The sequence below is a fragment of the Erinaceus europaeus genome, chromosome 3, assembly GCF_950295315.1.
Source record: "Erinaceus europaeus chromosome 3, mEriEur2.1, whole genome shotgun sequence".
Taxonomy (NCBI): Eukaryota; Metazoa; Chordata; class Mammalia; order Eulipotyphla; family Erinaceidae; genus Erinaceus; species Erinaceus europaeus.
Genome location: NC_080164.1, coordinates 59,779,100 through 59,851,188, shown reverse-complemented (window position 1 = coordinate 59,851,188; position 72,089 = coordinate 59,779,100).

The following is a 72,089-nucleotide window of genomic DNA, read 5'->3' as shown; positions in this document are numbered from 1 at the left end:
CTTTGGCACTGAACACATTTTTAGATGATAAACTTTTATGTTACTCACATATTTACCATTCTCAGTACTTTTTATTTCAGCCACTGGGATCTTATTTTCTATTTGTTATCATTTTTTTCCTTCTAAGTTTTTTTCATTGTTGTTAAAATTTTCGGAGGTTCTTGCTGACTGGGATAGCTTCACGGGCGGGTAACAGAGACGACCAGAGACATACGGCTGGGCAGGGAAGCTGTATTTCTTTATTCAGGAACAACGATTCATAAACTAAACCAAACTAATCACCAAACAGAACTCTGCTGTCTCTTTGTGGCGGCGCAAGCACTCTCTCTTACTCTGGAACTCAGGAACTCTGGAACTCTGCAACTCTTCCACTCTGGAACTCTGAAACTCTTCCACTTTGGAACCCTCTCTCGGGGTTCTTCAGGGTGGGGCCAAGCGGGCCCGCGAAAACTAACTGGACTGATCCAATTCTCTTGGCGGGGGAGAACTAGAACCCAATGTAAAGCATACAACAATTCTCCTTTTTCTTTTAACTAAATGGCTACAGTATCAAGGGTGTGGGGTGAACAGAAACCTATATCGTACAGGCATTTTTATAAAAAGAAACTGGCACAAACATGGAGAAACATGCAAGCAAGTAACAAGAACCAGTGTGCTGCTAAGGGAAGGACTGAGGGGGCCATATCTGCCTCTGTGGGCTAAACTTTATCAGCTTAAAAAAAAAAAAACATTTCTTGTCTCTGGGGGGGCTACTTGCCTCGACGGGCATTTGCATGGGGGCGGGGAACGGCCTAGAGTCCCAAAGGCAGCTTGCTGCAATTTACTTACTATGAAACAAAACTTGTTATTAGCATATTTCTAATAGAGAAGGAATTTGAGACTTTTACATAGCAACAAAGTGTTTTTAACTTTTTGTTACACCCATTCAAGATGGAGTCAGGAAAGGAAACCTCAGGCATGAGAATAATTAGCATAGCCATTGTGCGATCTACCATTTCTAATAGAGAAGGTAATGGAGAGTTTTACACATCAACAAGTCTATTTAACCTTTTGTTTAGACCAACTTAGTTAAAATATATTGATTGTTAACTAATTTTTACCTCAGACTTTAAATGTAAGTTAATTTTATCTTTATGAGAATTACGTTGAAAACCTTTTTCATTTAACTTTGTCTAGTAAGAATTTAGCCTTAAAGTTACTGTTTACCAAACTTTAAACATAGACATAAACATGGTCATTAATACACAAGGAGAGAAACCTTTGTTACGAAGACATGTCATTTTAAACACGAATTTAAATCTGTACTGTCTTAGTTGTTGGGGGGGGGGGGGTTTCACCATCCGGAGGTGGCTTCCCGCGCAGCTTTACTTCTAGGAATTGCAGGTTGTGATCTCTGCACAAATCTCTGCGTACTCTAGCTTGTCTGCCTTCAGACTGGACCGGCGGCTGGAGATCTCGTGTGCCCAGTTTCGGCAGGGAGCCCGGGGGTCCGGGAGGTCCGGGATCATTCCAGAATTCATAGCAAGAGGGCAGGCAGGCCAGTTTTGTAGAAGGCGTGGGCCTAGGTGCCCAGGGGTGGCGGCCATGATAGGCTGCCGCAGCCCTGCCCCATGGCCCTGCCATGTCTGCTGCCCTGCTCGCAGTGGCCGAGCAGCGTGGAGGGATCACGAGTCCAGTGCCCTGCGCCACGCGGTGGAGAGCTGGCTCCTGTGGGCTGGCCTGCGTGCTGGCATTGGGCTCCTGCATGCTGGCATCGGGCTCCTGCGTGCTGGCATCGGGCTCTAGCGTGCTGGCATCGGCCTCTTGCGGGCTGCAGGGCTGCGGGGCTGCGGGCGCGGTGCGCGGGGTTGTCTGGGTGCAGCCGGCTGGCTGGCTGTTTAACCAGGTAGAAACAGTAGCTCCGCGCCTCACCTCCCTCCTGCTGGCTATTCCCGCTGGCTGTTCTGAGTTCGCCCGAGCGAGTAGAAACCACAGAGTGGTCCAGAGATAAATGTTCCAGAAACAGCAAAACAGTCTCGTGAAGAAAGAGCAGAGGCCTTTGGAGATCTCTTCACAAGCAGAAGAGAAGGCCATAGTGCATAGGTAGCCAAAATGTCTTTACTTATCTGAGAGATGCGCAGGTCAGGTCCACGTGGGCGCCATTTGTTGTTAAAATTTCAGAGGCTCCAGCTGGCCGGGCTAGCTTCACGGGCGGGTAACAGAGACGACCAGAGACATACGGCTGGGCTGGGAAGCTGCATTTCTTTATTCAGGAACAACGATTCATAAACTAAACCAAACTAATCACCAAACAGAACTCTGCTGTCTCTTTGTGGCGGCGCAAGCACTCTCTCTTACTCTGGAACTCAGGAACTCTGGAACTCTGCAACTCTTCCACTCTAGAACTCTGAAACTCTTCCACTTTGGAACCCTCTCTCGGAGTTCCTCAGGGCGGGGCCAAGCGGCCCGTGAAAACTAACTGGACTGATCCAATTCTCTTGGCAGGGGAGAACTAGAACCCAATGTAAAGCATACAACATTTCATATATCATTTCTTGTTGTGCAGTGCTGCTAGTAGCAGTATTTTTTCCCTTTCATCTATCTAAAACTCTCTTTGAGATTTAATTTTAACATATGTCACTAGATATAAATTCTTCTTTGACAGTTTCTGATACTTTTAATAATTTCTAAAGAAGTCATTTCATTGTTTTCTGTCTTCCACTGTGATTTATAAGGAGACGGTCATCTTTTTTACTATGTTCATTTCTATTTCATCATTTTGTTTCATGTGATTCCCAAAGTCATGTCATCTATCCATACTGTTAGTATAGTGTGAAGCAAATAAATCATCAAGACAGAACTCACTTTTGAATCATTCTTTTTTTATTTGTATGTTCAAATCAAATTTCTGTCAGGAAGAAGTACTTCATAATTATAAATGACTCTAAAAATTAAAGCATGACTGATTTATTAATTGATGTAGTCTTAAAACATTGTTTGATTTATCCAGATGTAGTGACTGAGTGCATAGGCAACTACAACTTCAATTCACATGTATGTCTAAATTCTTCTATCATACTTCTCTTCCATGGACATACAGAATCTGGTCTCTGTGAACAGAATGAACTTTATATAGTTGAATAAGACCATAATTTTACTTATGACTTTTCACATTAAAATACTCTAATAGCAAAGAGATTTTTCTACCTAGAATCCTGTCATTTGTAGAGACAGAAATAATGTGGCAGTGAAAAATATCATTTCAAATTCATTAAAATATCTAAAAACAAGACACTTGTTTCCTTTCACCATATTGCATACATTTTTTTATTTATTTAAGAAAGGAGACATTAACAAAACCATAGAATGAGAGGGGTACAATTCCACATAATTCCCATTACCTGATCTCCACATCCTACCCCCTTCCCTGATAGCCTTCCCATTCTCTATTTTATAAAGTTAATTTCAATTAGCCCCACTGCGTTTTTTTTGCCATAAATTATATGTTAGGAAAAACACAAAGTAAAACTTGGACTAGGTGTAAAACATTGCACCAAAGCAAAAAACTCTATGGGAGGAGGGGAATAGAAAGATGGAAGAGTACTACTTGATAGTAGAGAGAGTGTTTTGCAGATACCTATCATGGGAGGTAAGAAATTATAATCATATATCAGCAACTGTACTATAAACCATTAATGCCCCAATAAAGTGACTTTTTATTTACACATTACTTTTTTTCTTCCGTGATATAATTAAACTTTCAGACTTGCTCACATTAAGAGTCTAAAAGTTTGATTGTCTTTTGTTCTGCAATTAGATGTCTCAAGTCTCAAAATATAGATGGATGTGGGCTCATACTACAGAGGTCAGAAAAACCCAACTTGTGGATCAAATCTGACATATCATGTGCTTTTATAAACAAAGTTTTGTTGGCTTGTAGCCATCTATTTTCATAAATGGCTGCTTTTGCATTTTATTTATTTATTTATTTTTTTTTTTTTAAATTTTTATTTTATTTATTTATTCCCTTTTGTTGCCCTTGTTGTTTTATTGTTGTAGTTATTATTGTTGTTGTCGTTGTTGGATAGGACAGAGAGAAATGGAGAGAGGAGGGGAAGACAGAGAGGTGGAGAGAAAGATAGACACCCGCAGACCTGCTTCACCGCCTGTAAAGCGACTCCCCTGCAGGTGGGGAGCCGGGGTTCAAACCAGGATCCTTATGCCGGTCCTTGTGCTTTGCACCACCTGCGCTTAACCCGCTGCGCTACAGCCCGACTCCCCGCTTTTGCATTTTAATTGGTAGTTAAGACAGAACAATATGACTAACAGGGATTTGCATGCAGATGGTATCCAGTTTACTCCTTGGTGCCAGATATACCAGGGTATGTTCTCTATCTATCTATCTACATATCTATCTATCTATCTGTCTGTCTGTCTATCCATCCATCTATCTATCATTTATCTATCTCCTTTCTCTCTTTCACATGTGAGTGTGAATCTCACTCTCTATCTCATAACATTAATAAATCATTCCAAATAGTAGTAAATGGTCACTGGCAACTGTCTGAGCCCCTAGATTCAATTCATGCATATACCAGAGAAATGAGCTTCTGCTCTCTCTTTACATACAAAATTTTTGGGAAGAGGAATGCAGGTAAGTGGTAGAGTGAATCTTTGCACGTATGAGGAACTGGTTAGATTCCTAGTGCATGACCAAACATATTTGTCAAATGGGTGGGTGTGGTGTGGAACTATACACTATAATCTTACAATCTTGTAACCTACTATTAATCACAAACAAAAAGTTAAATAAAAAATGATAAAAAATAAAAAAACAAATATGATGAAATTTAAATGTTTTATGCAAGCAAAGTTATGTTTTATTTGAAATTATTTAGAGATATAATCAGTGAGGAAGTCATAATAGAAGGTCATAAAAGAATATATAAGGATTGTGGGAGTTAGATAAGGCTAGTAACTTTCCCTGCTTCAGGGTTAGTTTCCATTAATCCTAAATTGGCAGATGATTAGAGACTCAGGAGAAATATTTTCTACAGAAAGTTTGGTAATATTGAAGGTTTGAGAAAAATAAGAATTTGTTTGTCACACTCTGTTAAGCACACAGTACTAAGTGCAAGGACCTGATCAAAGACACGGGTTCCTGACCCTGGTTCCCCACTTCACAAGTAATGAAGCAGGTCTGCAGATGTCTATCTTTCTCCCTCTTACCTCTCCCTTCTCTCTCAATTTCTTTCTGTTCTATCCAATAACATAGAAAGAAAAAAAGTAAAAAAATAAAAAGATAGGCACTGGGAGCTGTGGATTCTTCGCGCTGGCACTAAGCCTCAGAAATAACCCTGGTGGCAATATACAAAAAGAGAGAAAAAAAGAGATAATGTAGACCAGACTAGTAGAAACAAAAGAAGTAAAATAAAATCAGAAAAACAGAAAAGTTTCACTAAAATCCTCAAAGACTGAAGAGGTTGTTTTATTCCTGAATTGAGTAATTCAAAGAGGGATATGAGCATGTTTGAGTGGAGCACAATAATTAAAGAAATATCAACTTTTCATAAACTCTGTTAATATTTTAGAGATAATATACTCCTGCTTTCTCCCATCAAGGTTACTCAAAATGAATTATTAAAGAGCTTTAACAAGAGCTGTCTTAACAAGAGCTTTCGCCTATACTGACCGATTTCTATATTTGAAGCACGTAGTGATTCTTTAAATGTTCATTCTTCCCTCAAGTTTTCCTATGAGGTATTAAAATTTTAAATTTGTAAATAATGAAACTAATATTCTGAAGCCAATTGCATCATTTTCTTGAAACACTCAAATGCGAAACTAGGTTTGTATGATTCCTGAGAATGAATAAACATAGAAAATATAAGTAACTATTCAACAGATTATATTATTACAATCGAAGTGAAGCCACAAAGGAAGTCAGGTGGTAGAGCAGCAGGTAAGCGCATGTGACACAAAGCATAAGCACTGGCATAAGTATCCAGGTTCCAGTCCCCACCTGCAGCAGAGTCGCTTCACAGGTGGTGAAGCAGGTCTGCAGGTGCCTTTCTCTCCCCCTCTCTGTCTTCCCTTCCTCTCTCCATTTCTCTCTATCCTATCTAACAATGAAAACATCTATAACATCAACAAGAATAACCACAACAACAATAAAAAAAACAAGGGCAACAAAAGGGAAAATAAATAAAATCTTAAAAAAAAAAAAAAAGTGAAGCCCACACCTCTAGAGCAAACAACCCAGAGAAATCAACATCTCCAACAAACATTCCATAATGATCAGGACATGGCTAATGACTCCAACTTTTCATATTTTCCTCACTCTTCTGTCTATATCCAATTTAGGACAAAATAGTGAAAGCCAAATACACTTCCCAAACCAAACCAATCACATAGGTTGTTTCACTTCCATTTATCACATAATGAGCCTCCCCATTCGAATAACCTTCATTCAGGGGACACTTCTCCTTTACTCTAAAGCTTTCTTTCCATGACTAACTTAAGTCTCTGCAAAACACAAGTGATGACAACTGACTCTGATGTAAGCTCTAAATAAATATTTTCTGCTATTATTTCATGAGGTTTGATTTATTTCAACATATCAAATGCTACAATCTCAGTCACTATATTGTAAGGCATAAATTTCTAATGCAATAGCTAATTGTTAATTTTCTTCTAATTTACTTTTAGAAGGCATATTATTCTAGGCAAAATAGGAAAGAGAAACATTTAAAGGAATTTCTCTATCTTCAATAGCCTAGTAAATTGCAATAAAATAACACTTAAAATGGTTATTTTAACCTTTGTTCTGCATATATAACTGGTTGAAAAGACCCAGTGTTGGGGGCTATGGAGCAGCAGTAGCTGTGTTTCTCTCGTCTCCTCTCTTGGTTCAGTTAGGGATACCAATGGAGTTCATCTGGGACTTCAACAAGACAGGACTAGAACAACTTCAGGAACCCACCAAATCACTGGTGAATGCAAATACATGTGGTTCACAGACAGAGAGGAGCCTAGGGAGAGATTAAGTGGCTGCTAACAGTCTGGCAGTTTACCAGTTGAGATACCACCTCCAGTATGTTTCACCAACAAAAAGATGGCTAAAGGGAGGAGATGACTCCCCTAAGACTCACCAAATGCAGCTGTGAGTCTCCATTGATACAGCCCACAGAAGCTGCAGCAGCAAGGAGGAAGCCCTGTGCTGACACCAGAGGACAGAGAACTAACCAGGAAACTCAGGAGATCTATACATCAGTGGCCTAGTGGTGGGACTGTGAGAGTCTCTTTGCACAACTACTGTATTATCTCTGCCCCACCCTACTTTATCTCTTGGTCAGGAGTCAATGATTAAGCTAAGAAGCCTACTTATAGTTTAAAAGCCCTCAGGCTCCCATGGACTACAGAGGAAAAAAAGAAGAAAAGAGGCTTTTAAGTTTGATTTGAGTTCCAAATCAGGGATTAAAATACTATTGAAACAACTGTTAATTTACACAACTGTGAACTCTTTAATTACCATACTTAGTCACAAGTCAATCCAGACAATAGTGACCAGTAATTTGAAAAGTACTGAGAGAGGGACCTCATAAAATACTATATAAAATGGTTAAACCAACAAGAAGAAACATTGGAGAAATTAACCAGGACAAGAGTCCAGCTAAAAAGCCCCCCAAAGGGTGAAGCACAAAATAATGATGTCAACATCCAAACACTAGTTAAGGAAACAATCACAGGAGTGAGTAAAGAGTTTGAAAGAATTGTCATCATAAATGCAGAAACAACAAATGAGACTCTGGAAGAAAACACTAATTATCTCAAGGTTATTAGAGAGCTGAAAGCTGAAATAGCTGAGCTAAGAACACAACTAGATGAACCAGCTAAAACAGTATCAGAACAGGGTAACAAAATAGATGAACTCCAGAAAACAGTGGAGGGGAGAGAGACTAGAATAAATGAGGCTGAAGACATAATTAGCAAGATTGAGGACAAAGTAGAGGCAACTAAAAAGAAGTAAGAGATCTCAACAAAAGATTAAGAGACACTTAAAACAACAGAGACCAATGGGATGACGTCTAAAGAAAAAATATATGCAATACTGGCTTACCAGAGGAATAAAGGGAGGAGAAGAAAGCATTCTTCAGGACATAATAGCTGAGAACTTCTCTAGTCTAGACAACATCGGACATAAAGGTTCAAGAAGCCCAGAGGGTCCCAAACAGAATTAACCCAGACTTAAAGACACCAAGACACACCATATTTAGAATAGAAAGGAATACGGATAAAGAAAGGATACTGAAGGTTGCAGGAGAAAAACAAGAGTCACCTACAGAGGAAAACCCAGAAGATTGGCAGCAGATTTCTCCACACAAACACTACAGGCCAGAAGAGAATGGCAAGATATCTATCGGGTGCTTAATGAGAAAGGGTTACAACCAAGACTACTGTATCCTGCTAGACTGTCATTCAGACTAGATGGAGGCATAAAAAACTTCTCAGACAAGCAACAGTTGAAAGAATCAACTATCACCAAGCCCGCCCTGAAAGAAGTTCTGAAAGGTCTCCTATAAACAGTCAAACCACCATAAATAGGCCATACATCAGAAAACTCTAAAAATCTACAAGAATGGCATTAAAATCCTTGATATCAATAAATGTCAATGGTCTGAATTCAACTATTAAAAGACACAGAGTAGGAAGATGGATCAGAAAACACACTCAACAATATGCTGTCTACAGGAAACCTACCTAACTCAAGAACACAAACAAAGACTCAAAGTGAAAGGATGCAAAACTATTATAGAAGCCAACTGCCCACAAAAAAGGGCAGAAACAACTGTTTTCATATCTGACACAATAGACTTTAAAATAAATAAAATTTTAAAAGATATGCATGGATATTACTTAATGCTAAAAGGATCAGTTAATCAAGAGGACTTAACAATTATTAACATCTATGCACCCAATGAGAAGCCATCTAAATACATCCAATATCTACTGAAAGAGCTACATCAATATATTAACAGCAACACAGTCATAGTAGGGGACTTCAACACTGCACTCTCTAAACTTGACAGATCATCCAGGCAGAAAAATCAATAAAAACATGAGGGAGCTAAATGAGGAGATAGTTTAAACTAGATTTATTGGACATTTTCAGAGTCATTCATCCCAAGAAACTGGAATACACATTTTACTCAAGTTCACATGGGTCATTCTCAAGGATAGACCATAAGGTAGGCCACAAAGACAGCATCAGCAAATTCAAGAGAATTGAAATCATCCCAAGCATCTTCTCAGACCACAGTGGAGTTAAGCTAACACTTAATAATCAAAAAAGATTAGCAAGAGTACCAAAACATGGAAGCTCAACAGTACACTACTTAACTACTGGGTCAAAGCGGAAATCAAGGAAGAAATGAAAATGCTTCGAGAGTTCAATGAAAATGAAGACACAAGCTATCAAAATATTTGGGACACAGCTAAGGCAGTACTGAGAGGGAAGTTCATAGCCATAAAAGCACAGATTGGGAAACAAGAAAAAGCACAAATAAATAAGCCTGATTGCACATCTTAAAGAGACACAACCAAAAAAGAAAACTACAGACCAATATCTCTGATGAACATACATGCTAAAATATTGGACACAATTCTAGCCAGCTGGATACAGCAGTATATTTAAGAGACTGTTCATCATGACCAAGTGGAGTTTATCCCAGGGATGCAAGGTTGGTTTAATATATATAAATCAATCAACGTGATCCACCACATCAATAAAAGCAAGACCAAAAACCACATGGTCATATCAATAGTTGCAGAGAAGGCCTTTGACAAAATACAACATCCCTTTATGACCAAAACACTACAAAAAATGGGATAGATGGAAAATTCCTCAAGATATTGGAGTCTATATATAGCAAACCTATAGCCAACATCATACTAACTGGTGAAAAACTGGAAGCATTTCCCCTCAGATCAGGTACTAGACAGGGCTGCTCATTATCACCATTACTATTCAACATAGTGTTGGAAGTTCTTGCCATAGCAATCAGGCAGGAGCAAGGAATTAAAGGGATACAGATTGGAAGAGAAGAAGTCAACTCTCCCTATTTGCAGATGACATGATAGTATATATAGAAAAACCTAAGGAATCCAGCAAGAAGCTTTTGGAAATCGTCAGGCAATACAGTAAGGTGTCAGGCTATAAAATTAACATTCAAAAGTCAGTGGCATTCCTCTATGCAAACACTAAGTTAGAAGAAGTTGAAATCCAGAAATCAATTCCTTTTAAGATAACAACAAAACCAATAAAATATCTAGGAATAAACCTAACCAAAAAAGTGAAAGACTTGTTTACTGAAAATTATGAGTCACTACTCAAGGACATAGAAAAAGACACAAAGAAGTTAAAAGATATTCCATGTTCTTGAGTTGGAAGAATTAACATCATCAAAATGAATATACTACCCGGATCCATATACAAATTTAATGCTATCCCCATCAAGGTCCCAACCACATTTTTTAGGAGAATAGAACAAATGTTACAAATGTTTACTTGGAACCAGAAAAGACTTAGAATTGCTAAAACAATCTTGAGAAGAAAGAACAGAACTGGAGGCATCACATTCCCAGATCTTAAATTGTATTATAGGGCCATTGTCATCAAAACTGCTTGGTACTGGAACATTAATAGTCACACTGACCAGTGAAATAGAATTGAGAGCCCTGAAGTAAGCCCCCACACCTATGGACATATAATATTTGGCAAAGGGGCTCAGACTATTAAATGGGGAAAGCAGAGTCTCTTCAACAAGTGATGTTGGAAACATTGGGTTGAAACCGTGCAGAAAAATGAAACTGAACCACTATATTTCACCAAATACAAAAGTAAATTCCAAGTGGATCAAGAACTTAGATGTTAGACCAGAAACTATCAGATACTTAGAGGAAAATATTAGCAGAACTCTTTTCCACATAAATTTTAAAGACATCTTCAATGAAACAAATCCAATTACAAAGAAGACTAAGGCAAGTATAAACCTATGGTACTACATCAAATTAAAAATCTTCTGCACAGCAAAAGAAACCCTTACCCAAAACAAAAGACCCCTCACAGACTGGAAGAAGATTTTTTTTTTTTTATAATTCGTATTTTTTACAAGTAGTTTTTTTTAAGTAGCATTGAATCATTTTACAGCAATTTAGGATAAAATATAAAATACACTCGAGCTATGAAACAATATATATTTGGCATATGATTATGCTCGCATTGTTTTAAAACAATTTAATATATTTAGCAGTCACCAATTATAATAAAGATGAATTTTAGTGTCCAGGAAACCATACATAACACTTCTATGGCATTCTTTTCCCCACTGTCATGATTCTTAAATTGCTACTTTGTAGTTTCTTTTTTTTTTTTTTATTTAAGAAAGGATTAGTGAACAAAAGCATAAGGTAGGAGGGGTACAACTCCACACAATTCCCACCACCCAATCCCCATAACCCACCACCTCCCATGGTAGCTTTCCCATTCTCTATCCCTCTGGGAGCATGGACCCAGGGTCGTTGAGGGTTGTAGAAGGTAGAAGGTCTGGCTTCTGTAATTGCTTTACATGCCATGTCAGACAAGAGGCTAATAACCAAAATATATAAAGAGCTTGCCAAACTCAACAACAAGAAAACAAATGACCCCATCCAAAATGGGGAGATGACATGGACAGAATATTCACCATAAAAGAGATCCAAAGGGCTGAGAAACACATGAAAAAAATGCTCCAACTCTTTGGTTGTCAGAGAAATGCAAATAAAGACAACAATGAAATACCAATTCATTCTAGTGAGAATGTCATACATCAGAAAAGGTAGCAGCAGCAAATGTTGGAAAGGTTGTGGGATCAAAGGAAACCTCCTGCACTGCTTGTGAGAATGTAAATTGGTCCAACCTCTGTGGAGAACAGTCTGGAGAACTCTCAGAAGGCTAGAAATGGACCTACCCTATGATCCTGCAATTCCTCTCCTGGAGATATATGCTATGTGAAGGAACCCAACACACCCATCCAAAAAGATCTTTGTATGCATATGTTCTTAGAAGCACAATTTGGGGCGGGGGGGGGGGGGCTCAGATGATAGCGAAGCGGGTTTAGCACATATGGTGCAAAGTGTAAGGACCTTTGTAAAGATCCGGGTTTGAGCCCCTGGCTCCCCACCTGCAGGGGAGTGGCTGGTGTGCAGGTGTCTATCTTTCTCTCCCCCCTCTGTCTTTGCCTCCTCTTTCCATTTCTCTCTGTCCTATCCAACAACAAGTGACATCAACAATAACAATAATAACTACAACAAGGCTACAACGACAAGGGCAACAAAAAGGGGGAGAATGGCCTCCATGAGCAGTGTTTTCATAGTGCAGGCACTGAGCCCCAGCAGTAACCCTGGAGGCAAAAAGAAAAAAAGAAGAGGAAGAAGAAGAAGGAGAAGGAGGAAGAGGAGGAGGAGGAGGAGGAGGAGGAGGAGGAGGAGGAGAAGGAGAAGGAGAAGCAGCACAATTTGTAATAGCCAAAACCTGGAAACAACCCAGTTGTCCAACAATAGATGAGTGGCTGAGCAAGTTGTTGTATATCTACACAATGGAACAGTTATTAAAGGAACAGAACAGTTATTAAAAATAGTGACTTCACTGTTTTCAGCTTATCTTAGATGGACCTTGAAAAAGTCAGAAATAGAAGGTTGAATATGGGATGATCTCACTGTCTGGCAGAAGGTGAAATAACAAGATCAGAAGAGAAAATACATGATGAACCTGAACCTGAATTGGCATATTGCACCAAAGTAAAAGAATCTGGGGTTGGGGGCGGGGGAGAATACAGGTCCAAAAAGGATGACAGAGGACCTAGTGGAGGTTGTATTGTTATATGGAAAACTGGTAAATACTATGCATGTACAAACTATTGTATTTACTGTCAAATGTAAAACATTAATTCACCAGTAAAGAAATTTTAAATAAATAAATAAATAAAAGATAAAAAAAAAAAGAAAAAAAAGACCCAGTGTTAAGTAACCTTTTTATCATATTCCTTTGGATCTGTTTTACAGTTAGTACTGCTACAAACCAAAAAACCCAGACGTGCCCAGATGTAGTTGCAGATGCTATAAGTAAAGTGTTTTCTAGCTCTTAATTGCTTTTCCTCTGCAAACAGAACAAAACACAGCAGGAGCTAACAGGAAACACCTAGCTATTTCCAGTAAATGAAAGGTATATGGAAAAAATTTAAAGTTAAGGGAAATTGTGTATAATGGATCAATTAATGGTTCAATGCTAATGCATGACTCAGATGAATCCATTCCTGCTAATTTGATTTAAAGAAAGCTGATTTAGACCACTCAGTGGTATTTCCAGAAACTAGTTTTATTTATTTATTTATTTATGCTCCTGGGAAAATTAGTTTCTTCAGGGACCATGGGGTATTCTACCAAAGTCAGAAGGTAAACTCTAATCTCTAACCCATAGTTAGATTATACAATTGCCATGAGTTTTTAACATAGAGATAAATATGACCTGAAAATTTTTTTATATATTTACATTTCATGTGTAAAGAAAACATAACTGAACTTATTTGCCCTCTATTGGAAACCATCATGAAGTCTTTTTTTCCCAAAAAAACTCTTAAATTTGTATATGTATTTAAATTTTAATAAACAGTAAAGTTAGCATTCATAGAAATGTAAACTACAAACGAAGTGCAAAAGTCTACCTAGGTGTGTGTGCTTTATTTCCTCTTTTAATGTTCCACAATTTTTTGTAATTATCTTTATTTATTGTATAGAGACAGCCAGAACTCAAGAGGAAAGGGATGATAGAGAGGAAGAGAGACAGAGAGACACCTGCAGCCCTGCTTCACTACTCATGAAGCTTTCCCCCTGCAGGTGGGGACCAGGGGCTCAAACCCGGGTCCTGGCGCATTGTAATATGGGCGTTCAGCCAGGTGTGCCACCACCTGGCCCCCACAAATATTATAAAACACAAACATCTGAACAGAGTTCATGTTTTCTAATATTATAACCACATGATATTAGCTTTGTTATAATTATGTTAATAGTTACGATTCTGATTTTGTGGTGATTTTTTTTGCTCAGGGCCTGAAATCCAAAATATTACTAAGACAAACATAAGCACACTACACATTGCCGCAGTATAAGAATTTAGAAAATCTTGTGCATTTCACATAATGCAGCTATTTCTCTACAAGTCAATTTATATTGTCGAGCTAAATTGAGATCTTTTTAACCATTTTGCTATGTTTCAGAAATTACTCTCTGGGTAGATAAATGAAAATAAATAACATACCCTGTTTCCTTCTCTGTGACAGTTCATCCCCACTAACCCTTGTAGCTGACCACCATGTTTAGGGTCAGTGTCCTTCTGTTCTTGGTTAGGACAGCTTGAAGAGTTTTAAGAGAAGCAGCATCTATTGGGGGGGGGGGAATTAACTATAACTTCTCATTTCTCTTTTAAGAATTCTGGTAAGGCTCTACAGGATTTTGGTTTGGATTTGACTTTTTTTTTTTTTTATTTTTCAGAAGCTATTTCTGCATGTACCATGGTACTGTGTAACACAGGTGCTTAGCATTAAATGTTAAATGAATTAATAATACTAGTTAAGTTTCTAAAAAAAGATTGTTTATTTTTTTTCCTGTTCCATATTGATGCTGCTAATCCATGGGACAAGCACCATGAGAATTTGGGATGGTAGACAGTAGACAGGAAATGTGCATGCTTATATTTACTATTCATGGGAGTATATGGATGAGTACCAGGACAAGTCACACTATAGACAAAGTTATGGATTATAGCTGGTGGTTTGGGGCAGAAGGGGCCACAGGGACAGCCAAGATATCTGTGGATGCCAAAATGGTGAATGCTTCTCAAGAGCTAATGAAGTACTTCAGAAAAAGCTAATTTAAAAAAAAAAAAAAAACCTCTAAAGGACTGTGAAACTGAGTAAGATTCCATTGTGTATATATACCACAATTTTCTTAGCTACTCATCTTTCACTGGACAAGTGAGTTCCTTCCAAGATTGGGCTATGTCAAAACTGTGCCACTGTTAGGTGTACACAGATCTCTCTTCAGACAGGTAGTTTGTTTCTTTTGAATATATGTCCAGGGAAGGAATTGTCAGATCATTGGGTACATCCATATCTAGCATTCTGAGAGTTCTCCAGACCACCTTCCATTAGGGTTGAACCAACTTACATCCCCACCAGCAGTGCAGAAGGGTTGCTGTAACCCCCACAATCTCTGCATAAATTGTTTGTTAAGGTTGTTTAAAGTATGTGACACTCTCACAGAGATAAAGTTTAACACATAAACACATTGTTGTGTTTCACACATATTTCCTGATAATCAGTAAGAGAAAGTGAAAGGAAGACATATGCAATATTTTTCACAGTTTATGAAGTTTGCACCCAGAGATTTGAACCTAAGCCTTCACACATGATAACATGTACTCTCAACCAAGTGTGCCACTGCCTGGCCTGAGTACTTTTTCATATGCCTTTTGGCCCTTTGGACCTCTTCTTTAGTGAAACTGTACTCCTGTCTCAACACCTATACTGTAAACCATTAACCCTCCCCCTATAAAATTAAATGAAAAAAGATTAAAGGTAAAAGCAATGAAACACTTAAAACATTTATGTATTAGCTTGCATTTGCCATTTTAAGTGTGCTAAGTGCTGACATGCTGGGTGCAGTGGTAAGATTTAACTTTTGCCTTACAGAAATTTCCATCCTGACAGGACAGTGACCCAGAGCAGTTGGCTAAGCCTGGCCTCTGGGACTCATTGTCTTCTCTCCCTTCCACGCTGATGACACTGAAATAATGACTCCAAAGGGAAAGGGTTCCCTGACACAGGTCTAGAGGGACAAGGTGACCTAAACTGGATAAATTAGGTTAAACAAAAGATAATTAACCACCAGTTAGCTGTCCACAAAAAAATGTTTTTTGCTAGGAACAGCTGAAGTACTAAAATTAAAACTGCAAAGAAAGGACAAAGATCAGAAACTTGCCTTCTCCAACACTGTTCCTGCTTTGTATTCAGAGCAAGCAGCACAGCTTCAGACTCATTACAATATTGTTTTAGGGGAAAACGTATCTCCATCCAAGAAAACATTATCCAGAAGGTTGGATGGCCTGATGACCTCAGGCCAATTTCTTGTTTGCCGTAGACCTCACCACCTGGTTTTTCATCCCTTCCTTACACCTGTATAAGTATTCAGTAAAACAAAGGGGCATCTGCCTATTGCATCAAAATGATAATTAAAAGCCTTTCCTACTGCCCTTCAGAGGCTTGTGTGTCAGTGTTTGGCATTCTGTAGTAAAAGATAATGAGCCCAAATTCAATTTCAGTACTTGGGTTCCTCTGGAGGTAGAATGACCTTTGTGAGTAATGGTCAAAGCTTGGGACCTGCCCTGTCCCAGTAGTCCAGATAGGTGAATAGTAACTTTGAGTTCAGAGGAGAGCTAAAGATTCTTAAGAACCTGTTCCCTGACTTTTCTAACCATAAGATACTCTGTACCCATCTATGTTACCCTCAGGTACCAGTTCTTCCAGGCAGGACATTTTTAGGACTCTTGAAACTCCCACTATAAACAGGATAGTTTAAGGTGAAGTCTCAGTGAGCTGTGCTGAGACTTCTCACTAGGTTCTTCTGTCAATTAACAAGCTCTGTATCAGTGCTTGTAGGGTGAATTCTGCTGCCTGGTCAACAGCTGATTAGAGCTGGCCCTTCAGCAGTAATTCAGGACCTTCCCACCCAGCCATGGTTTTCCAAAAAGCCTGCTTTGGGATTCTTTTGTCAAGGAAGATATAAATAGAAAATGCATCTTATGGTAATGGCTGAGTCCTGACCTACTTTATTTTGCCTAGGAACTGCACCTTCAGCGTTTGCTCTCTGGTGCAAAACCTGGATTTATAAGTTCAGAATTTGGAAGACAAGTTGTTTGCTTATCTTCTGTTTCACTCCTGGAAGGTATTATTGTAAGTCCAGTGAAAAAGATATCTGATGAATGCTGAAGGGTCGGGAAATTCAATATTTTCTATAGTGCAGGATACTTGGGTAGTTTCTTTGCATATTTGATTTAAAAATTCCTAGAATGCACCACCTTTAGATATAGCTCCCAAGAGAAGCAAAAGAAACATCATAATGGTTATGAAAATTATTTTATGTCTGAGGCTTTGAGGTCCAGGGTTCAACCCCCAGTATCAACATAAGCCAGAGTTTAGCACTGATGTGGTAAATAAAATAAAATGCTGAGGCACAAATTTATATTAGATATTATTTTATAAGATCTATTTACTTATTTTTTTATTTTTTAAAATTTATTTATTTATCAATATAGGAAGAGAGAGAGAAAAAAAACAGACATGACTGTTAAGTGTGCTGCCAGGGGTTGAACTCAGGACCTCATGCTTGAGAGGTCAATGACTTATCCATTATTCCATCTCCCAGACCAAAAGATCTATTTATTTCTCAGATTTTATTAGTTCTGGTTTCCATAGGTCTGAATTGCTGAGTGTGATACTAAAACTAAAGTTATCTATAAAGGTTGTATAAAGGAGATGATAGATAATCACAATACATGAATGCACAAATGGATTCTGTAAGCACCTATGAGGGCCAAACCCACTTGTGTTCCTCAGTTCAGAGAAATCGTCTGAGAAGTCCAACCCCTAGCCCAACTGAGCCAACCAAGCTTAAGAGAATTTAGTCCTTCCAGCAGCCTGTGGTCTGGACCTGGTAGTACAGGAGATTATATCCTCAGAAGTCGCATATATCCTTTCTAGACATCTGGGGGTCGGAGAGAAAAGTAGTGGATGTATTCAGGTGTGGGACACATCTCCTTCTGATTCTTCCTAAAGTTAACATGCTGAAAATTCAACCCAATGGTCCAGGATATCCTTCCTGTCCTGCAGTATCAGCAGCCAATGACCTTTTCCTAACAATGACCAGTTCAGCCTAGAAGGATCTACAGCAGCATATGCCAGTTTGTTCCAAGATCCCTTATATCTTCACTACCTCCATGTTCACTGGGAAATTAAATACTTCTGAATCTCTGAAGTGAAGGCTGAGAGGAAAGAACTTGGCCCCAAGGCTCTGAGGTCTTGGGTGTGGGGGTGACGTAGATGAGCAGAGTGTGAACTGCCTCTTCCTATGAGCCTTTCTCCAGATAAACTTCTTACTAGGCATAAGTCTCTCATCAAGGGGATCTTGACCTGACCTGAACCTGGGGCATGGAAGGACAATGGTACCACAACTGAAATGAGGACTGAGGACACCTAATTCTTGTGGCCTGGTCAGACCTGGCCTCTGAAGCAAGGTTGGTTCACAGTTTTTCTTGGACAACTTTTTTTCTTTTAATATTTATTTATTCCCTTTTGTTGCCCTTGTTTTACTGTTGTAGTTATTACTGTTGTTGGATAGGACAGAGAGAAATGCCCCTTAAATGATAATTTTTCATTTACCTACTTATGCTTTCATTAATTAGTCATAGAAAAATGTTATGAAGAAGTATAGTTTTGTAAAACATTTCCTCAATAAAAATACCACCTTCCTGTGTTATTTCTGAGTTGATTTAAGTTCTAAACACAATAACAAAAAATAGTTGTTGTTTTGTTGTATTGTTATGTGGAAAATTGAGAAATGTTATGCATGTATAAACTATTGTATTTATTGTTGACATTAAAACATTAATCCCTCAATAAAGGGGAAAAATAATAATACTTTCATGCCTGAGTCTTCAATCACCATAAGCCAGAACTGAGTGGTGCTCTGGTAAAAAGGAGATAGTGGGCAGGGAAGGAGGATCAAATGTTTGAGCTAGATCAACTAATATTACGTGTGTACTCTGAGTTATAACATAAATAATGTTACAACTTAAAATATATTCTTTTGTCTGAAATACATATGAAATTTCAGAACATTTGGGAAAACCAAATACATCTTAGTTTATTAATTTTTACTCAAAGTCATTTTCATCATTATTACACAAACCATAAATGTCATTATCCTTAGGTAAATTTTAAAGAAAAGCAAAAAAATAGCAATGAACTATATCTGCTGATCTTGGCCTAATCAATGAAACCAGTACCACCTTGAAATGTTCACTTCGGACTGTGTTCACAGACGAAAGGACTTCTGATGTCAAAAAAAAAAAAAAAAGAAGAAGAAGGAGGAGGAGGAGGAGGGGGGAAGGGGAAGGAGAAGGGGAAGGGGAAGGGGAAGGAGAAGGAGAAGAAGGAGAAGGAGAAGGAGAAGGAGAAGGAGAAGAAAGAAGAAGAAGAAGAAAGAAGAAGAAGAAGAAGAAGAAGAAGAAGAAGAAGAAGAAGAAGAAGAAGAAGAAGAAGAAGAAGAGGAAGAAGAAGAAAGAAGAAGAATAGGGAAGCTTCCAGTGGAGGCAATGAGATGGGGAACTTTGGCTGTGGAAAAGTGTGGAATTTTATTCCTGCTATCTTCCAGTCTTGAAGATCATTCTGATTGCTTCCATTATTTGGGCTATCATGGATAATGCAGCTATGAGCATGGAGAGTACATATATCTCTTCAAGTTAGTGGTATTATCTCTTTTGGAAAATAGAGTGGAATTGCTAGATCATAAGGTATTTGTATTTGTTTATGGATTCTCCATACTGTTCTCCATAGTGGTTGTACCAGTTTTCAAGTTTTGTTCCCTAATATTCAATGAGCTTTTTTTAAAAAAAATTATTTATTTGTTTATTTTTTATAGAAACAGAGAAAATGGTAGAGGGGAGGTAGAGATGATATACAGATAGATAGATAGATAGATAGACAGACAGACAGACAGGCAGGCAGACAGACAGACATAAACACTGTAGCACTGTTTCATCTTTCATGAAGCAGTGGGGACCGGGAGTTTGAACCTGGGTCCTTTAGCTCTAAGATGTGTACACTCAACTAGGTGCACAACCAGCCAGTCCTTCTTGCAACACATTTATCTTCCTTGTTTCTGGAATATCATTGGATGTAAAAAGTCTCACAAAGAAGAGATGCAAGTAAAACTATGTATTCCCATGTAATATTAAAATTGTGTTTCACCTTATCACTCCCTAAACACATTTAGTTATACTCTCTGCAGATGTTGTTTTGTAAATAATATATACATTAAAACCTTTAAAAGGCTATTGTCATAAATATCTCATAAATCTGGTATTCAAATAAATTACATTTTTTTATTTTGCTCTTTCTTGTCAAGAATTCCAGTAGAATTCATGCTCGGATATAGTATACTTATCTTTGCTTTGTATTCTTATCTCTCCCTAACAACCTAATACATCAAAAAGCATTAGCCAGAATAAAGTAGTTGATACATAGTACCTCCTGACTTGACTCATGCAAACATATCTAAAATAAAGTTCTTTGATAGCATTTTCATTAGGAGAAACTCCTAAGAGAGCAAATACACAAACACAGTCATATAAATTTATTTATATATAAACATATGTATATATTATACAAATAAATATATATTAATGCAAATATAGAATCACCTCTTACTCTAAATTGCTTTAAAAGTTCATCTTTTTATTCAGAATTTAGCCTTTCAGTTTCACCCCCTCCTTCCTCTATTCCTTCCTTTTTTTCTTTCAAAATTAGCACCTTGTACCTTGCTTTCACCTGCACAATTCCATTACTTCCATTTAGACAGAAAAGTAGAAAGACAGAGACAGGTGCAGAAACATCACAGTGCTGGAACTGTCCTCTGCTATTGTGGCATTGCCATGTAGCGCTTGGACACAGGCAAGTTCCTTATCTACTGAGATGCTTTTTCAGTGTTCTATTAGTAAACTTATAACAATAACTTATATTACTCTTCTCATTTATATTTCACATAAGTATAATTATTTCCCCCGATCTCCATTTTCTTTTACTTTGAGAATTAAGCAGTTCTAATGTCATTAACTTCATGAAAACTATGATGAATTCCAGTTATAGGAATCATTCTTCATCTTCATTTAAAAAAATACTTTATTTCAAACCCTGTAGTTTATAATAGTTAAAATTTATAAAATGTATACACATGACTTAACTGGTAGAGCACAAACATCACCATAAAAGAGAACCCAGGCTCAAGCACAGGTTCCCCATCTACAAATCAGAGAGCATCATAAGCAGTGAAGCAGTGCTATAGGTGTCTCTCCTCTCTGTTTCTCTCTTCTCATGAACCTCTCTCTCCCTGCACATGGGGATTGGAGCTTGAACCTGGATCCTTGTGCACTGTAATGTGTGCACTTAAACAGATGTGCCACCTCTCAGCCCCAACATTCATTTTGCATTGAGAAAACTCCTTCAAAAACTTAATCTTTAAGCTTTCTTGGTGCTACATCTCTACATGAAAAAAAGGATAAATGTATAAATTTCCACATATAAAATTTTCAGTTGCAGTATAGGCTTCATTTTGTAATACTATATCTATGATTATTAACATTAGTACAAAGAATATACTACATCACATAGCGGAATTATGTTGTAAAACTTTTCATAAGTTTGTGCAAATAAAATATTCAGATGTATGGTAAGTGCAAGGGGTTCTTCAAGAGAACTGAAAAAAAGTATTTAATATTATTTTCTTATAAGGATGAAGAAATACAAGTGCTTTAGTACAATTTAGGTAAAGTTAGGAAACTACATGGTAGTTTATAAACATAGCTATTTAATTCTTTCTTAAAAATATTTATTGATTTATTCCATTTTGTTGTACTTGTTGTAGTCTTTGGATAGGACAGAGAGAAATGGAGAGAAGAGGGAAGACAGAGAGGGGAAGAGAAAGACACCTGCAGACCTGCTTCACCACTTGTGAAGCAACTCCCCTACAGGTGGGGATCCAGGGGCTTGAACCAAGATCCCTTGCACTTTGTGCCATGTGCCTTTAACCTGCTGTGCTGAATCCCTATCTAATACTTCTAATACTTTCTAAGATGTACTCTAGGCTACTAGAAGCCTCGGAAAAGCCTTTCTTTCTTTCTTTTCTTTTTTTCTTCCAGGCTTATTGCTGGGGCTGGTGCCTGCACTAGGAATCCACTGCTCCTGGAGGCTATTTTTTCCCCTTTTTGTTGCCCTTGTTGTTTATCGCTGTTGTTATTATTGTTGTTATTGCTGTCATTGTTGTTGGATAGGACAGAGAGAAATCGAGAGACGAGGGGGGAAATGGGGAAAAGAATAGACACCTGCAGACCTGCTTCACTGCCTGTGAAGTGACCCCGTTGCAGCTGGGGAGTCAGAGGCTAGAACTGGTATCCTTACTCTGGGTCATTGCGCTTAGCTCCATGTAGGTTTAACTATCTGTGCTACCACCCAGCCCCCAGTAGTACAGTTGTTGGCAATAGGTACAATTTCTCATCTCATCAAGATAGGTGTCTGTATCCAACAACGACGACAAGAATAACTACAACTATAAAATAACAAGGGCAACAAAAGGGAATAAATAAATATTTTTTAAAAACTTAAAAAAAAAGATAGGTGTCTGTAAAACACTCTCACTCCCAAATTAAATCTATCATCATGTACCAAGACCTGTAAGCTCCTCTTCCCCTCACAACTCTGTCCTCCTTCCTCAGTCAAAGAAATCATTGATTATGAGAGAAATCCAAATAAAGCCCTTAATTTTTAAGAGAGTATGAAAATTATTACAGGTACTAAATTGTACAATTTATTCTCACAACTAGTCAAAATTTTAACTACAAAATACCTTTCCTTCATTTTGTATGCAAAACAACTGCTTTAACTTTATTGCTCTTCACTGAATACAATGGCGACTAATCCCTAGCACTGCAAAAACAGTATCATCTGTTTTCCATCTCCACTATGCCTCGGCCTAGCGTGAGCTTAATGTGCAGCTTGACGATATGAGAATCCGGGATGAAGCCCAGCCAGTGTATCTTGGCGTTACTCTCAATCGCACCCTGTCATTTCACGAACATCTCATAAAAACTGCAGCAAAGGTGGGTGCGAGGAATAACATCATTGCAAGACTAGCCAGCTCCTCATGGGGCACGAGCGCTTCCACACTATGATCATCATCTCTGGCATTATGCTATTCCACTACAGAATACTGTGCCCCAGTATGGTTCCGTAGCCCCCATGTCCACTTGGTCGATTCCAAATTATATTCCTCCATGAGGATAATTTCTGGAACCATCCGTTCCATCCCAGTTCCATGGCTGCCAGTTCTTAGCAACATCACCCCGCCAGATATTCGTCAGGATGCGGCATCATCTAAGTTCATTTCCCACGTCTACACTCGACCGGACCTGCCAATATATGCAGATATCTTCTCCCACCCTGTCCAACGCTTGACGTCTCGTCATCCAATCTGGTCTCCTATGCCTACACTGAGCTTCTCTGTTCCAGACTCTTGGAAACGGAGTTGGCAGTCAGCTGAGATAAAGAACAAACACTTCATCACAGACCCCTGCAAGCGTCAACCCGGCTTTGACCTAGCACGTTATGATTGGGCCCTCCTCAATTGCTATCGAACAGGCCATGGCCGGTGCACCGCTATGTTCCATCGCTGGGGAGCCAGAGACTGCCCCTGTGGCTCCAGACAGACTATGACCCACATAGTCAACGACTGCCACCTCTCCAGATTTAAAGGAGGTCTCGAAACTTTACATCAGGCTCAACCTGACGCTGTTGACTGGCTACGGAAGAAGGGCAAATGCTAGAAGGAGAAGAAGAAGAAGAAGAAGAAGAAGAAGAAGAAGAAGAAGAAGAAGAAGAAGAAGAAGAAGAAGAAGAAGAAGAAGAAGAAGAAGAAGAAGAAGAAGAAGAAGAAGAAGAAGAAGAAGAAGAAGAAGAAGAAGAAGAACTGAATACAATGTAATCACCAGTTTGATAATTCTGACCCCAGTTAGAACATAAACACCTAATAACTTTGTTCTATTAAATTAAATCAAATGAATTGAATGCTTATATTTTAGTCATAGTTTCCCTAGTACTGTATCATGACATAACATTCTAACCTTCATTAAAGTTTAAATTTTATTAAATTTGAATATAATAATTTCCGTTCAAACAAAAAGCTCAGGTTTCTTGAATTGTTTGGGGGAAAGCTGAGTTTTAAAAACTAAATTAAAATTATACATTTCCCAGAAATTTAAAAATATTTAGGAACTTATTGGTTAAAAGTTTCTTGGATTAGTAGCATCCTGAAAAATTTAATAGACTCAAGAAGATAACAGTGTAGTATATCACTGCATCATCATTTAATTTTTCTGTTGGTTTGTTGGCAAAATCATGTGAATACCTTTGTGTGCAAATATATGTCCATTCAGATTAAAGGAAAAATCATTTCATTTTTTATAATGAATCACCCCACCTGGTAATGATACATATCTACTGTGACAGAGTGATTGACAACAGTAATCACATGGAAGAAATGATCAATTTTCTGGGTATTATTCAGTCACTTTCATAGTCATCCTCCTGGTTTCCCAATAATAGACTAAACATCATATACCTCCTATGCAAAATATGGTCTGAAGTTTGTATTTACCCCTTCTGTCCTTATTTTTTTAAGTTCTGCTAATATGTGAGATCATCTGCTATGTTGTCCTCTTTTTGACTTATCTCACTCAATAGGTTCAAGTTCCATCTAAAATGAAACAAAGGAAGTGACTTTATTATTTTTAACAACTGAGTAGTATTCCATTGTGATCATCTGCAGCTTTGTTAGCCACTCGTCTGTCTTTGTACATTAGCAGTGCTTCTAAGTTTTAGGTATAACAAATTGTGTTGTTATGAATAGGTGAACATAGATCTCATTGGATAGGTGTTTTTGATTCCTGTGGATAAATCCCTAGGAGAGAAATTAATGGATCATAAGGAAATTTTCTGAAAGATATGTGCTCTGCACACTCTTTACATTGATATTGAGTAAAAGCTGATAATTATAAAAACAAATATTTTTATGCAGAATATTTATTTACTATGTGGTTTTAAGGATCAAACTCAGGGTATTATTCATGCAAAACTTGTATGTTACTACTAACCTATCCTGACATGATTTTAGTTTGTTTTCATGAGAGACAGAGAGGGAAAGAGAGAGAGACTGAAAGGACCAAAACACCACTCTACGATTCATGCAGTTCCTTCCACTTGTTTTTGTATCTCAGTTGAGATCAAACACATTAGCTCATGCAAACAAGACATGCTCTACTTATAGGTGAGAAACTTCTGGCCCCAATCAGATTTCAATCTTACAAAATATGTCTTCAATGTTGCATTTTTATAATTATACCATTAACTTTCATCAGAAAATATTTTAAGAAAAAAAGGAGAATAATTATACAAAAATAATATTAAATACTTAGACAGTTTTGTTAAAGGATGATGTTCATTATATTGTACTTTGAAATTTCACTCAAGAAAATTTTTAAAAAAAAAAAGAAAGAAAGAAACATGGACTGTGGCTACCACTGCTGAATTTTTATTAGTCTGCTAATAGAAATATCCATATCACTTGCTTAATGTGGCATTATTCCCTGGGGAGACCAGAATGCCATTTGGGGGCATATTTACTATTTTCCACTATATAGAAGGCAGTATTCCTTCTTCAAAGCAATAGGTAAATATTCAAGATACGAATCTGTCTTCACCAGACAGCATACTATGGGCTTTCAGAATTATTTGCTCATCATAATGACATGACACTGAATAATTACCACTTAGCAATGGGATTTTCAAAGTCAACCTAACTGCCAAATAATTTGGTTATAGCAATAACTATCTGTTGCCTTCTTAAACCCTAAGGCAGCAAGAACCTTCCCCATTCTCTACAAAACCCATATTTCTCCCAGTACTGGAATCTCTGGGGTTGGGCACACTTTCCTTCATGATTCTCTTAATTCATACCAATTGATATTGCATCAGCTGAATCCAACTCATTCAATGCAACCAGTACCACCTCAACATGTTACACTTCATATTGTGTCCAGAGATGTCAGGTGTGGAATGTGAACCCTTCAGCTTCATTACTCTGATGAGACCTTTCCTAGCTCATAGAACTCCTTAGTTCCATTTTGGGTGGTGCACTTCCTAACAAAGCCTCAAAACCTAGATATAGAACAGGACCCACAAGATAGGACATATCTACACATGTATCCCTACATTAGGGGAAAATATATACCTTAATGCAAGAGTGCATAATAGTTTGCAGTGACTCAATAAGTACAGCAAGCAAGTAGAAAGATGAAGATGGGTACTGAAGTTAGTGCAGCCTGGAATGTTCCTATCTGTGACCACAGAATGTGAGCTCAGACCTACAGGGATGGAGAGGTTACATAGGTTCCTGTGCTGAATATGGGCTCCACATCAAATCGATGGAGTTTATAGTTAACAATACTTATATACTTTCCCCACATTTGGGAGCTACTCTGTTCCCTGATCCAGCTTTCTAGTCCTTGTTCCAACTCTGACACCATCTCCCCAGACAATAATTTGGGCCCACATGCATGTTAGCTGTCAGACTCAGGCAAAAACTAACAAAGTTATGGGCCCCTTGGAATATACCTAAACTAGACCTACTAGCTTTTCCCAAAATGGAGACCCCCAAATCTTCATCTGCAATATTCTTGCCTTTAGGTTCATGCTTAGTCAACAATTTTTTCTGCTTATATCAACTCTTTTTCAGTCACCAGGTTCCAGATGCTACCATGATGCTAGCCTAACTTCCCTGGGCAGACAACCCCACCAATATGTCCTGGAACCCCAATTCCCCAGATCCATGCCTCACTAGGGAAAGAGGAAAACAGCCTGGGAGTGTGGATTGACCTGCCAATGCCCATGTTTAGCAGGGAAGCAATTACAGAAGCCAGATCTTCTACCTTCTGCACCCGATAATGATCCTGGGTCCAAACTACCAGAGGGATAAAGACAGGAAACCTTTCAAGGCAGAGAATGGGATAAGGAGTTCTGGTGGTGGAAATTGTGTGGAATTGTGCCCCTCTTATACTATGGTCTTGTCAATATTTCCATTTTATAAATATAAAAATATAGAAACTGATTTATTTTCATCATGTTTCTGGATCAACTGACAAGAAAATCAGTGCGTGGATTAGAAAAGTAGTTGGATTACCTTTAGGTCCATGATTCTTCAACAATTTGTTTGGCTTTGTATGTTAACTCTCTTTTCAGCCACCAGGTTCCAGATGCCATCAGGATGCCGGCCAGGTTTCCCTGGACTGAAGACCCCACCAATGCATCCTGGAGATCCGCTTCCCCAGAGACTCACCCTACTAGGGAAAGAGAGAGGCAGACTGGCAGTATGGACTGACCAGTCAATGCCCATGTTCAGTAGGGAAGCAATTACAGAAGCCAGACCTCCCACCTTCTGCAACCCACAAGGACCCTAGTTCCATGCTCCCAGAGGAACAGAGAATGGGAAAGCTATTGAGGAGGGAATGGGATATGGAGATTGGGTGGTGGGAATTGTGTGGAGTTATCCCCCCATCCTATGATTTTTTTAATGTCTCCTTTCTTAAATTAATTAATTAATTAATTTAAAAAAGAAAAGTAGTTGGATTACAGAAATGAGGCAGAAATGAGGAGTGCACTTGTGAAAAAGAGGGAAAAAGGAGGGAGAAAATTTAAAAAAAAAATCAAATAAATCCATCAAGTAATGAGCCATACTAACCAAAACCCTAAAAAAAAAAATAAATGAAGGGAATTCTGAATGGATTGTAGAGGGAGATATCCACACTGGTCTAGTTACTATTCATAGAAATAAGGCTATACCAGTTTTGTTTTAAATTATTTTTTATCCCACCACTACATAATAGTAAAAGCATTGTGATTATTAACAATTTTAGTGAAGAGGGACTTGGATTGGCAGTGGGGGTTGATATAAAGATATCTATCACAGGAAGCAAGAGACTATACCAGTTTCTCAATAACTGTCCTGTAAATCACCATTTACTCAAGAAAATGATTCAAAAAATAAAAGTTTTTAAGAAACTTTTTTAAAGAAAGTGTTTAAGAAATTTTTTTTTAATTTTTTTTTCTTTTCTTTATTTATTTCCTTTTTGTTGCCCTTGTTTTTATTGTTGTGGTAGTTATTGTTGTTGATGTCATGTTGTTGGATAGGACAGAGAGAAATGGAGGGAGGAGGGGAAGACAGAGAGGGGGAGAGAAAGATAGACACCTGCACACCTGCTTCACAGCCTGTGAAGCGGTTCCCCTGCAGGTGGGGAGCTGGGGGCTCGAACCGGGATTCTCATCTCTGTCCTTGTGCTTTGCGCCACATGCGCTTAACCCACTGAGCTACCGCCCAACTCCCAAGGAAATTTTTTAAGAAAAGGTTTTAAGAGGCAGTATAGTGAAAATAACATCAGATTGATTTTATAATAACTAGTAGGATTTGTATTATCTCCTGAGTTCAGTTTTTTTATATGGCTTGAGAAAACAAGATGTCAAAAATATAATAGGTCCACTATACTAGACTAGTCTCCATTTGCTCTTATGAATTTATTGTCCATCTTTCTCTGTACGCCAGCTCATCTTTGTGGCCTATATAAATTGAGTTACCTTATCCTCTAACTTCTGATTGACTTGGGTAAACAAAACACCAAGAGAAAATCTGGTGGAATTAGGGAAGAATAAGAGTAAATATAGAGCATTATTCCTACTGCCTCTCCAATTCTGATTACCACACACCATAACTACTGTCAAAAAAGCTCTTTCCTGTAGACACTGGCATCATCAGCTTCTTAATTTCTTTTTTTAAATGATTTTTATTTTATTTATGATTTTTAATAAGAGAGAGAAAGGGGAAAGAGCACTGCGTAGCTCTGGTTTATGGTGGTGTGGGAGATTGAACCTGAGACCCTGGAGCCTCAGGCATGAAAGTCTTTTTGCATAACCATTATACTATCTCCCCCACCCTTGGAGTCATTAAGTTTTGATAACGACTAGTTCTACTAAATCTTCAGGCTTAGTGGAAGTACTAACTAATGGCTTGAAACTAACTTTTACTTGATTCAAGTTCTCTTAACTTTATCCACTTATAGAACAGGTAGGCAACCTGATTTGCAGGCATGAGGTCCCAAATTCAATCCCTGGCACTTCATAGGTCAGAATTATATCCTGACTCTGCCCTCTACTCTCCCCTCTCCTCTACTGTCCCCTCCCCTCCCCTCCTCTCCCCTCCTCTTCTCTCTCTTCCTCCCTCCTTCCCACTGTCTCATATTAACAAGTAAATAATTGATAAATCTTTAAAAACCATCCTCTAATTACCCACTGATGCATAGCAGGATTCCTTATAGAAACTCAAGTGATTCTTTAATGCATACAATTTTGTATCTCAAATTGGGTAATTCATCATTAACATTTTGCACGCATTTGATACACTTTCACATAAATGTTTGAATGAAAGTGCTATAATAGAGACAACATAAGTCTGGTATTAAAATAAAAATGCAACTTTAATATTGCTCTAACAACATAAGTCTGGTATTAAAATAAAATGCAACTTTAATATATCTCTGACATATATAAATACTTCATTTTCCAAAAATGATACAAATATCAGAATTATAAAAATCAATTCCTATATTCTGGAGTTGAAATGGAAAATAGAGCTAATATAGAGGAAGTACAAAACATAGTTTTCTAACATAGAAATTACTTAAGTAGAAATATAAGTTTTTATTGTTATTTGTTCTTTCAGAACTGAAGCCTTGCACATGTGAGATTTTAATACTCCCAATGAAAGCATTTTTTTTTAATTCAGATAAATAAATACACACATTTAAAGAGTTAAAGAGGGAGAGGCACCACCAAAACATCACTTGGTGCCATGACACTTCCATGTATTGCTGGGACTGAAACTGGGGATGTGTATATAACAAAGCCTTATCGGATGAGATATCACTCAGCCCCATAAATTGTTAAATAGGTAAATAATAAATAATAAATGATACAAAATTCTAGGGAGTATCTCCATATTCACACAATGTTTGGTCTAGAGAAATTCTTTACAATAAATTTATATAGGAAGAAAACATAAAAAGAGTTACCATGAAGTTTGACCTCATAAAATATAAATATATTGCAACTATGTATGCATGACTTTATTATAGAATTATTTTTAAAAAGCATTTTATTGATTTATTGGATAGAGAGAGAGGGAAAATGGGATAGAAGAAGGAAATAGAGAGGGAGATAAAAAGAGAAAAACCTACAGCACTGCTTCTTCAATCATGCTTCCCCCTTGCAGATCAGGACTGGGGTTTTGAACCTGCGTTCTTGTGCATACTAACATTTGTTCAACAAAGTGGACAACCTGCCATTTTCTCTTTATAGCATTATTTAAAGAAGTAAGAAAAATAAACATTTACTTACAATGAGTAATAGCTATAAAAATGTTTAGTGTAAAGAATCACGCCACAGGGGGTGGGTGATTGGGCACACATGTTACAATGTGTAAAGGACTGGGTCAAGTTCCCCATCCCCACCTGCAAAGGAAAAGCTTCAGAAGTGGTGAAACAGGGCTGCAGGTATCTCTCTGTTTCTCTCCCTCCCTAGCTCCTCATTACTCTAAATTTCTGGCTGTTTTGATCCAATAAAAAAAATAAAGATAATAAAAAATTTAAAAAGACATTATGCCCCATATTAAGAACAAGTGTAGTTTGGCAAATTAAAATGTAGGCTTATTACTAAGGAAAGTTGTTTAAGATATATTTAAAACTGAAAATTAAGAGTATAACATTGTACCTCATAAAATTTCATATCAAGGAGAAAAATGACAAAAGTTTAACAGAGAATGTGTTTGAATAACAAAACTGCAGGTAAGTTTTCATTCTTTATTGTTTTTTGGTTTCTTATCTTTTCTAGAATTTTCTATGAATATTGAATAAAAAAGAGAGTTTGAATTTAACCATGAATGCCTATGGTACATCTCTCTTTTTGCTAGCATTTTTTTTCTGTACATTGCAATCTCCTTATATGTAGACTTTCTCTCTCTAGGCACTCCAGCAAGCATAGTATTTACCTGTAAGGCTCTCACAGTGGCACGGAAGAAGCTATACAAGGGAATTTTTATGTCTACAGTAAATACAAAATATCTGATATAGAAGCAGTGGGAGAGAGGAGACTCTCAGAAAAACAATGCTCAGTTTTTTCTGGGTAACCTTTACCTTCTCTTGCTTTTTTCACTAGTGACTGGGTATGTGAGTTAAGAATGGAGTTTATATGTCTTAGGTAGGGAGAAAACAAATAGGTCTTTTGATCACTAGATGATGTATTTTACATTTATATGAGACTTTACAGTCCTAGTCAAAGTCTGCAACTCAAAGATTTGTTCTCTGGATCAGCAATATCACAGATCTGCCACCAAAAGACTTCAACCATATCTCTGTCATTTGGTAACATTGACTGCTCTGTGTTCCCATTGTGCTTTCTCTTAGCATAACTCAGGTAACCACTCTGTAGCCTCAATCCGGACACATAACCCTTAAAAGAGTCTGTTAGGGAGTTAAGATAAGATATCAACTACTTCTTGATGATTGCCATACAGAAATCAAGGCTGTCTGAGAAATATAAGCCTCCCAACTCTCCCTCTGAAACATGGAGCTCTAACACATTTGATTTTCTAAAGCAGAGCCTCTGATTCGCCAGCTTTTCTGGGACCACTTCCAGGTATTTCAAATGAAAGGCAAGGCAATCTTTACTTACCTAGTACACATTTCCCTCTCTGGCCTTTACAGTAAATTCTATAAATTAAAATCTGTGTGCTGGGAAATTGTGCAGATACAGTCACATCTGCCATGTTGCCCCCCCTCTGGGCATTGTTAATTCCCTGCATTGGAGTGCTTTGGTTACTCCTCCCCCTTCCCATTCCCGTGAGAGTTATTATCCTACCCTGGAGTGCTATGGTTACTCCTCCCCATTCTCATTCTCACAAGAGCTATTCCCATAAAAGCCCTTCTTCTTTCACACCTCACTCTGTTGCCGGCCTTTCACTTCGGTGACTAGACACAGGGAAGGTTGTTGTGCCAGGCGGCCATTTTTGCTACCTCCACGTGGCCCAAACTGTTGCTCTCTCACCCAACTCTGAGGTGCCAGCACAAATAAAGGATTGTGTTCCCTTTCTGCTCCAAACCTTCTTTTTCTGCATCCTGCTGCCGCTTCAAGTGTCAGCTGTGAATATTCCTTTTTAATTTAAATAAATTATAGGTCACAGGTGTACAAAACTGGAGGGAATCCTGTTAAAGAAATAAGCTAGAATGAGAAGGACAGATCCTAGAGAGCATCACTCATAGATAAGACCTAAGACATAAAGCAAGGGATAATACAGGATGAGAGCTCAATGGAATGTGGTCTACTTCAGCAGATTTGGGGCTCAGAATGAGAGAGGCAGAAGTGATGACAGAGCAGGTCAGAGATCTAGTACACTATGGTGAAGGAGGATGGCTTGGTAGAGGGTCAGATGTGCTTGTTACCTATCTTTGGGAGATATGAAACCATACTTTTATGACACCAATCCTGCAATTGAAAATTTCCTTAATAAAGCAAAAAAAAAATACTGAAACTAGCCCTTAAATTTTTCCACTATAAACCTCTCTTGATAAAAATAAAATGAAAAAAAATTTCTTGAGTTATCTATGAAATACATTGTTAGGCAATTGTGTCACTTTGTACACATTACATAATCTGTTGTAGTCAGAGATAGAAAGAGAACAAATATCAGTGGAGGAATAAATATGATCTTTGTGGACAAATTTCAAGTTGCAGGACAGAGATAATAATCCTACCAATGTTCAGAACAGTTTTTGCATAATTAAAATTTCCAGTGTGAAGATGATTAAGAGATCACAGAGTCAACGTTGAGAAAAGGAATACCCAAAATGTAATTGGGAGGATACTAGAAAACTAGAGACTATACTCTATTCATATCTACCATCCATGACCACTTGGTAACTTAAGTTTACAATGACACACATTGACCTCATGAGATCAATGAGATCTGGAATTTGGGGAGTTTGAGAGATGATGTCCGTCTACTCAATGGGATTCACAAGCACTACTGAACCATAACTATAAAGAGTGTAATATGCCTTGTCTTTCCTACAGTAGATGCATTGTAAACTTTATAAAGAAACATATTGGGTTATTATAAAAGTCAATACATATTTATCTATGCAAAAATGCATCATGGCTTTTCTGGTAACCCAATGTTTGTATTCAGAATACATTTTAGAAGGCAAGCTGCTTGCAATGCAGTCTTTATGAACTTTTCAATACTGTAAATAGCTGGACATCTGTATTCAATGAAATATATGTTGCTAAAGCCTTTAAAGGAAACCTGACCTATATTATATATCCTATTAAGACTTTCTCTAGTGCAGAGAGATAGTCCAGCAGAGGCACAGAAGACTTGCATAACTGAGGTTTCTAAAATCCAGTCCCAGATCTGACCCTTGGCAGCACTATATGTCTGAGACATTCTAGGGGATATTAAAAATAGTTTGGAAAAATATTCACCCCCATCTCTTAAAATTTTTGGTTGTTGCCTTCTCTCTTTCAGGAAAATTGAATCAAACTTTTTTTCATTACCAGAGATATCTCTTGGGATTGGTCTATAAGCTGTGGTTTCCTAGTGAAAAAAAGTTAATCAGTGTATATTTAACAGAAGTAAAATGCTCAGAAAGCAAAAAGATAGAAATGAGAATTTACTAACACATTGAACAGCTGTACTAATTTTGAAACATTTTTTCGTTTCTTCAAATGATAACTTAATTAACAAGGTAAAAAAAATCTGCAAAGATAAGTGAATCTTAAAACAATTTAAAAAACCAAACAATATTTAATTATGCTGCCATATGTGTTTTCTCTGTATGAGCAATCCTCAGTATATAATGAGGTAAGGATAGCAAACATTTCACAGACTTTTAATTTTACCACAAAAATCTCTGAGACATTCTAGGGGATGCTAAAATTATTTTGGAAGAAATATCCACCTCTTAAAATTTTTCGTTGTTGCCTTTGGGAAATATCTTTTATTGCTAGGCCTTGAGACATTTATCAGTCATGAGTAATTATTATTATATGTATGTCTTCTTTCAGAGTCAAGCAAAAAAATAAAAGAGAAAAAAAAACGGTTATGACTTGTGGATTAGGGAGTGAGATTTAACCCAGCAATTTAAAATTTACATGATTTAACTACAATAAAAAATATCCATTTGTACATACAATCTGCATACTTCACAAGTTTATGTAGATATTCAGTTACTTATCAAATATATGTTAAATGGTTGACTGCTGTTTGTCGTACTTATGTATAGAAACATGAATGCAGTAATAACTTTTATGTTATGAAAACATAACAATATTGAAACAGTCAACAATACCAGACTACATGTTTTCATATTTGTCATTTTTTTATGAGAGTAAGAAATCAATGCACCAATATGCCATAAAATAGGGCAGCAAGCAAGACTAGGGAGCTATCATGAAAGGAATGTGTTCTACCTGCACAGTAACCTCCCTGATGACTCACTTTCATTTTAAAACAGCATGGAACAAACAGCAAAACTTTCCCTGCTATCATGTGGTACATAATTCATCAGGGGAGATAGACTAACTGACAAAAATACAAATAATTATCTGGTAAAATTAAAAATTAAAGGCAAGTGGCCTGATGGTGACATACCTGGCTAAGTGCACACATTACATTGCACAAGGACCCAAGTTCAAGCCCCTGCTTCCCACCTATAGGGGGAAAGCTTTATGAGTGGTGAGGCAGTGCTGCAAGTGCCTCTCTTTCTCTCTCTTTCTCTATCTCCCCTCCCTCTCAATGTCTGGCTGTCTCTATCCAATAAAAATAAGTAAAGATAATAATAATAATAATAATAAAAGAATAAAGGCGAGATGTTTGAAAAACTGGACAGCTATATTATAGAAAATTGAAACCAGACCATCACTTAACAGCACACATCACAATCAACAAATGGATTAAGGTCCTGGATATTAAACATTAAAGTATAGAGAACATAGAAGAAAACACTGGTAAAATGCTTTAAAATGTTTTTTTTCAGACTCAGTCCCATATAAGGAATACTAAAGCAAGAACAGACAAACAAATAAATAAAAAAAATAGGATTCCATCATTTAAAATCTTTTACATGTTGAAAGGAAATTCCACAAGGATGAAAAGGAAACCCAAGGGGATGGATAGTGGTGAACCTGGTCAAGCGCACATGTTACAAAGTGCAAGGATCCAGTTGGAGCCCCCATTCTCACCTTTGGGGGAAAGTCTCGTAAGTGGTGAGGCGCTACTTCAGGTCTCTCTCTTTTTCTCTCCCTCTCTATCTCCCTTACCATCTTGATTTCTGACTGTCTCTATCCAACAAATAAAGATAACAAAATATTTTTTAAAAGGATACCCAGTAATTAGGATATTTTTCCTGTTTTTTGTTTGTTTACCAGCACAATGTTCAGCTCTGGCTTATGGTGGTGCAGGGGACTGAACCTAGGACTTAGGAGCCTCAGGCATGAGAGTTTATTTGCATAACCATTATGCTATGTAACCTCTGCAATTAGGATTTTTTTATATCACACATCTGTCAAGGAATTTATATAAAGCAAATAAAAATTGTACAGCTCAACAACAATAATTAGCAGCCAATAAAAAGTGGGCAACAGATCTAAACAGATAATTTTCTAGAGATGACACACAGATGGCCCACTAGCATATGAAAAAATGCTCCTCTTAACTTACCGATAGAAAATGCAAACCAAGAAGCACATTTACATTCTACCTCATATCTGTGAAGATGGTCTACATCAACAAAGTGAGAATTACTTGTTGTTGAACTATAGAGAAAAAAGAACCTTTTAATACACTGTTAGGAATAACAAACTAGTACAAAGCTTAAGGAAAACTATAGAAAGTTCTTCAACAAATAAAAATAGAAATACCTTATGATCCAGCAGTACTGCTTCTAGACATATGTCAAAAGGACATGAAAACACTGATTTTCAGGGATAGATTAACACCCATGTTCAGAGTTGCTTTATTCATAATAACCAAAAACCAAAATATTGGAACAACCTAAATGTCCATCAGCAGAAAACTGGATAAGGAAGTTGTGGGGTATAGATTCAATTTAATACCACTACGCAGTTAGCAAATATGATATCATGTTCTTCAGATCTTTCCTAATTGTGAGAAAACTAAAATGTTCCTCATTCTTTTTTTAATTTAATTTTATTTTATTAATACCCAATTTACTTACTTCTTCACTAGCACCATCACATTTTGTGCTTCTCAATTCTTATTTATTTGTATTTCCAATACTGGAATGGTTGCGTCAGGAGTGGAGGGACAAATCCACCTTTTTTTTTCCTAGTTATAAATCATTAGCACGTGTCATAATGATTGCTTCACAGTTGAACTTAAAATATCAAATAATCAAATAATCATCAAATTAATCAAATAATCATGTTCAATATAATACTAGCTTTCCTTTTTTTCCATTATATATATGCCACGATTGTTGAAGCATGCTCAATTAAACCTTTCATAAGGTATAATATATATAATGTACTAGATAAAGCCTAAGAGATATACTATTGACTTTCTGGTCCACCAAGATGATTTAGAGTATCTTTAGAGCGAGGATTTTGGAGTCAGGCTAGTTAGACCTGATTTTCAGTTATTCTGCTACTCCACTGAATGTGAGATGTACTGAGCATAGCTAGATGCAATATACTTCATCTGTTAAACAGTGATATTTGAGTTCTTAACAGACTTGTATAAGCACTAGCAGTCATGGTGCTTTTTAGCTATTATTCATCATACTCAGCAAAGCATAATTTTTAAATAAAAATACTAGTCCATTAAAATTCCAAAGAAGAAATACAATATACATGAGTCTATAACAAATTGATTAGTTTATTATTGAACAAAAACTTTTTTTCAGTTTAGAGGAAAGTTTGAGAAAACTTGGATTCATTTCCTATTTAGTTTCACCCTACCAATTAAATCAAGTTACTGAGATGAAGAAATATGTGAAAACTTCTCAAGTGAAAACTTACTGTCCTGAAAATACAGTTGCTGAGTGTGTCTCTGTATGTATGTGTACTCATTTCATATATCTGACTGCACACAGTATATCTGATGTATAAGCTTATATACAGCCAAACTTCCCCAGAACTGGGTGGTTTAACATTATGATCATTTACTCTCACTTATTTTGCATCCAACTGAGGTTGACTGCTCTAGGCTATACTTCACTATGGCAGCTCTATGTCTGTATGCCTCATGTTTCTCTTCCTTCCTGTGAAAGCAATCATATAGTAATTTTTTTTTGTTGTTCATTGCAAAGGCAGGAGTGAAATCCTATAATTCCACTTGACTCCTGAAGTCTAAACTCTGATATGGTACAGTGGCACTTCCACACTATTTTAATGAACGCAAAATGTCTCAGGGCTGAATTCAAATTTAAGCAATAGAGTTATAAATGATGAACCATCTACAGGAAAAGAAAAAGCTACAAATCATATGGCAGAGTCAATGCATCTATAAGAGTTGAATAATTGAACTTATATATAGGGAAGCATAAAAAATAATTCAATTTATTAAATCTGCTGGGGTTTTTTTCCCTTCATCTTTCCATGTATAGAGATAAGAGATGTCAGATGTTCCTGCGGATGATTTGAAAGGCATGGAGTTTCAATTTGATAAAGAAATATATGGCAGAGTAAATCATTATCATAAGAAAGTTTCCAGGGAGTCGGGTGGTAGCACAGTGGGTTAAGCGCACGTGGAGTGAAGTGCAATGTCAAAAGGATCCTGGTTCGAGCCTCCGGCTCCCCACCTGCGGGGGGGGGGGGGGAGGGAGTCACTTAACAAGCAGTGAAGCAGGTCTGCAGGTGTCTATCTTTCTCTCCCCCTCTGTTTTCCCTTCCTCTCTCCATTTCTCTCTGTCCTTTCCAACAAAGATGACATCAACAACAACTACAACAACAGTAAAAAACAAGGGCAACAAAAGGAAATAAATAAATATTTTTAAAAATTCTTCCCTCACCCTATATCAGCTCAACTCACTACCCTATCACAACTCCAAATACCACTAAGCTAATAACATCCTAATTCGTTTCAGATAATGTAGGCATAACATACACATGCATCAATACAACCAACTATTGTTGGTATGCATGAGACCCCTTCTGTTTCATTTGGTTTAAATCCCCCCTGCTTAACACTATTCTATTTACATAACCACTTCATTCTATTTACATAACCGCTGTTAACAAGCACCACCCTCCCTCCAGGGCATTAGTGGTTCAGTGATAGAATTCTCGCCAGCTCCACCCCCTCTCCTTGTCATACCCTGATCCTCTCCTTGTCACACTCTGATTTTCACCAGTCACTTTTCTCTCCACCCTCTCTATGTCATATCCTGTTTCCACCCTACTTGGCAAGTATATATAAAGACAGCATTGTGAGTTTTACGGTACTTTTAGTTTAGCTTAGCTCGGCTTAGACTGTGCTGCGTCCTGCATGAATAAAGAGATACTGCCTACAGCTCAACCATGAGTCCCTGGTCGTCTGTTACCTGCCCTTGAAGCCAGCCCCAGCGAAAACAACATAGCCCGTCGAAAACAACAAACTATATGTAAATAAACATCTATATGTATGATATATATGCTCTCTAAAACATTTATCTCATATATAAAAGGCAGGAATTATGATTAACTATATACTCATATGCATAAATAAGTTTCATTATCAAGTATTGCTTATAAAAATCCTATTACACTACAAAATTTTGAATCTTAATATTCACTCATGAATTATCTAAGAAAATCCCCTCAATAAATGGTCATAGATGTAATTCATAATTTATATTATGTATTTAATATATCATCATGTTTTATTAAAAAGTTTTAGATAATAATTTTTACATGAAGTCCCCATAATACTTGTTACCAACAATTCTCTTTTTTATTTTCTTGAGAATGTTTATAAACAGCTATTGAATAAAATGCCATGTAATGTTATACTGAGATTTTTCAGATGGCTGATAAAAAATATCTATTTTTTTTTGGTTCATATATTTATTAACATGAAAGCAAAGGGGTTAGAGGGAGAGAAAGTGAAACAGAAGAAAGAGATGTAAACAGAGCATCACTCCGGCATATGTGATGCCAGAGATGGAACTCAGGCTTGAGAATCTAATCCCTTATCCACTGCACCTCCCAGGTCACAGAGAATCTTCTAATATAGTATTGGTCATTTGATATTTTTAAAATTGTCTAATTTTCCCCAATTTTCTATAGGATGATTTGTTCCTTTGTAATTTTTAAATGTTTTAAAGCTGTTAATTATTTAGTAATATTGAGTTTAGCTTTTGAATATGTTATTTTCATACCAAGAAATATCCCTCATATTCTACTTTCTATTAAGCAAACTATACACTCCTAGTGTAAGAAAGCATATAACCTGTTGTGCTTAAATTCTCAAATATATACTTGAACCTACTTTTGATCCCTAATGTATTCCACTAAGTAATTTATATCAATGGTACAATTTTAATGCAGTTTTAATGTATTTGAGTAGTACAAAATACATGAGATAACTTTATCTCATATTATAATACATAATACATTTTGATGAAAATAAATACTAAGTATTTATGGTATCACATTTTCAATTTTTTACTTTTCATATTAATTCCAATAAATTATGATCATGACACTGTGATTTAAAATTTTTTATTTTTTAATGTTTATTTATTTATTATTGTATAGAGTCAGAGATAAAGTGAGAGGAGAATATATACATATATATATAGAGAGAGACACAGAGAGAGAGAGACAGAGCGACACCTGCAGCCCTGCTTCACCACTTGTGAAGCTTTCCCCCTGCACGTGGGAACCAGGGGCTTGAACCTGGATCCTTGCCCACTATAATGCATGCACTTAACCCAAGTGTGCCTGCCACTGTCTGGCCCTCGTGATTTAAATTTTTAACTAAATTTAATTTTAACTTAAGTGGACTTAGGGTTTTTCTTTGAGAAAATATTTGTTGTTATTGATGAATAATGTTTCTTATTTATAATTAATTATAAATGTGTTCTTGAACTTTATCAAATGACTTGTAACACCAATAATGTTTTTCTTTGTGTTGTAGGCGTGTCTTTGGGCATCTTATTATCCGAAAGTACCACATAACAAACAGTTCAGATACATTTTTTTTTTAAGTGGAAGAAGTTTAATGTTTTAAAGCCATTACAAAAAAAAAAAACTATTTAGGGAGAGCAGCCCAATCAACTTTTGCAATAAAGAGAAAGGATAACAACCAAGCAACTTTAAAACATAGTACTTTGGTTTTTGGAGAACAGTGAAACTAATTAATAAACATCTATTTTTTTTTAACCAATAGACAGCAGACAGACTTGTAATACCCTGAAAGAGCAATACACAAAATTATTTATATCACCAAAGGTGAATACTGAAAAATCAAAAATATTTTAAAACACTTTTTTAAAGCATGAAAGCCTCAAAACACTGATAAATCTAAATAAGATTACAGAATTCCATATTCTAAAGTGTAGGAAACATTGATAAAATAAATTTCTAAATAGCCTATATAAATAAAATATGTGCTATGTTTCCTGGTTTATATGTTGAATTTTTTTTGTAACATCAGATTTATTCACCAATGATTGAGTTATTATCCACTAGTTCAATGATGGTCTCTTCAAATGGTAGGCTTATTTTTAATTCACCCCTAACCCAAGAAGTAATTAGTTACTCTTCCAAACTGCTGATTTTTATTTGTACCATAAATTTTAGTACATTTTAAGTATATATTAACACATTTGTATATTACTCACTACAAAAGGTATTTCCAAAAGGAGCAAAGTCCTCTGTCTCAAAATTCTAGTCCCTTAGCACAGTATAAAGGACATCATAGCTATTCAACAAATATTTTTGAATAATAGAGATTTTAATTTTTATATTTTCTACCTCTAGAATGTCAAAATTAGATGAAAATGCTGATTAAACTTAGGTGTCTACTTTAATAATTTTCCATTCTTTCTCCTCCTCCTTCTACCTCTTCCTCTCAATTTCATCCTCAGTTTTTTGTTTTTTTTTCATCTCAAGGGCTTCAACATTCCAACTGACTTTTTCAAATACAGAGAAAAACACCAAAGCTTTTCAATGTGTCCTGAGAGTCAGACTCTCCAGCAGCATGCATGGCAAACTAGGAAGCATCCCAGGTGAGCTATCTTGGTGACCCAGTGAGTACCTTTTTAAGTATTAAGTCTCTTGTAAGAGAGTTTAAGAGTTAACTTAGTCTCTAAAGAATTAAGAATGTTGTTCTTATGACAAAGAAAAAGTTGCTATGATTCTAAATGAGCCATAACGAATTCAGTACCATCTGTTAAGGATTAAAAAGAAATAGAAAAGCCAGGGATGGTAAGTGTACTTAGATCACAGAGCCAATCAATAAACATGTTCATTTTCTCTAAAAATATCTGTAAATGTGAAGTTTAAGCTGTTGCTTTATGTTAGCACTTGGAAAATTAACCCAAACCTCAGCAAGAACTCTCAGTAAGATCAATGTCTGATCATCAAAGAAGCTGGGGTTTAAGACAAAGATTCTTGTAGGAAGGTAAGAATTCCTGAGTCAAATTATAAAAGGGCTACATAGATACTGACTCTGAATGATTAATCTGTAGGTTTGATATAAATTACTGGAATCTTCACATTAAATTGACATGCAGTGTAGAAATGTAATAACCTAGATAATTCAGATGTTTCCTAGGGTTTTACTCCAACTTTCATATTTTTTAAAAGTGGATTCTATAAAGTCTGTCACTTTATAATAAATTCACTGAGGATATAATCTCAAAATCACTTGTGGGAAAAATTTAATTATTTATACATCATAAAAGTTACCTCGTACCACATTAAGCTGAATATGTTTTCCAATGCAGCCCCACATATAACCATATAACTACGTCCTTCAGAAGCTTGAAATTCTTGGAGAAACACATGTGTACACACAAACATACAGAATCACATTTCTCTACTATAAGCACTCAGAGTTTCTCTTCTCTCCTTGACTTATCTGTCAGAGTAGAGACAATATGTGTTTCTCAATTTGCTGAAGATAACTTAAAACAAACAAACAAAAATAATTGCCTGAGTAGACAGTTATATTCTTATATCCTTTCTCTGAGTTTCTGCAATATTATAACAACTTTCACTACAAATTAACATAAATCACCTATCACATAACGAAATATTTGGAAAACTAGATATTTACTGATGAAGATAATAAGTCCTAGCCTCAAAGATTTATATACTAAGTCAGGAGATTGTTCACTACTCACTATGAGTCAGGTCCTGGGTTCTATCTAGCTCTGGCACTACATGGGAGTTCCTTACATGTGGAACAACATTACCATGGTTTTCCTGACTTTCTTTATCTCCTTCTCTTTTCTCTAAGTGTGAAAGTTGGTCTAGGGAAGCTACATAGTCATTGAGTTCATTCCTCAGTACTATATTAAAATATATTCTAATGTAAGATTGAAAATTAAAATTGTCACAATGCACGAAGAAGTTAACATTATATAATGTTATATATTACATATCCATGCTCAAAACTAAGATAAACATTTATGAGCATGATTCAAGGAGTACATTCTGTATATCTACCTCAGATATAATTAATGCACAACTGCTGAGTATCCAATAGTTGGAAGACCAGATGCTGTAAATGGCACATATATAGGACAGACATACCTGACCTTGAAGGTGATTATAATACATTGATGGAAATTCATCAAGAATACATGAAAAGTTAAATTTCAACTTGATACTACAGACCAAATAACTGATGTATCACTAAGCATTGATAAAACTGGATAGTTTTATCAATTCATTTATAAGATTCATATCATTATACAATTTTATTAAACTTTCTTAACATATCTTTTTATAAATATGTTGGTAAATTGCCCCCATAGGAAGCATTGCTAAATCTCTGAGTGACTTTAAGAGAATGTTGTTTTTGTGAGTCTCTGAAAGCACTAAACATAGAAAAAGACAGATTTCTAATAACAACAGCTGTTGATGTTCTTGTTGTGGTCCCTAGTTGAGCACCTCCTCATGATAGAAATTAAATTATACCCTCTTTTATTATAGCAGGTTCTACAGCATGTGGGACAATTTGGTATTGCTGACACATCTGATCCCATTTAATGGCAAGGTAAGTTTGCTTCCTCGATTATTTGAGTCAGCTAAGTAGTTAGAAACCTCTAAAGAGCAGCTATAAGAGCAAGATTGTATTGAAAATGTATGTTATGATGAGCACTCAATGGAGACCTGAGACTAGGTTACCAACTGCTGGCTATAAACTGCCTTCCATGTGAGGATAGGGAAATGAAAATGCAGTTGCTACCTTGACACCAATTTGACATCCTAGGCAGACAACCTCACCAATATGTCCCAGAACCCCACCTCTTCAGAGCCCTGCCCCACTAGGGAAAGACACAAATGGGCTGGGAGCATGAATCAACCTGCCAATATCCATGTCCAGCAGGTCCATACTGAAGAGGGATAAAGAATAGGGAACCTTCCAATGGAGGGGATGGGATGCAGAACTCTGGTGCTGTGAATTGTATGGAATTGTACCTCTCTTATCCTACAACGTTGTCAATCATTTTAAATCACTAATAATAATAATTAATAATGAACATTTCCATCAACATTGTTTTATGCAAAAGGTACTAGGTTATCTGCTTCATCCTGGGTACACTGATATAGAAGACTATTCCCTAGTTACATCCTCTTTGGGTTAAAGAGTTTATAATACCTCTCATATAAAAAGGAACAGGAACACTAATACATCATAGCTCTCTGCATGCTTTATATCACAGACATAAAAAGATAGTTATTTGAAGCTTTACCAGTTATAGTTTTAAAACTACTTTCAATAATTACCTGTACTTATGCCTTTGGATTTATACTATGTGCATAGTTAATATTTTCTTCAAATTACTAAAGATGTTCTAAAATACTGGCTAAAGTAAAAGATAAATTAGCAATAAACCCTCAAGCATTTGATTACATATATACCTCTTCTTCACTTTGTCATTTAGTAAATATCCTGAGTGTACATTTCTATTTTCCAGAAGTCTGTATTCAATGCTAAACTGAATTCAATGCCGAGCAATGACACAACAAAAAAGATGGCCATAACACTGAGGTTTTCTATAGTATAAGAACTAGATAGAACTGCATTTTAGTGTTTGCTTCACAATTGCAAATTTTGAAAAATTCACATTGAATTCTTCATAAAGAGATAACATTGACTTATAAAGAAATATCAATATTTATTCAACTTTGGGAGACCTTGACAAACAACAAGTTTTTTTTCCCCCCAAAAGTAGAGCATATTAATGTTGAAGAAACTGCTATGACATTTAGTGACTGAGCAATCTTACATAGAAGGAAAAGTATTGAATCAGTTGTTAAAACTTTTCTGGAAACATTTTAATAAACTTTTCAAAGGATTACAGTGAAAATTTCTGACAGGCAATATGAATCTGCAATAATGGGTCACATATTGTCATAGATAGCTGGTTTCCCTGATTTCCAATTTCACTTCGACTTTCCAATCATGTGAATAAGTAAAAAAAAAAAAAAAGTTATAGGATTTATCTCAGTATTATTTTAAGTATAAGAAAGAAAAAGTTTGGAAAGAAGCAGTGCCTTTGCCATAGATAGCATTATATGGGGGAATGGGTGGTGGAGCACCCTGTTAAATACACACATTAGCATACTAAAGGACTTGAGTTTGAGCTCTTACTGCCCACTTCCCATCTGTAGGAAGGGTGGGGATGCACTTTAGGTGCAGTGAAGCAGGCCAGTAGGTATCTTTTTTCCCTAGTATATTAAAAATGTACTTTAATATACTAAAGGAGGAGGAGAGAAAAGGTATACACTATAAACAAAACAACATAGAAGATGTCTATGGGAAGTCGCGGGCAGTAGCACAGTGGGTTAAGCTCACATGGCACAAAGCACAAGGACCTGCTTCAGGATCCCAGTTTGAGCCTCCTGCCCCCAACCTGCAGGAGAATCACTTCACAGGCTGTGAAGCAGGTCTGCTGGTGTCTATCTTTCTCTCCCCTTCTCTGTCTTCCCCTCCTCTTTCCATTTCTCTCTCTCCTATCCAACAATGACGACATCAATAACAACAACAATAATAACTACAACAATAAAACAATAAGGGCAACATACGGGAATAAATAAATAGTTTTTTTAAGTGTTAAAAAAAAGATGTCTGTGTAGTTACTGTCTGCTGACAAGGTTTTCACTAGAGATGCAAGAAAAAAAAACTGTATGCCTTCTGCACCCCATAATGACCCTGGGTCCATACTCCCAGAGGGATAAAGAATAATAAAGCTATCAGGGGAGGGGAGGGGATACATAGCTCTGATGGTGGGAATTGTACCCCTCTTATCCTATGGTCTTGTCAGTGTTTCCAAGAAAAGAAAGAAAGAAAGAAAGAAAGAAAGAAAGAAAGAAAGAAAGAAAGAAAGAAAGAAAGAAAGAAAGGGAAGGAAGGGAGAAAGGGAGAGAGAGAAAGAAAGAAAGGAAGAAAGAAAGAGAGAAAGCAACAATAAAAATGTATGCAAGTATTCTAACTGTGGTTGCAAAAATTGAGTGAGAAAAAAAGGACATTTTACAACTCAGATATATCCTTATAAGTAATAATAAGACTGTTTTACTCCAAAGAAGTCCAAAATTCAAGCTTAGATGTGGTGTTGAAAAACTATTAACCAGGGCAGGGTTGTGGTGCATCTGATTGAGTGCACGTTACAATGTATGTACAAAGACGGGGTTTGAGCCCCTGGGCCCCACCTGCAGTGGTAAAGCTTTGCAAGTGGTGAAGCAATATTACAGGTGTTTCTCTGTCTCTCTCACTCTCTATCGCCCCTTCCTTCTTGATTTCTGGTTGCCTCTATCAAATAAATAAATCTTCTAGCATTTGCTCTTCTTCCGTAGCCAGTCAACAGCATCAGGTTGAGCCTGATGTAAAGTTTCGAGACCTCCTTTGAATATAAAGTCAATCAATAAAAAAAAACATTAACCTATACCCTGAGTCTTATACCTATTTGCAGTTATAAAAGCTCAAGGGTGAAAACTAGTTAAAAACAAATCAAGAACTGTTCATCTGCTCAGATGAAACAAAGTGAAATACCTGTACATGATAAATTAAAATTTTAATATACTAGAATGTTGAAGTGCCACATAAAATAGTTTTCCCATAAAGTACAATAAAGTGTAATTATAAATACAGGGTTGAAGCAATTTCAGGTAAAATATAAGCAAACTAATATATGACATGCTTTTCATTCAAGAAATGTTTATTAAACTTTGGTTGTGTAATTATAAATCTGGTTGAGAACTATACTGATGAAGTAGCTGAAGGCTCTCCAGTTGGAGTTTTATATTCTAGAAGAGGAAAATATGTCTTAAACACATAGAAAATAATATAATAAAATAGTAATCAATGTTTTAAACACTAAAAGATGTAAAAGTTAGGGTGTTTCTAGAGGGATGAGTGAAACTTTAGATGAAGCAGGCAGTGAGATTCTCTGGGGACAGTGAATGGTAAGAACATACCATGCCACAAACTAAAGAAATATGGAAATTTTAAAATAGCTGAAGCAAAGGATTTAGGGCAGTAGTGAGGTTGACTTTATGTCAAGAACAGAAAGAACTGTTTTTGAAGTTGGAATATGAGAAAATGAGGAGTGCTTAAATTGAGATTATAGAGAGGGCTGGAGAGATAATATAATGGTTATGCCAAAAAAAAAAAAGTTCATGCCTAAGAAGGCATAGTACCCAGATTTAATCCCAAGCAACACAGTAAATGAAAACTGAGTAGTGCTCTGGGAAAGGAAGGAAGGAAGGAAAGAAGGGAGGGAGGAAGGGAGGGAGGGAGGAAGAAAGAGAAAGGAAGAAAGAGAGGAAGAAAGAGAAAGCAAGGAAGAAAGAAAGAAAGAAAGAAAGAAAGAAAGAAAGAAAGAAAGAAAGAAAGGGAAGGAGGGAAAGAAACAGGAAGGGGAGGGAAGGGAAGGGAAGTGAAGGAGAGAAGAAAGAAAGAAAGAAAGAAAGAAAGGAAGGAAGGAAGGAAGGAAGGAAGGAAGGAAAGAAGGAAATAAGGAAAAAGGAAGAGGAAGAAAAGAAAGAGAAGAAAGGCAAACAGATTACAGAGGACATGAGTTAGGGAGCACATATCTGTTAATGGTTGGAAACGTGTATATTGTTCCACGATGAGTGTCAAAAATTAAAGGATATTAAGTTGGGAGTAAAACAAATCATTGAAATCATCACCCTCATTGTCATATGTATAATAGAGTCTGTGAACAAGAGAGGAAGCATAATATCATTTGGATTCGGTTACAAAAGATTCTGTCATTTGTACGAGCACAACAAAATATAACTGAGTGGGCGGGCAGTGGCCACAGGGTTAAGTGCACATATTATTAGGAAACACAAGAACCTGCACAAGGATCCTGTTGGAGCCCCCCAGTTGCCCAGCTGCAGGCGGTTGCTTCATAAGTGGTGAAGCAGGTCTTCAGATGTCTTTCTCCCTCTCTATCTGCCCTCCTCTCTCAATTTCTCTCTGTCCTATCCAGAAAAAAAAAAAGGTAAAGTTGACCACCAGGAGCAGTGGATTCATAGCCAACACCCAGCCATAATCCTGGAGGAAAAAGAAAGTGTGCTTTGGAGCCCTCAGTAGATGGTGCAGTGCGTAGGGTGCTGACTTGGAAACACCAGCATCATTGTATCCTATATGCCTGTAATGCCATCTCTCTCTCTCTCTCTCTCTCTCTCTCTCTCTCTCTCTCTCTCTCTCTCCCCCTCTCTCTTTATAGCTCTCGCTCTCTCTCTCTCCATCCCTCTCTCATAAATAAATAAATAAAATCTTTTATATAGAGAGAGATGGCTTAGAACTTATAAAGAATCCAGTTAGTGCAAGATCTTTGAATCTGCAAAATTAAGTCTTGCAGAAAGAAATCCAGTAAGGTATGTCTCTTTTTTTCTTTATTATTATTATTTTTATGTAATACATAAAAAATACATGAACTAAACTTACTTCTTAGAACCCCTTTTCCTTAACTTAGTCTCTGAGGCCTGAAAAGACTTTACAGCCATACTATTGATTTTATACTTAGATTATACTTTTTAAACAGTTTCATAGTTGTATTCCTAGCTAAAATGTATGTCTTACTTTTCAGAATTGCTTGCAAATGGAAAACCTGGACATTTTTTAAGTGAATCAATCTGGACTACTTTTTAGTCTAACAAAAACTTCCTCCTCTTATTTCTCATCTCTTCGATTTTAGAATAAGTAGCATGAAGAAAACAGCAATAGTCTTCAAAGCATTGCTTCAAATCCCCTTAGCTAGATTATCCAGCATAGTAAAGCCATTTTTGCTTTCCACATTACTTCAGAAGATTGTGTCACTAAACTGCCTGCCATTATCAAGAACCCCTATATAACAGGTATATCCTATTAGTCCAAGTACCATTGTGTTTTCTACCAACATCTACTCAAAGCACTTTAATCTTTAACAATATCTTCAAATCTCCTCTAACGTCTGAGATTCACCCAAGTCATTATATATTGATTTGGCAGCTTTCTTAATTCCAGGTATCAAAAATATTTTAGTTATTTGTTTCTACATAAAATTATCCCAATACATAGTTGTTTAAGACACCAATAAACATCTGTTAACTCACAATTTCTCAAAGACAGGAGTTCAGGAATTCTAAGTTTCTGGATGTTTCTGCTGTAAAGACTCACATAAAGTCAAAGTTAAAATATCAGCTGAGACCTCAGTCTAGTGAAGGTCTGCCTGGAACTGGGAAATACATGTGAATAACTCATATATATGACTGGATAGTAAATGCTATGCTTATGGTAAGAGACATCAGTTACTCATTTTATAGACTTTCCATAAAGCTGCTTGACTATCCTTCAACATGCTTGCTGCCTTTCCTCAGAAAGAGTATTTCAAGTGTCAATAAGATAGAAGCAATGATGTTCCAATCAACATTCACATCTTGTCATTTCTGATATCTCACTGGCTATATAAGTCATGATGGGACCAACATAAACATGCATGTAGTCAAGAATATTAAGGGAACATCTTGAAGACTGCCTACTACACATGGGTTTTAACTTAGGAACATAAACTGAGATAGAATTCTGAAACTGGAAAATGCTGAAGCCTAACATTACATCACATAAAAATACTTTCATAGGTTATTTAGGGAACAAATAAGGGCCCACATCTACAAATCATAAAGATTTTTTTTTCTCAGTTTCCTTTAATTTTGGATGCCTATTCTGGGAGATTACTAGTCCTTGTGAAATCACAGAAATCTAGCTATATCTTCAGATTATATCTATTGATTTCTTTTTCTTTTGGGTTGCTTTTTGGAAAAGAGTTTAAAATCTCCTCACTACAGCTCTTTTGCATTCATGACAAATACATTTTTCACTGATAAACTATGGAAGTGCAGCCTCCCAATACAATCTCCTCCCCTGAGGATATCTTCTATTGTCTAATCAATTTAAGTCTTGCCCTTTATGTTTTCACATAAGACTGAGATTCCGGCTTATATTTTTTCCCTAACTGCAAAGAGACATATCAGACAATCTAGTGGCTCTGAAATGAATTGGGGAAAATAAAAATAAAATTTAAAATAATGAAATGATTCATTCATAAGAGCATCTAATTCCAAGATCAGAATGTGTGCCATAAAATAACTCACTTGAACAGAGTGCTGCTTTACCATGCATGTGTGTGGTCTCTGTCTCTATTTAGAAGCAAACAAATAAACAAACAAAAAGATCTGAATATGAGCTCAGTAATAACATAGAGTATGTCAGACTTATTTTCCATCTATTTTTTTACTATTTTTTAATTATTCATATTTTACCCATTAAAAATCAACCCAGTGACTTTTAACAAAGCAATATAAATTTTATATTCTAAATTAAGACAAGTTCTCTTTAAAATGCAAAATATCTCATTTAAATAATGCTTCCTTTTGGTATTTTCACATCTGTTGCCTTTTACTCTTCCCATATAACACACTTTTCTAATTTTAGGGGCATATTCATTCATAATTCTGTTAATTAGTGCCATTCAAGTTGCAAGAAATAGAATATATCAGGTTACTTTAGGCCACATGAAAAAAATGAAAAGATTTTAAAAAAGGATTCTTCAAACTGGTCAACTATTCAAGCATAGTCCTTCTAAAGGATTTCTTTATATTATTTCCTTGTGACAAAATTCCTTGTGCAAATATCCACTCTTGTCATCTAACTGCAGATCTAGAGTTGTGTTTATCATATCACTCAGCAAAATGTGACTGTTATACTTAATAGGCCTATGATCTCCCCTCCCACCCACCCATAAATCTCCTTTTGATTCTCCTTCTCCTATTTTATTTGTTCTGTTCATTGCTGTAGAGTCAACTTTCTACCTCTATGTATGTTGCTTGAATTTGTATGTATATGTGTGTTCTAAGTTTACTGTCAAGTTTTCCAAAATTCAATTTATCTTACAGGAAATTTCCAAACCAGGATACCTACTTGAGTTCCTGGTTTTCTTTATATGTCTTAGATGTTTCACTTTAACAACCTCTGTGTTAAAAGAAGTAGGCACATCTGACCAGGATGTAGCCACACACTTGTAATCATTTTCCTCAGTAGCAGGTTCATGAAACATAGTTGACTGCACATCAATAAAAAATGGTAAACTACTAAATATTAAACATCAACCCATAAGAAGCAGACCTACTCCTTGACATATATATCTGTGTACATATTTCAGATGTAAAACAATGGTTAGGAGTTATTAGCTTAAATAAATTGGCTTTTAAAAAAAGTACTTCAAAATTTTTTAACTGAACCATTTTCTTCTGCAAAAAGTTATCAACTACTTGACACATTTGGCTTTATGAAGTATTTAAGATCTTTGGAAATTTTAGCTTTATTATATTGCATCTTTACAATATACATAGAATTTACCATTATATAATTTATCATTATGTGCTTTTTGTTTTATTTTAAAAGATAGAAAAATTCTAAAAATACCTATTCAGGATATAACACATACCCCAGTAAATCTTAATTCAATTAAGTAATATTCATAAAATAATTTATAAATATTCATTTATCTATACTAGTCTCCATTACTAAGAATATTTAACAAATATATGTATGTACGCATTTATTTGTCTTAACTGCACCAACACACACACACACATCTGAGAAACAGCTCAGTCTGTTAGAGCATCAGATTTATAATCCTGAAGTCCCAGAGACTGCATGTTCAATTTAACAACACCTTACAAAGATGCAAGATTATGTTAGTAAAATATACAACCATCTTGAGTAAAATACTAGCATGATTTGATTTTAATTATTATAATTCATTCATACTAGCTTGTGTTTAGAAGATTAACTAGATAATTGTTCCAGCAACTGAGACAAGAATTCAGAGGTCATGATAATGGAGATATTAATAAGTTCTTATATTATGTATATATTTTAATATTCAATTTATAAGATTTCAGGATGACTTAGATGTAGATTGTATAAAGAAAAGAGTCAAGGTTAAAACCAAAGCTTTACAGTTTTAACCTAATCCATAGAAAAAAAATAGCATTGCCATTAACTGGGTTAGAAAAGTAGAGCTGGACAAGAAAATAAAATGGATTTCAACATTAGGGAGTTGAACAAAAGAGAAAAAAAAAAGGAAAAATCAGCTAAGAAACTGAGATATTGGTTAAATAAAGAAAACCAAGAGTACATGGTGCCCTTAAATACAAGAAAAGAAATACTATATAGGAATAAAAAAATGATAGTTCTGGGGCCCAGGTGGTAATGCACCCTGTAAAGCTTACATTTACCATGATCAAGGACCTGGGTTCAAGTCCCCAGTTCCCAAATGCAAGTTGGAAGCTTCATAAATGGTGAGGAAGTGTTACAGGTATCTCTCTTCCTCTCTAGCCTCTTTTTCTTCTCATTTTCTCTGTCTATATAATAAAAATAAATTTTTTTTAAAAGAGTGGTAGGTCAAGGAAGCAAGAGCAGAAGGTTGATATGTTGATTTAGCAACATGGAAGTTATCATCTACACTGAAAACAGAAACTTCAAGATATTGGTAACTGCAAAGCATAATTGGAATGAATTTTCATAGAAAGAATGTGAGAGCTGCCTCCCATTTTGAGACATTCCACTTCAACTCCTTCACAGTGTATTCTCTTTACTTTACTGATTTGGGTTTACAGTTTTATAAATGTCTCTGGCTTTGATACAAGAAAGAAAGAGAGAAAGAAACTGAGTAAATAAATTTTAATAGGGAATATATTTATGGGGGCCAGGTGGTAGCACATCCAGTTGAGCACATATGTTACAATATGCAAGGACCTGGGTTTGAGCTCCCAGCCGTCACCTGCAGGCAGACAGCTTCACTGGTGGTGAAGTAGTGCTGCAGGTGACTCTTTGTCTCTTTTTCTATCACCCCCTGCCTCTTGATTTCTGACTGTCTCTATCCAATAAATAAATGAAGACTAAAAAGAAAGCTTAAAAAAAAAGAATATATTTCCCAAGGTGTCCACCCAAGATTATTTTATCCAGTTAGGTTCTCAATAAAGTTTAAAGAATGATGACGTGGTTTTTTTTAAATATTTATTTTATTTATTTATTCCCTTTTGTTGCCCTTGTTGCTTTATTGTTATAGTTATTATTGTTGTTGTCGTTGTTGGATAGGACACAGAGAAATGGAGAGAGGAGGGGAAGACAGAGAGGAGGAGAGAAAGACACCTGCAGACCTGCTTCACCGCCTGTGAAGCAACTCCCCTGCAGGTGGGGAGCCAGGGTTCGAACCGGGATCCTTATGCCGGTCCTTGTGCTTTGCACCACCTGCGCTTAACCCGCTGCGCTACAGCCCGACTCCCCAATGACGTGTTTTTTGATAAGCAATAGTTAAAGAAATTCATTATCACTAAACAAACCCCACAAGTCATACTAAAATGATATTTATAAAACAAAAATATTATATTTTTCCCTAATTTGAGTAAATAAAGAAACAAAGCAAGAGGATAAAAAATAGAAACCTTTGTTCTCAGATTGAAGAACAAGAGGAACCGGGGAGGGGAATTGTAATAATGGAGGAGTCCATGACCTCAGTCAGTTTTGCCTGAGCCAGATAGCTAATATGCAGATGAACTAAGACTATTATCTTGGAAAAATGATGTTAGAGTTCAGAATTGAAACATAACCTAAAATAGACATCTGAGCTTCTCCCCACTTGAAGACCTCTAATTTCATCTACTCTATACTTACCTTTGGTTTCCTGTTTACTTGTTCTCCTTTGTACTTTACCACCTTCCAGCAACCAAGTTGCAGACACTACTAAGATGCTATCCTGACTTCCTTGGGGAGAAGACCTCACCAGTGTGTCCAGAAGTCTCACCACCCCAGAGTCCTACCCTCCTAGAGAAAGATAGAAACAGGCTGGGGGTATAGGTCCACCTGCCAACATCTATGCCCAGCAGAAAAGCAACTACAGAAGCCAGATCTTTCACCTTCTGTACCCCATAAAGAATTTTTGTCCATACTCCAGAAAGGGATAAAGCATAGTGAAGCTCTCAATGGAGGGGATGGGACACAGAACTCTAGTGGTGGGAACTGTATGGTTTTATACCCCTGTTATATTACAATCTTGTCAATCATTATTAAATCACTAATAAAAATAGTTGTAAAAAATAAAGAATGGGGGGCCAGGCAGGGGTACGCCTGGATAAGAAGTTAAGTGTATATAGTACTAAGTGCAAGGACCCAAGCAAGGATCTGGGTTCAAGCCCCTACTCCTCACCAGCAGCAGGGATGATTGACAAGCAGTGAAGAAGATTTGCAGGTGACTTTCTCTCTCTCTCCCCCTCCTCTCTCAATTTCTCCCTGTCTTATTCAGTACAATGAAAAAAAATGGCTGCAAGGAGCAGTGGATTTGTAGTACAGGCACCACCAAACTCCAGCAATAACCCTGGAGGCAAAAAAGAATGGAGGGTCAAATCATCTTTACTGCAGGAATATTAGAGCGTTGATAGGGGGCATTTGTAATAACATATTTTGAAGAGGTGAGAAATTGTACATCTAAAAGATGTATAGTTTTATAAACCAAGGCTACTTCAAAAACAAATACAAGTATTACTGAAAAATAAACAACTGATCATCTGTCATTTTATCCAATAAAACCATCATTTATAATAAAACACAGAGTCACACACAGATATGTAAATATATTCTATAGGTTTGGTTATAAAGATGTGTAAAAGGATAAGAAGTTGAATCAAGGGAGATAAGGTTAAGAGGGAGGTTATTTTTCTTTCTAAAATGAGGAAATTAACTTGTTTCTATTCTAATTCACTTAAGAGAAAAAAATAATCATTATTATATACAAATTCCCCTAAAGCTATAGGGTTGAATTATTTAGTGTGGTTAAGAAAAAAGAGAGATATTATGAATTGTGCTGCTATGAACATAGGAGTACACACCTCTTTTTGGTTGGGTGTTATGGAGTCCTTGGGGTATAACCCAAGGAGAGGAATTACTGGATCATAAGGAAGGTCCATGTCTATACTTGTGAGAGTTTTCCAGACTGCTCTCCACAAAGGCTGTACCAGTTTACATTCCCACCAGCAAAGTAAAAGGGTTCCTCTGTCCCCACATCCTCTCCAGCATTTGTTGCTGCTGTCCTTTTTGATGTATGCCATTCTTACAGGAGTGAGGTGGTATCTTAGTGTTGTCTTAATTTGCATTTCTCTGACAATCAGTGACCTAGAGAAGTTTTTCATATGTTTGCTAGCCTTTTGGATCTCCTCTGAGGTGAATGTTTTGTTCATATCCTCTGCCCATTTTTGGATGGGGTCATTTGCTTTTTTGGTGCTAAGTTTGATGAGCTCTTTATGTATTTTGGTGATTAGTTTCTTGTCCTATGTTCATAGCAGCACAATTCATAATAGCTAAAACCTGGAAGCAACCCAGGTGCCCAACAACAGATGAGTGGCTGAGAAAGCTGTGGTATATATACTCAATGGAATACTATGCAGCTATCAAGAACAATGAACCCACCTTCTCTGACCCATCTTGGACAGAGCTAGAAGGAATTATGTTAAGTGAACTAAGTCAGAAAGATAAAGATGAGTATGGGATGATCCCACTCATCAACAGAAATTGACTAAGAAGATCTGAAAGGGAAACTAAAATCAGGACCTGATCAAATTGTAAGTAGGGCACCAAAGTAAAAATCCGGTGGTGAGGGGTAGACATGCAGCTTCCTGGGCTAGTGGGGGGTGGGAGTGGGCGGAAGGGATAGGTCACAGTCTTTTGGTGGTGGGGATGGTGTTTATGTACACTCCTTGCAAAATGTAGACATGTAAATCAGTAATTAATATGAGAGGGGGAAAATCAATTGTATGTCTCAAAGTTTCTCAAAACACAAACTGAATCTTTTTAATATATAGGCTGTGTATTTGATATGCGGACTCTCTCAAAAGCCTAGACCAAGTAGATTAGAAGCATCCAATAGCACAGCTATATACAAGATACTGGATACTGTACAGCAAACCATAACAAAAGGACTTTTCAAAGTTAACCCAATTAACAAATAATGTGATGATAACATTAACTATCGATTGTCTTTTTGAACCCTAATACAGCAGGAACCTCACATCTCCACTATAGAGCCCCTACTTCCCCCAGTCCTGGAACCCTTGGATAGGGCCCACTTTCCCGTATGCATCTCCCAATCCAAACCAAATAATATTGCATCTGCCGATCACAACCTAACCAACGCAACGATTGCCACCTCAACATGCTTCACCTCAGACTGTGTCCAGAGACTTCACGTGTGGAATGACAACCCTTCAGCTTCATTACTCGAGTGAGACCTTTCCTTTTATAGTACACTTTAATTTCATCTCAGGTAGTTCACTTTCTAACAAAGTCCCATAACCTAGATATACACCAGTTTCTGTGAGAGAGAGCTTATGTTCACACGTATCCATAAACTACTGCAAAATATATACCTGAAAGCAGAAGTACACTAGAGTTTGCAGTGAGTTCCTCCCTAACACTTCCTCTCCACTATTCCAAGCTTGGGATCCATTATTGCTCAACAATTTGTTTGGCTTCGTATGTTAACTCTCTTTTCAATCACCAGGTTCCAGATGCCACCAGGATGCTGGCCAGGCTTCCCTGGATTGAAGACCCCACCAATGTGTCCTGGAGCTCAGCTTCCCCAGAGACACACCTTACTAGGGAAAGAGAGAGGCAGACAGGGAGTATGGACCGACCAGTCAATGCCCATGTTCAGCGGGGAAGCAATTACAGAAGCCAGACCTTCTACCTTCTGCAACCCACAATGACCCTGGGTCCATGCTCCCAGAGGGCTAGAGAATGGGAAAGCTATCATGGGGGGGGGGGGTATGGAGATTGGGTGGTGGGAATTGTGTGGAGTTGTACCCCTCCTACCTTATGTTTTTGTTCATTAATCCTTTCTTAAATAAAAAAATTTAAAAAAAAAAAGAAACCACAAAAAAAAAAAAAGAAAAGAAAAAAGAGAGAAGTAGGTTCCCAAGCTAAGCTTTTGGACTTATTCAAAAGAATATGAGGAATCATTAGAAGTAATAAAGCAAGAAAATGACATGATTGGATTTTTAAAAAAAATATAGCAGTGTAAAACTTGTCCTGAACAATATATATGAAAAACTATAGGCATGTAATTAAGTACAGAAATAGTATTGAAAGGGGCCTGAGGTTGTTTGTCTCATTTTAGGCCTTACTCTGCTCCCATATACCTCACCTATATCTAGTATTTTAGTCTCTTTCTAAGCTCCATTTACTTTCTCTCCACTCAGTTAAAGAAATGGATTCTGTGTGCATATGCAAGTTCACAGTACACATCACTAATCTCTTGGCCTGATGTATACTTCCTCTGAAAATAAATACATGTCTATTATGACTTACTATTTAAAATACATGTGTATAGAAAAAATTACTAATAATACTGCTAAGTTGCTTTATCACACAGTGGATATTTTTATTTCTCCATAGTTCAGCCTTTTATATAAATCATATTACCTAAATAGTTTTTAGGTCCTTATACTTGGGACTTAGGAAAACTAAAGAAAAAAAGAATATCTAACATTGTTTCTTTAAAGCATTACTCATGCTATAAACCAACCCCTATATGCTTTAGTGGGGTCTAAAATAAAGGATAAGATCCAGTCCCTTTCCTTGTATTATGCCCCAGTACTTCTAGTAGAAATTCTTTCATTAACTGTTCATTTTGGCTTTTTCTGTTTATGACATGATCATTTTTCTTCTCTGTATTGTTGCTGTTACTCTGTTTCCTACTCTTATTCTCTGTCTCCTTCTTCCCAGAATGCTTTTGAGATGTGAATTTCCTGTTTTTATTGTCAATCAGATCTTCTGCTTCTGTGGATATGGATTTGAACAACAATTCACTCAGCCTCCATTTATTTTGTTTTTGCTTTATTTTTTTACTGTTCATATTAGTTATTAATGAAATTATTTTAGTTATTAATAAATAATAAATTCTTTTAGTTATTAATAAAATGAGGCAGGCTGGTGAACTGAAAACAGTAAGAGACTCAAATTTGTGTAAAAGATAACATGAAAAAATTCCATAAACGAATTTTCTGGGTTAAATTGAAGTATCTTCCATTCATCAAATATTTTAGAGGTTATTATTATGCACTAAAAAGATAGCATAATGTCTATGCAAAAAGACTTTCATTTCTGAAGCTCTTAATTCTAGGACTATCATAGGCAATAGTTGAGCAGTGCTCTGATCCTCTGATCTTAGTCTCTCTCTCTCTCTCTCACACACACACACACACACACACACACTTTATTTCTCTCATATGTTTTGTTCCCTCCATCTCCCTTGTTGTTAGCCTTGTTATTGTCCTTATTATTGTTGTTGTCATTGCTACTGTTGTTGTTAGATAAGACAGAAATCGAGAGAGTTGGGGAGCAGAGAGAGAAAGACAGACACCTGCAGACCTGCTTCACCACTTATGAAGCAACTCCCCTGCAGTTGGGGAGCCGGGGCTTGAACCAGGATCCTTGTGCCAGTCCTTGCTCTTGGCACCATGTGCGCTTAACCCGCAGCGCTACCACCCAACTCCCATTCCCTCCATCCTTTAATGAAAGAAAATAAATAAAATATTTTTAAATTTTCGTATTATGTGTAAAGTAGGTCTCCCTGAGATTACTCTCAAATCACTGATAGATGTTCACTATGATGTGACCAATCATCTGACTGAACCTGCCCATCTGCTCTGATATGTGGAGAAGCTGTCTGGTTAAGATGAGAAAGTAACCATAGCAGGTGTGGTACATAACTTAAGCAAAGGAGTCAAGATATAAAGAACTTAAAGCAAGGGATTCTCTGCATACACACACACACATAGCCTACCACATAAAGGAAAATATAATAGTCATGGTCAAATGTATCCAGTGGAGTATAACGGTAAAGAATTTGGACTTAAGCAACTTAAAACTTTTATTCTTGGCTCTACCATACTATATATGTATGAAGATGACTAAGTTACTAAGACTTATATGACCATTAAAGTCTTCAAAGAAACATGAGAATAAGCTGTATCTTTTGAGCATAAATATAAGATTAAATACATGTCAATGTTTCAGTGTTATATAGCTTGTTGTAATTTAAGGGAAAACATTTTATATATCTTCTCTTAAAATAACTTGGGATATTATATATATATTTCACACATATATATTTTACATGTATATTTCAAAATGTGGAAATTAATAAGCATGTTTCTGAACAACACATGGTATGGGGAATACTTTGTGGTTTTTACTGTAAACAAAAGCTAAGCTGTGCTATGTACATAATTAACATGTGGCTGACATCATCAGCATATGACAGGCCTATAACATAGGATGTAAATTCTTTTTTAATTTCATTGTGTTTTTTTAAATTTCTTATTATCTTTATTTACTTATTGGATAGAGACAATCAGAAATTGTGAGGTGGGAGAAATAGGAAGAGAGACAGACACCGCAGCCCTGCTTCACCACTTGTGAAACTTTCCACCTGCAGGTGGGGACTGGGAGCTTGAACCCAGGTCCCTGCACATTGTAACATGTGCACTCAACCAGGTGCACTACCACCCAGCCCCTGGATGTCAACTCTCAGAGAATTGTGGGAGTGAAATTACTCAGGAGAGGGACTGGCAGAAATACAGCTATTTGGCCTTCTGTTATTATTACTCCTGTTTTTCCCATTTTGGACCCACATATCATGAAGCTGAATGCTGATGAATATTTAAAGACCCATGGCTCCTACCACATGACTAGCTAGTCTGTCCCTTCTCTTGCAATTTTCCCTACCTTAATTTTTAAGAACCTAGTAGATTGGAGCAGATAGCACCCACCTAACAGATCCGGGACAACTCTCCAGGAAACAGAGACAATGGTGGCAGTGATTACAAAAGCTACAGGAACCCACCCAAAAAGTACAAATGCAGAGGAGGAAAAAACTCAAAAAGCACCTGAAAGGAGAAAGACACCTAGATGCACTGATCCCTCCCTCACAGAACTCAGTACCCTTGTAGCAAGATCATATGACAAAAGCAGTCTTGAAGACCCTAAGCAAAACTAAAACAGCCAAACTTACAAAAGGAATATGTTTGTTTGTTTGTTTATTAGTCACTGATTAAATAGTGACTAAGACTGTAAGTTAATAGAAGTATATATTAACACCATTCTTCCCAACAAAGGTCTGTGACCCTATTCCCAACACCCCATAGTGAAGCTGAAAATGTACTCCTCAGGGAGAACAGAAGCAACCAGTGGCACTGCTATATACAAATAATGTCAAAGGACATAAATTATGGTATTGTTGGGTAATATACAGCAAATCCTAACAAAGGGCTATTTCAAAGTTAACCCAATTACCAAACAATGTGATTACAGCAATAACTATCTATTGTCTTCTTAAACCCTAAAACAGCAGGAACCTCCCACTTCCTCTATAGAGCCTGTATATCCCCATTCCTGGAACCTCTAGGGTAGGGCTCACTTTCCTGCATGTTTCTCTGAATTCATACCAAATGATATTGCATCCACCAATCCCAACCTAATCAATGCAACGAGTACCACCTCAGCATGCTCCACTTCAGAGTGTGTCCAGAGATTTCAGGCATGGAATGTCAACCCTTCACCCTCATTACTCAGGTGAGACCTTTCCTTCTATAGTATTCTCTAATTCCATTTCAGGCGGTTCACTTCCTAACAAAATCCCAAAACCTAGATATAGACCAGTTTCATAAGATAAAGCATATGTTCACATGTATCCAAAAATTAGGACAAAATATATACCTGAAAGCAAAAATATACAATAGTCTGTAGTGAGTCAATATAAAGTTCATAATGAAAGTGTCTACTTAGACTTAGATACCCTCCTCATCTACTTCCTATTACAGTTCTCACACTCACTCCAAAGTTAACCTTATCAAAGCAAGGACTGTAAAAGCTGAATAAGGGCAAGAGACTGGCATACTTTAATGATGACTCTTTGGTCACTATCAGGCCACCACATCAAGCTGGGGCCCTAATTGGGGAGTCCTGAGATTCCCAAACAGACATGATGGGCCTAAACCTCAAATCCCTCTCTCTATTTTTACCAGACATTTCTATCAGGAACAACACAATAGACCCCTTTGTGGGCCTCCCATAGGACCTTACCCTCAACTTGGATCAACAATGGTAGAGAATGTCCCATCCTGTGAAGGGAAGACAGACAACATACTCTATACTACATTTGAGAAAGATGGGTCAAAATTGGGGCAGCTTGGAATGTTCCCACTCATTACCACAGAATGTGCGCTCAGATCTACAGGGATGCAGAGGTCACATGGGCTTCTAAGCTAAATATGGGCCTCAGATCAGATCACATCAAATCGATGGGGTTTACAATCAACAATATTTATACCTCTTTTCCATATTAGGGAGCTACTCTCTTCCCTGATCCAGCTTTCTGGTTCTTTTTCCAGCCATGGCATCATCCCCCCAGACAATAACTTAGATCCACATACACAACATATTTAAGACTCAGGATAAAAAAAAAAAGAAAAAAAAAACTAGTATAGCCACAGGCCCTTTGGAATATAACTAAAATCTGCCTACTAACTATCTACAAAATGGAGGACCCCCAACTCTTCATTTGCACTATTCCAGTCTTTAGGTCCATGATTGTTCAACAATTTGTTTGACTTTGTATGTTAACTCTCTTTTCAACCACCTGGTTCCAGATGCTAGCATGATGCCGACAAAGAGAGAGACAGGCTGGGAGTATGGATTGACCTGTCAACACCCATGTTCAGCAGGGAAACAATTACAGAAGCCAGACCTTCAACCTTCTGCATCCCACAATGACCTTGGGTCTATCCTCCCAGAGGTTTAAAGAATAGGAAAGCTATCAGGGGAGTGGATGGGATATAGAGTTCTGGTGGTGGGAATTATTTGGAATTGTACCCCTCTTATCCTATGGTTTTGTCAATGTTTCCTTTTCATAAATAATTTTTTTTAAAAAAGTACTCCACCTTCCATCCAGAATTTTTTACTTCATTGCAATATTTCAAAACATTCAAATTCTACTTTGTGTTTCCCTTTCTGTTTTTCTTTCTCAACTTCTGTTTATCAGGAGCCTTAATTGTGAACAATTAAGATTGTTCTCTGTGCTTGGAACCCCAGTGCCTCCAGCAGACCTACCCTGGTGTTCACACATAGCAGACCACTCTTTAATCTATTTTATTCACCCAGCCTCCAGCCTCCAGCATGCCCATTTTCCAACACAAGCCTCCTGTGGGAATATTTGTCCCTTGATAGCAACCCCACCAACCTAAACTCAGACCTATGGAGGGCCCCTCATACATGCCAGAGATATGAAATTGCATGGTGTCAGTTCCTGGTGCTCTCCAAAATTAATAAACAAATAAACAATTCAAACTCTAAGTGAAAACATGAATAGTGTAACATCCACAAATACTAAGTGTCCACTTAACCCAATGACCTAGTTTAGGGTTTTTTATGGATTAATGCATGATTGTTTGAAGGTCCAAAAATAAAAAATAGAGCCATTCTGTTGAAGATTTGCTCCACTTTTCTATCAACAGTACCTAAGCTTAATATACTCTACTTAGGAGCTACATGAATAGTTGAAGATGGCATAAAGGTTATAGCAAGAATATTTTCCAGTAGAAGTAGGTTTTATGCATTTGAAATTAGCAATAGCTCCAGCTTCCAAAACATTTATACCAAGTGAAAAGTTGCATATGCTGTTGTGCTCAATGTACTGAAACAGCACCAAGCTGGGTGGCCCCATGGGTGGGAAAGGGAAAGTCTCAAAATATACTCGCTTCCTTGTTATTATTGCTATTTAACATTTGTTGTTTACAACTGACATCATCATGCCTTTAGCATTAGTTCAATATTAGGAAAGGATTTGGTCTTTATGCCTATCTTTGACGTGTTATCTATCATGATATGGGTCATTATATTATCACTAAACAGTAGCTTCCAAATGAAAGAAAGAAAGGAAAAAAGAAAAGGCGCTCTTGTCTCATGTAAGTCACTATAACATAGCTTCTCAAATCATCAAAGGGAACATGGATTCTCTGTTTCCCTCTCATATGCCCTGATTGGTACTCAGTTGGAGATAGAGTATAGTGTCTGCTCCATCTTTTCTCCTCTAGAAATTTGAGAGAAATATTTAATCTGTTTTCCTTCCATACAGTTATTTAGTGCAAACTTCCTTCCCTCACTAGAGATGATTAAGTTTGCCACTTAATCGTTTTATCTTCTGCCAAATATCTGAAAAAAATACATAGTTTACCTGCTAAATAGATTAAGGTAAACCTAAATGTCAATCATGACACAAATTCCTTCTGTTAAAATTCATAAAATTTGGCTGGGGGGTGGGTAGCATGGTGGTTATGCAAAAAGCCTTCAAGTTCAAGGCAGAATCCCTGGCACCATGATAGACCTGAGTTGATCAGTTCTCTGAGGGGAAAAAAAGGTCATCCAATTACCATTTTCTCCTAACAGAAGAGATTTGCATTGTTCTGCTATCAAAGCTAGACAACATCAGGACATCCCCAGTGATTTCCTGGATACATTTTTCATGAGGTGACAGTCTTCTGTTCCCAGGCCATTTTATTTTATAGAGGGAGAGAAACAGTCAGAGAAAGGAGAGACACTACAATATTGTTCCACCATCTTCTCTGGTGCCATTGTGCTTCCATGTGAAGCCTGGACTCAAATGCATAGTAAGGCTATCTCTAAGCCTCCTCCATGCATTTTTATGACTTCTTTCTGCTGATTAGTAAAATGTTTGCAAAGATGGATAGAGAGCTCAAAGACTATTTTTAAAAAAGGGGGGGGGGTTTAAGACTATATATATCACCACATGGTGGTGACCTGATAGAATGAACATATTTTAATGCACTGGCACCTCAGTTCAAGTCCCTGATTCTCACTGGAAGAGGGGAAGCATCATGGACAGTGAAGCAGTGATGCAGTTGTCTATTTTTCTCTTCCCCTTCTCAATTTCTGTCTCTATCAATAGAGAGAAAGAGAGAGAAGAAGGAAGAAGGGGCTACTAGGAATAGTGCACTACTCATTTACAGTGTATGAAATGATCTTCGGTGATAACCCTTATGGCAATCAAATACATATATTGTATATACATATATATGTATAAGTATATATATGTATAAATATGTGTATATTAGATTACACACACACACACACACATACAACTCAAATCTTATTTCTGTTATTTTCTGGCCTGATGTGGTAGATATGCTCTCTGAGGCTTACTCATCTATTATATACAGTAGCATGACATAATTCACAGCATTATAGTATTGCGAGGGACAGATAAAGCTCATAACGTCTTCCAACATATTCTAGAAACAGAGACCATTACTGATATCCACAGATGTCACTAAACTATTAGTCTTCAGAGTCTTTCAGGTGTCTACTTTTTTTTATTCCTGGTTTAATTTAATTTAATTTAATTTTTTAGTTTTATTAGTGACAATATTGATTTACAAAATCATGAGATAATGGTGTCTTATTTACTATTCACCATTTTCTTTCTTTTATTTATCTTTTATTAGTCCTTTTCTTTCATCATTATTGTCACTAAAAATCTATGTACCCACTCCCACTCCTATAGGTAACCATTATAATTTTCCCACAGTCTTAGATGTAGGTTGACTTTTTTTTTCCCGCATTCATATGTTCAATTTTCTATATTCTACATATGAATGAAGCGATTCTGTAGTTGCACTTTACTTCCTTATTTGCTTTACTAAGTATAATTTTCTCCGATTCCATCCACTTTATCCCAAAGGACACAAGATCATCTTTTGCATTGCTGAATAATAATACTCCATTGAGTATATATCTGACAACAGTCATCTGTCAAAGGGCATTTTGGTTGTTTCCAAGTTTTTACTATAGTGATTAAAGCCACTATAAACATGGAGGTACATATATACTTTCAAATTAGTGTTATTTTTTTTGATAAATGCCTAAAAGTGAATTAATGGATTACAACGTGTTTTCATTTGTATTTGTTTAAGGATTCTCCATAGTTCTCCATAATGACTGCACCAATTTGCACTCCCATCAAGCAGTGTAGTAGAGCTCCTTTCTCTCTATACCCTTGCTAACACTTATCTTCTCTTACTTTATTTGTTGAGCTATATGAGCTCATTATAAATGTTTGATGTCAATTACTTGCCTGAAGTATAGTATGCAAATATCTTTTCCCATTTGTTGAGTTTCCTGTTTATACTTACAGAATTTTCTTTTAATGTGTAGAATCTTTTTAAATTGGTATAGTCCCATTTGTTCATTCTTATCCCTTCCCCATGGGATAGAGACTCCAAATACATCTTTAATGTTAAGGTCCTAAAATGTTTCACCAATGAATTCTATGTATTTTATAGTTTCAGATTTAATATCCATATCCCTGAACTATTTTGAGTTAATATTAGTGCATGATGTTAGGTGGTGGTCTAGCTTCATTTTCCTGTATGTGATTGTCCAATTCATCAAACACCGTTTATTAAAAAGTTTTTTTTTCCCTGTTGGGCTTCCTTTATTGTATATAATGTGCCTACACATGTTTGGGTTTAGTTCTGGGCTCTCTATCCTCTTTCATTGGTCCCTATGTCCATTTTAATTCCAATACCACACTGTTTTTAGCTTTGAAATATAAACTGAAGTCAGGAATTGTGATGTCTCCTTTCTTCTTTTTCCTCTGGAAAGTTTTTTCTTGCTATTCACAGCTTCTTATAGTCACACACAAATTTTTGAATAAGTTGTTCAACTTCCTTGAAATATGTCACTGGATTTTAATAGGGATTGCTATTAAACTATAGATTCAATATATTGCCATTTTAATTATATTTATTCTTCCAATTCATTAAGGGGATGTTCTTTCATTTCTTTGTGTTATCTTCTGTTTCCTTCAACAATGTTTCATATTTTTTGTTAAAAGGGTTCTTCACCTCCTTTGTTAGATTTACTCCTAGGTATTTTATTTTGGGGGATTAAATAGGATTGCTTCCTTGAGTTCCCTTTTCTCTGGCCCATCTTTTGTATAAAGATATGCCACAGATTTATAAGTATTGAGTTTGTAACTTTTTACTTTACTGAATTTATTGCTGATTTCCAGTACTTTTGGGCAGTTTGGGGGGTCCTCTAGGTATAACTGCATATAATCTTTAAATAATGATAATTTTACTTCATCATTTCCAGTATGAATTCCTCTGATATCTCTTTGTTGCCTGATTATGATGGTGAAGACTTCTAGGACTATATTGAATAGAAGTTATGAGAGGAAATCCTTGCCTTTCAATCCCCCCCATTGAGAATGATTGATTTGTCATATATTGTCTTTTTTATAATGAGGAATTTTCCTTCTACTCCCAATTTCTTGAGGGCCTTTATCATAAATGGGTGTTGGGCCTTACCAACTGCTTTGTTCAGACTGTCTTTGTGACCCAGCATATGGTTAATCCTTATGAATGATCCTGTGTACTTAGAAGAATGATTTTCATTTCGGGATGGAAAATTCTGTATGTATCTGGATAGGTACATTTAATCTATAATTTCCATTTTCTTAAACTCATATATTGTCTGTAACCTTTAAGATACAAAGAAAGCTATAACCCAACTCTGATCCATCAAGTGTACCTACTCTGGAAAGAGTGGGTGGCTTACCCTACTACAGTAAGGAAAAAAAAATTAACAATTTTTCCATATAGAGAAATAAACCAGCCAATTCTAAGTTAAATTAATCAAATTATCTCTGCAGGATCTAAGTTCTGACTCACTTTCCTTCCCGAGTGAATGTTGGTGGTTGATTGGTGACCACATTGTGCATCTCCCAGACATCCATGGATTAAGACTTCAAAAGCCCTCCTGTGTAGATGCTTTGTTTGGCTGTGGGGCATCTCAAGGTGTGGCTGCCCTCTGGTGGTAACTGCCTTTGTTGAAACCAAATGTAACTTTTTTTTCCTACACCTGCCCCTCTGCAGAGCCCAAGAAGCCAATCAGTTCAATTCATAGTTTGTTAGGGTGCAGCTTGCAATGCAGCCTTATAATTAAAGGGGACTATTGACTTCAAACTGTATACTTCTGCCTACATTTTTATTTCCAACGGACCTGCCAACAACAAGTTAAGATATTTATCGTTGCCTCTTTGCATTCTCTTTTCCAGATAAAGGCTATCTCAAATAAGCTGGATATCAGACTCTAATTTGAAGGCATATATGCACCGCTATGTTATTCACAATAGCCAAAGAGTGAAAGTACCCTAAATATCTATCAACAGATGACTGGCTAAAGAAGGTATGGAATACATATTCCATGCAATACTGCTCTGCAATCAAAAAAGATGATTGTGTCCACTGAGACAAAACGGATGGAACTTATATCAGCAGAATAAATAAAGAGATAAAAGACTACAGGCGGAACCAAGATGGTGACTTGGACGCAGTGGCTGATGTGAGCTCTAACAAGCATCAGCCTGTGACCAGGGATTCTCTGGATAGGGTGACTGTGTGTCCTATCTAGTCCTTTTTCCCACCTCCTAGCTAATTAAAAAAAACAACTTTCCTTTCACTGTTCTTTTCTTTTTTTCTCATTCTTGTCTTCTTCCTTCCTCCTTCTTTTGCTTTCTGAATTCATTGATACTCAGTTGTGAATTATTTGGGGGAAGAAATCTGACTCAGAGTGGACTCTGTGTGTGTGTGTGTGTGTGTGTGTGTTTCTTCTCTACTTCCCTTCCTCCTCTTGCTATCCCCAGAATTTACAATAGACAGTAGATTTGCATAATTATCTATTGTTGCTTCCCCTTTTTTCCTTCCTTTTTTTTTTTTCCTTTGGAATTGGTTGCTATTTTTTCCTTGGACTGGGTGTGTTGCTTGGCTAACTGGTATTGGCTGAACTGCATCAATCCTTGATTCAGTTACTATTGTAATTCCTGAGGTTGGGTGACTACATTTGTCATAAAGGTATTATTAAATAAATTAAATCTCTCACTTCAATTTATCACTGAAGGAATAAACTATTTATAAGCAACTGTAAACCTCTGAAATGTCCAAAGTTAATTCCAGGCAGATAGTTGTCTTTTAAGGTGAAGAAAATACACATTGTAGAGATAATATGGGATGTGAATATACTTGACTTCATGCCATCTACATCACATGCCAGTTATTTGGCTTTAAGCTGCTTAATTTCTCCAAGCATCATAATTATTTCCTGTCAAATAAAAGTTTAATGTTTCAGGATTGTTATAAAAAGTAGATAATAAAAATGTATTACACTTTTCAACAATGCTTGACATTTATTGTGTGCAGTAAAAAGAAGCTATTATTTGTTCAAACCAAAAGTCAACACAGAAAATAAACTTCACAAAACTAACAGAGAGTATATTTTCCTAAACAAATACTAATAAGCCTGTTGGTTGGGATCTGGAGAAGTAAGAACTCTGTTACACTACTGGTAGGAACATACATTGCTGCAACCCCTGTGGAAAACAGTATGGAGAGTCCTTAAGCAAATTCAAATAGAAATATGATCCAGCAATACCACTCTTAGAAATCATTCCAAAAGACATGAAAACATTAATCCAAAGTGCATCTAATGACACAGTTTTCTTAGAAAGGTTGTGTAATGTAGGAGGAAAAGCACTGAATCTGAAATCAGAATGCTCTGGTTTTGGTTTTTAGTTTTATCTAAATATCTATTAAAATGTTCAATCATAAAAATGTGACCTTATAAAAATCATCTAATTTTCCAGAGTACCAATATTGCCACTCAAATTACCTAATAGTGTATTGCATCAAAGTAAAAGAAAAAGACTCTGGGGCTGGAGGGAGAGTTCAGGTCCTGGAACAAGATGGCAAAGAAAGACCTAGTGGGAGTTGAATTGTTATATGGAAAACTTAGAAATGTTATGCATGTACAAAATATTGTATTTTACTGACAACTATAAATCATTAATCTCCCAGTAAAGAAATAAAAATATAAAATAAAGCTACTTAATCTCTGTTAGGAGAATTAAGTGAGATTTTGGCTGATAGTTTCTTGTTTAATCAACTAACTACCTCAAAAGGTATTGTCAGAGCCAGACAGTGACACAACTGGTTAAGCGCACACGTTACAGTGTACAAGGACCCAGGTTCAAACTCCTGGTGCCCAACTTCAAAGGAAAAGTTTTGTGAGTAGTAAAGTAGGGCTGCAGGTGTCTCTCTGCTTCTTTCCTCCTCTATCTCCATTTCTTGTCTCAATTTCTCTCTGTCTATCCAATAATAAACAAAAATTAAAAAAACAAAAGATATTGTCATCTTATATAATTTGTAATTAACACATTTTTAGAATATTTTTATGTATTTTAGATACAGACAGAGAAATTGAGAGGGGAGGGAAGACAGAGTGAGACAATTCATCAGTTTTTCTTAGTGTGAATCATGCTTTTGTTGTCACATTAAAAAAAAACCTTGCCAAGCCTGTTATTTTTTTTCATTTCATACAAATTTAATTTAATTTCATACAAATTTAATGCAATACCCATCAAAGTTCCACCAAGCTTCTTTAAGAGAATACAACAAACACTACAATCATTTATCTGGAACATGAAAACACCTAGAATTGCCAAAACCATCTTGAAGAAAAGAAACAGAAATAGAGGCATCACACTCCCAGACCTTAAAGTATATTATAAAGCCATCATCATCAAAATAGCATGGTACTGGAACAAAAATTGGCACAGAGACCGGTGGAACAGAATTCAATCCCAGAAATAAATCCCCACACCTATGGACATCTAATTTTTGATAAGGGGGCCCAGAGGATTAAATGGAAGAAGGTGGCTCTCTTCAATAAATGGTGCTGGGAAAACTAGGTTGTAACATGCAGAAGAATGAAATTGAACCACTTTATCTCACCAGAAACAAAAATCAACTCCAAATGGATCAAAGACCTGGATGTCAGACCAGAAACAATCAAATGCTTAGAGGAAAACATTGGTAAACAGTTTCCCACCTACACCTCAAGGACATCTTTGATGACTCAAACCCAATTGCAAGGAAGACTAAAGCAGAAACAAACCAATGGGACTACATCAAATTGAAAAGCTTCTGCACATCCAAAGAAACTATTAAACAAACAAAGAGACCCTTCACAGAATGGGAGAAGATCTTCACATGCCATACATCAGACAAGAAACTAATCACCAAAATATATAAAGAGCGCAGCAAACTTAGCACCAAAAAAGCAAATGACCCCATCCAAAAATGGGCAGAGGATATGAACAAAACATTCACCTCAGAGGAGATCCAAAAGGCTAACAGACATATGAAAAACTGCTCTAGGTCACTGATTGTCAGAGAAATGCAAATTAAGACAACACTAAGATACCACCTCACTCCTGTAAGAATGGCATACATCAAAAAGGACAGCAGCAACAAATGCTGGAGAGGCTGTGGGGACAGAGGAATCCTTTTGCATTGCTGGTGGGAATGTAAATTGGTAAGGCCTCTGGGGAGAGCAGTCTGGAAAACTCTCACAAGGCTAGACATGGACCTTCCTTCCATATGATCCAGTATAATCCTCTCCTGGAATTATACCGCAAGGAAACCATAACACCTGACCAAAAAGAGATGTGTACTCCTATGTTCATAACAGCACAATTCATAATAGCTAAAACCTGGAAGCAACCCAGGTGCCCAACAACAGATGAGTGGCTGAGAAAGCTGTGGTATGTATACACAATGGAATACTATGCAGCTATCAAGAACTATGAACCCACCTTCTCTGACGCATTTTGGACAGAGCTAGAAGGAATTATGTTAAGTGAGCTAAGTCAGAAAGATAAAGATGAGTATGGGATGATCCCACTCATCAACAGAAGAGTAAGAAGATCTGAAAGGGAAACTAAAAGCAGGACCTGACCAAATTGTAAGTAGGGCACCAAAGTAAAAACCCTGTGGTGAGGGGTAGACATGCACCCAATCTCCATATCCTACCCCCTCAAATGATAGGTTTCCCACTCTCTATCCCTCTGGGAGCATGGACCCAGGGGTCATTGTGGGTTGCAGAAGGTAGACCTAGAGCAGTTTTTCATATGTTTGTTAGCCTTTTGGATCTCCTCTGAGGTGAATGTTTTGTTCATATCCTCTGCCCATTTTTGGATGGGGTCATTTGCTTTTTTGGTACTAAGTTTGCTGAGCTCTTTATATATTTTGGTAATGAGTTTCTTGTCTGATGTATGGCATGTGAAGATCTTCTCCCATTCTGTGAGGGGACTCTTTGTTTGTTTAATAGTTTCTTTGGATGTGCAGAAGCTTTTCAATTTGATGTAGTCCCATTGGTTTGTTTCTGCTTTAGTCTTCCTTGCAATTGGGTTTGAGTCATCAAAGATGTCCTTGAGGTTTAGGTGGGAAAGTGTTTTACCAATGTTTTCCTCTAAGTATTTGATTGTTTCTGGTCTTTGATAAAGTGATTCAATTTCATTCTTCTGCATGTTACAACTTAGTTTTCCCAGTACCATTTACTGAAGAGAGCCTCCTTTTTCCATTTAATCCTTTGAGCCCCCTTATCAAAGATTAGATGTCCATAGGTGTGGGGATTTATTTCTGGGCTTTCAATTCTGTTCCACTGGTCTGTGTGCCTATTTTTGTTCCAGTACCATGCTGTTTTGATGATGATGGCTTTATAATATAGTTTAAGGTCTGGGAGTGTGATGCCTCCATTTCTATTTATTTTCCTCAATTGGTTTTGGCAATTCTAGGTGTTTTCGTGTTCCAGATAAATGATTGTAGTGTTTGTTCTATTCTCTTAAAGAAGCATGGTGGAACTTTGATGGGTATTGCATTAAATTTGTATATGGCTCTGGGGAGAATATTCATTTTGATGATATTAATTCTTCTAATCCATGAGCATGGGATATCTTTCCATTTCTTAGTATCAGTTTCTATTTCCTTGAGTAGTGACTCATAGTTTTCAGTATATTAGTCTTTCACTTCTTTGGTCAACTTTATTCCTAGGTATTTGATTGATTTTGCTGAAATAGTAAATGGAAGTGATTTCTGGATGTCTTCTTCTTCAAATTTAGTGTTTGCATAAAGAAATGCCACGGATTTTTGTACATTGATTTTGTAGCCTGATACCTTGCTATATTGCCTAATAACTTCCAGTAGTTTTCTGCTGGATTCTTTAGGTTTTTCTATGTATACTATCATATCATCTGCAAATAGTGAAAGCTTGACTTCTTCCCTTCCAATCTGTATTCCTTTGATTCCTTTCTCTTGCCTGATTGCTATGACAAGATC